Here is a 72,089-nt window from a genome sequence, read left to right on the forward strand (position 1 = left end):
GAAGGGATATATACATCTCAAACTCTAGGATTACCTTGAGGCTACTTGCTGTCTTCTCACAGTTTTCTCTATGTAAAGACCCTGACAGAAACAGCAAATTGTTTCGGCCATAACTCTCTGATAAAAAGTCAGAATATGATCATATAACCAGTCAAAAGAACGGGAGTGTATCTAGTCTACAAGCCATCGCGGACAGAATAGGCAAAAACGTGTGTATATAGCCACAAACGCACCATCTTTAGAAACACGTTGTTTTTCCACATTTTTAGTATGCATGGACTCTAAATGTGTAAAAGTACTCTAAATATGACCTCTTATCACTTAAAATCGAAATTCTATTTTTGGGGATACTTACCTCTTAATAGAACTATTCTTATGTTCTTATTTCTTTTAGGATTTTTAGAGCTAATATTTTTATTCTAATACTTTTCTAATGTTTCTAGCCTTATTGTCTCACTCTTTCTAATTACACTCTCTTTTCTTATTGAAATCTATATTAAAAGAGACACATACATACATGGCTTGGGAGGGACCTTACAATCTCCCCCACTTAAAAGATTCGAGATGTTCTCATCTCGCGAGCTGGGGTAGTATCTAAGTAAATCCTCCTGTCTCTTTCAAAGTGCTGTCCCCACACTAAGTAAAAATCCTCTTTTATCTAAACATTGTTCTTAAAGAGTCTTTTATTTTATGTGCTGGCTCGTTTTGTTGTGCCTCCAAAAGGTCTTTATTATTCTAAAGTTAATTGGCCTTATTATCCTAATTTCATGCATCCATATACCTCTCATATGATATGAACCTTCGAATTCCTTATTCTATACCCCCATGTAGTATGGGACTTAATAAATTATCATGGAGAAACATAAGGGAATCAATCCTTTACACAATCTAACCTATGATAGCAATTTCATAATCTTAGTATCATCTTGTAGAATACCTCTATTCATCATGCACATTACTTCACATGAATCTTGCACCAATCCTCTTCTATTTACTCATAGAAATACTTGTTGAATTCGGTTATCTTTAACCCTGCTATCCCTATTTCTTGACTTAATTTTTGCTCTAGCTCATGATTCCTTGTAGCCAGGGGTGGGCTTGACGTTCCTCTTGAATTAGGAGACCTCTTCTTGATTAACATGGAAGGACTCATGTCCTTCTCGACACTTTCTATACAAAAAAACTTTATCACAGTCTCTGGCTATAATTATGGCTTCTGAAATAGAGGATGGTTTCACATTCTTGATGAGGTTATTCAAAGATAGATTAAGCTTCTAAATGAATCAATGGAGAGGAGTTACCTCATCCATCTCTAGAGCAAATTGGAGAAGTTTAGTGGTATTCTTTTAGGGTCTTTCCTTCTTGGGTTAGCTCCAAAAATTCGTTCATTTTATCCTCTCGAAATTCTAGAGGACAAAACCTTTCACGAAGGTGTACTTTCATGGCATCTCATAACTGATTCTAGCTCCAGTGGTTAGATTGGCAACAATGCTTCTAACTTTTTAGCTCCAATGGTTAGATTGACAACAATGCTTCCAACTAATTTAGCATTTCTTACGATTTTTAGACGCGAGCAAGGGTGAGCTTGCTTCTTTCATTATATCCATTAAAAGTTCAAAACTATCAAATACTTATTATAGCACCACATTTGAAGGCAATCAGGATTAATACATCTGAGATCTTCATTTTCTTGAGAATTACACATCTGGTGCCTTGGGATTGACACATCCAAAGATTATCAGGATTGACATATCTGAGATGATTAGTTTTCTAAAAATTACACACCTAGTATCTAGGGATTAACACATCTAAGAGCGTGATCCTTTGGGAATTACACATCCGAGATTCATGTTGTCTCAGATGGGTTCTAGATCTTGGATGATCGTCCTAGTGTAAAGCATCCAATGGATGGCATTCACATGTCAACTATTCAAATCTTAATGGAGTTATAATCTTAATAATTTATAATACACAAATTAATGAGATATCCTGAAAATTTCTCTAAACAAAGTTTCGGTCTATCCTTCCAGTCATTCAGTCTCTCACTGGTTTCTTAATTTGATCACCCTCCTATGTTTTTCCTCACAAAAGGTTTTCTCCCCAATCTAATTTCTCAAATTTATTGTACAAATATCTTGCGTGTGCACCCCCAAGATACAAGCACAATTTCATAGGATGATTGTCTCAACATGTGAGGATATTCAAATCACTTCTATGGCCAGTAGAGATTATTGATTCGTCCTCATATGATAAATAATCACTTGTTTTAATCCCTTGATAGTTAACCTTTGAAAAACAAATCCTAGGAACTAAGATCGGCTCTGATACCACTTGTAAGGTTCCCCCCTTCCAAAAATAGGGGAAACACTTAAGATAGTCCGCTAAGTCTTATCTTAGAGAAAATTTCCTACTCATCGACACCTTGACCATACAGAGATTCAAGGATACGATTCATAGGTAAGACCTAGTTCTATCCCGCAGGGGGAGCGTGGTCTTCTAAAATCAAATCACCCATAGGGTAATTGATCACATAAATTGGGCAACTACAAGACTTGATTTCTAGAGGCAACGCTTTTTTCCTCATCCATGCAAGGCACAGCCCCGCTGGCCTAGTCTTCTAGAATAGAGTTACCCGAGAACCTATTTATCTAGCGTAGGGCTTTCACTTGATATGTTGGAAAGCTACCCGACTAATCGGGTCCACCCATCCGTAGGATGGTGCCATCGGGGCATTCCATCCTCCCACTTTCCACCCTACTCACGCGTCAATTTGTTTTCTAATTATTCCTACCACACTGTTTGACATAAACAAACATGTTCCTTAATTAAGACCCTTTTCACAAGGTTTGTTAAAACAGTCTTTTTCTACAATATAATCATACCAAAGACAAGATTTATAAAAATAAAGTTAAACATGAATCAATTTCATACAAGCCAAACCGGCTCTCTTATTCTTTTCCTTTATACCGCCGATGATCTAGAATTCGGCCTTCCAGCCTCCACATGCTGGGCAAAACCCTACGGGACCATACACCTCATCGTCGGCCGCTGGCGAGGACTCAAGCCGGCCTGTCACCCTCTCAGGCTCCATCGCTCGATCTTCCCGCCCCTCAGAGGGATGTCTGCGCACTAGGGTGGGCTAATTCACCGCACTAGCCTGGGCCCTCAGAACTAGGCAGCATCATCACAATCACTTGCCTCAATCGGTAAACCTCATTCTCCCAATGGTATGAGGGATACCATGGGCCAACTCCGGGCCTTACTAACGTCTCCGCCGTCCGGCTACACAAGCACAAGAACGGGGCAGCGTCAAGGCAGGGAGAAGTGTACCTGTATCTTAATTTAACCAAGATAACAATCCATTTACTCACTAAACCATAGGACTACAATCCATGTTACTTTCTTAAGAAAATAATCCTTTTCTCATACAGATTTTAGCATGAGATTGCGATAAGACATTCTTTATTAAGGCATATGTTGTTGTTTAAAAGAATACAAACTTTAAATGGTAAATCAATCAAATAGATCACTGTAACAATCAATAGAGAAGTCGGGGCCATACCTCAACCCCTAAGAATGATATATAATTGAAAAACTAAATATGTATATACCTTATAGAAATTTATCGTTTATCGTTGCTTTTGCTCGTTATTAACAAGAGCTTTAGAATATAGAGTCTTCTAATACCTTCTCTTATGATTGAAATCATCCAATCATCTCCAAGCTTTATCTCCTCTTACTCACTCTTCTCTCTTTCTAAGATCTATGGCAAAATAACCTTCTCTTACAGGGTTCTTTTCTGAGATATTAGATAAGAATGAAGGGATATATACATCTCAAACTCTAGGATTACCTTGAGGCTACTTGCTGTCTTCTCACAGTTTTCTCTATGTAAAGACCCTGACAGAAACAGCAAATTGTTTTGGCCATAACTCTCTGATAAAAACTCAGAATATGGTCATATAACCAGTCAAAAGAACGGGAGTGTATCTAGTCTACAAGCGCGCGGACAGAATAGGCAAAAACGTGTGTATAAAGCCACAAACGCACCATCTTTAGAAACACGTTGTTTTTCCACATTTTTAGTATGCATGGACTCTAAATGTGTAAAAGTACTCTAAATATGACCTCTTATCACTTAAACTCGAAATCCTATTTTTGGGGATACTTACCTCTTAATAGAACTATTCTTATGTTCTTATTTCTTTTAGGATTTTTAGAGCTAATATTTTTATTCTAATACTTTTCTAATGTTTCTAGCCTTATTGTCTCACTCTTTCTAATTACACTCTCTTTTCTTATTGAAATCTATATTAAAAGAGACACATACATACATGGCTTGGGAGGGACCTTACAATCTCCCCCACTTAAAAGATTCGAGATGTCCTCATCTCGCGAGCTGAGGTAGTATCTAAGTAAATCCTCCTGTCTCTTTCAAAGTGGTGTCCCCACACTAGGTAAAAATCCTCTTTTATCTAAACATTGTTCTTAAAGAGTCTTTTATTTTATGTGCTGGCTCGTTTTGTTGTGCCTCCAAAAGGTCTTTATTATTCTAAAGTTAATTGGCCTTATTATCCTAATTTCATGCATCCATATACCTCTCATATGATATGAACCTTCGAATTCCTTATTCTATACCCCCATGTAGTATGGTACTTAATAAATTATCATGGAGAAACATAAGGGAATCAATCCTTTACACAATCTAACCTATGATAGCAATTTCATAATCTTAGTATCATCTTGTAGGATACCTCTATTCATCATGCACATTACTTCACATGAATCTTGCACCAATCCTCTTCTATTTACTCATAGAAATACTTGTTGAATTCGGTTATCTTTAACCCTGCTATCCCTATTTCTTGACCTAATTTTTGCTCTAGCTCATGATTCCTTGTAGCCAGGGGTGGGCTTGACGTTCCTCTTGAATTAGGAGACCTCTTCTTGATTAACATGGAAGGACTCATGTCCTTCTCGACACTTTCTATACAAAAAAACTTTATCACAGTCTCTGGCTATAATTATGGCTTCTGAAATAGAGGATGGTTTCACATTCTTGATGAGGTTATTCAAAGATAGATTAAGCTTCTAAATGAATCAATGGAGAGGAGTTACCTCATCCATCTCTAGAGCAAATTGGAGAAGTTTAGTGGTATTCTTTTAGGGTCTTTCCTTCTTGGGTTAGCTCCAAAAATTCGTTCATTTTATCCTCTCGAAATTCTAGAGGACAAAACCTTTCACGAAGGTGTACTTTCATGGCATCTCATAACTGATTCTAGCTCCAGTGGCTAGATTGGCAACAATGCTTCTAACTTTTTAGCTCCAATGGTTAGATTGACAACAATGCTTCCAACTAATTTGGCATTTCTTACGATTTTTAGACGCGAGCAAGGGTGAGCTTGCTTCTTTCATTATATCCATTAAAAGTTCAAAACTATCAAATACTTATTATAGCACCACATTTGAAGGCAGTCAGGATTAATACATCTGAGATCTTCATTTTCTTGAGAATTACACATCAAGAAAACAATCCTTTTCTCACACAGATTTTAGCATGAGATTGCGATAAGACATTCTTTATTAAGGCATATGTTGTTGTTTAAAAGAATACAAACTTTAAATGGTAAATCAATCAAATAGATCACTGTAACAATCAATAGAGAAGTCGGGGCCATACCTCAACCCCTAAGAATGATATATAATTGAAAAACAAAATATGTATATACCTTATAGAAATTTATCGTTTATCGTTGCTTTTGCTCGTTATTAACAAGAGCTTTAGAATATAGAGTCTTCTAATACCTTCTCTTATGATTGAAATCATCCAATCATCTCCAAGCTTTATCTCCTCTTACTCATACTGTGACTCTTCTCTCTTTCTAAGATCTATGGCAAAATAACCTTCTCTTACAGGGCTACGGCATACTATTCTTTCTCTAAAAGAAAAGCTATGGAGTTTTGGTTTCCCTCCGAAAGACTATAGCAATCTAAGCTTCTTTTCTGAGATATTAGATAAGAATGAAGGGATATATACATCTCAAACTCTAGGATTACCTTGAGGCTACTTGCTGTCTTCTCACAGTTTTCTCTATGTGAAGACTCTGACAGAAACAGCAAATTGTTTCGGCCATAACGCTCTGATAAAAACTCAGAATACGGTCATATAACCAGTCAAAAGAACGGGAGTGTATCTGGTCTACAAGCTAGCGCGGACAGAATAGGCAAAAACGTGTGTATATAGCCACAAACGCACCATCTTTAGAAACACGTTGTTTTTCCACATTTTTAGTATGCATGGACTCTAAATGTGTAAAAGTACTCTAAATATGACCTCTTATCACTTAAAATCGAAATTCTATTTTTGGGGATACTTACCTCTTAATAGAACTATTCTTATGTTCTTATTTCTTTTAGGATTTTTAGAGCTAATATTTTTATTCTAATACTTTTCTAATGTTTCTAGCCTTATTGTCTCACTCTTTCTAATTACACTCTCTTTTCTTATTGAAATCTATATTAAAAGAGACACATACATACATGGCTTGGGAGGGACCTTACAATCTCCCCCACTTAAAAGATTCGAGATGTCCTCATCTCGCGAGCTGGGGTAGTATCTAAGTAAATCCTCCTGTCTCTTTCAAAGTGGTGTCCCCACACTAGGTAAAAATCCTCTTTTATCTAAACATTGTTCTTAAAGAGTCTTTTATTTTATGTGCTGGCTCGTTTTGTTGTGCCTCCAAAAGGTCTTTATTATTCTAAAGTTAATTGGCCTTATTATCCTAATTTCATGCATCCATATACCTCTCATATGATATGAACCTTCGAATTCCTTATTCTATACCCCCATGTAGTATGGTACTTAATAAATTATCATGGAGAAACATAAGGGAATCAATCCTTTACACAATCTAACCTATGATAGCAATTTCATAATCTTCGTATCATCTTGTAGAATACCTCTATTCATCATGCACATTACTTCACATGAATCTTGCACCAATCCTCTTCTATTTACTCATAGAAATACTTGTTGAATTCGGTTATCTTTAACCCTACTATCCCTATTTCTTGACTTAATTTTTGCTCTAGCTCATGATTCCTTGTAGCCAGGGGTGGGCTTGACGTTCCTCTTGAATTAGGAGACCTCTTCTTGATTAACATGGAAGGACTCATGTCCTTCTCGACACTTTCTATACAAAAAAACTTTATCACAGTCTCTGGCTATAATTATGGCTTCTGAAATAGAGGATGGTTTCACATTCTTGATGAGGTTATTCAAAGATAGATTAAGCTTCTAAATGAATCAATGGAGAGGAGTTACCTCATCCATCTCTAGAGCAAATTGGAGAAGTTTAGTGGTATTCTTTTAGGGTCTTTCCTTCTTGGGTTAGCTCCAAAAATTCGTTCATTTTATCCTCACGAAATTCTAGAGGACAAAACCTTTCACGAAGGTGTACTTTCATGGCATCTCATAACTGATTCTAGCTCCAGTGGTTAGATTGGCAACAATGCTTCTAACTTTTTAGCTCCAATGGTTAGATTGACAACAATGCTTCCAACTAATTTGGCATTTCTTACGATTTTTAGACGCGAGCAAGGGTGAGCTTGCTTCTTTCATTATATCCATTAAAAGTTCAAAACTATCAAATACTTATTATAGCACCACATTTGAAGGCAGTCAGGATTAATACATCTGAGATCTTCATTTTCTTGAGAATTACACATCTGGTGCCTTGGGATTGACACATCCAGAGATTATCAGGATTGACATATCTGAGATGATTAGTTTTCTAAAAATTACACACCTAGTATCTAGGGATTAACACATCTAAGAGCGTGATCCTTTGGGAATTACACATCCGAGATTCATGTTGTCTCAGATGGGTTCTAGATCTTGGATGATCGTCCTAGTGTAAAGCATCCAATGGATGGCATTCACATGTCAACTATTCAAATCTTAATGGAGTTATAATCTTAATAATTTATAATACACAAATTAATGAGATATCCTGAAAATTTCTCTAAACAAAGTTTCGGTCTATCCTTCCAGTCATTCAGTCTCTCACTGGTTTCTTAATTTGATCACCCTCCTATGTTTTTCCTCACAAAAGGTTTTCTCCCCAATCTAATTTCTCAAATTTATTGTACAAATATCTTGCGTGTACACCCCCAAGATACAAGCACAATTTCATAGGATGATTGTCTCAACATGTGAGGATATTCAAATCACTTCTATGGCCAGTAGAGATGATTGATTCGTCCTCATATGATAAATAATCACTTGTTTTAATCCCTTGATAGTTAACCTTTGAAAAACAAATCCTAGGAACTAAGATCGGCTCTGATACCACTTGTAAGGTTCTCCCCTTCCAAAAATAGGGGAAACACTTAAGATAGTCCGCTAAGTCTTATCTTAGAGAAAATTTCCTACTCATCGACACCTTGACCATACAGAGATTCAAGGATACGATTCATAGGTAAGACCTAGTTCTATCCCGCAGGGGGAGCGTGGTCTTCTAAAATCAAATCACCCATAGGGTAATTGATCACATAAATTGGGCAACTACAAGACTTGATTTCTAGAGGCAACGCTTTTTTCCTCATCCATGCAAGGCACAGCCCCGCTGGCCTAGTCTTCTAGAATAGAGTTACCCGAGAACCTATTTATCTAGCGTAGGGCTTTCACTTGATATGTTGGAAAGCTACCCGACTAATCGGGTCCACCCATCCGTAGGATGGTGCCATCGGGGCATTCCATCCTCCCACTTTCCACCCTACTCACGCGTCAATTTGTTTTCTAATTAATCCTACCACACTGTTTGACATAAACAAACATGTTCCTTAATTAAGACCCTTTTCACAAGGTTTGTTAAAACAGTCTTTTTCTACAATACAATCATACCAAAGACAAGATTTATAAAAATAAAGTTAAACATGAATCAATTTCATACAAGCCAAACCGGCTCTCTTATTCTTTTCCTTTATACCGCCGATGATCTAGAATTCGGCCTTCCAGCCTCCACATGCTGGGCAAAACCCTACGGGACCATACACCTCATCGTCGGCCGCTGGCGAGGACTCAAGCCGGCCTGTCACCCTCTCAGGCTCCATCGCTCGATCCTCCCGCCCCTCAGAGGGATGTCTGCGCACTAGGGTGGGCTAATTCACCGCACTAGCCTGGGCCCTCAGAACTAGGCAGCATCATCACAATCACTTGCCTCAATCGGCAAACCTCATTCTCCCAATGGTATGAGGGATACCATGGGCCAACTCCGGGCCTTACTAACGTCTCCGCCGTCCGGCTACACAAGCACAAGAATGGGGCAGCGTCAAGGCAGGGAGAAGTGTACCTGTATCTTAATTTAACCAAGATAACAATCCATTTACTCACTAAACCATAGGACTACAATCCATGTTACTTTCTTAAGAAAATAATCCTTTTCTCATACAGATTTTAGCATGAGATTGCGATAAGACATTCTTTATTAAGGCATATGTTGTTGTTTAAAAGAATACAAACTTTAAATGGTAAATCAATCAAATAGATCACTGTAACAATCAATAGAGAAGTCGGGGCCATACCTCAACCCCTAAGAATGATATATAATTGAAAAACAAAATATGTATATACCTTATAGAAATTTATCGTTTATCGTTGCTTTTGCTCGTTATTAACAAGAGCTTTAGAATATAGAGTCTTCTAATACCTTCTCTTATGATTGAAATCATCCAATCATCTCCAAGCTTTATCTTCTCTTACTCACTCTTCTCTCTTTCTAAGATCTATGGCAAAATAACCTTCTCTTACAGGGCTACGGCATACTATTCTTTCTCTAAAAGAAAAGCTATGGAGTTTTGGTTTCCCTCCGAAAGACTATAGCAATCTAAGCTTCTTTTCTGAGATATTAGATAAGAATGAAGGGATATATACATCTCAAACTCTAGGATTACCTTGAGGCTACTTGCTGTCTTCTCACAGTTTTCTCTATGTAAAGACCCTGACAGAAACAGCAAATTGTTTTGGCCATAACTCTCTGATAAAAACTCAGAATATGGTCATATAACCAGTCAAAAGAACGGGAGTGTATCTGGTCTACAAGCCAGCGCGATTAGAATAGGCAAAAACGTGTGTATATAGCTACAAACGCACCATCTTTAGAAACACGTTGTTTTTCCACATTTTTAGTATGCATGGACTCTAAATGTGTAAAAGTACTCTAAATATGACCTCTTATCACTTAAACTCGAAATCCTATTTTTGGGGATACTTACCTCTTAATAGAACTATTCTTATGTTCTTATTTCTTTTAGGATTTTTAGAGCTAATATTTTTATTCTAATACTTTTCTAATGTTTCTAGCCTTATTGTCTCACTCTTTCTAATTACACTCTCTTTTCTTATTGAAATCTATATTAAAAGAGACACATACATACATGGCTTGGGAGGGACCTTACAATCTCCCCCACTTAAAAGATTCGAGATGTCCTCATCTCGCGAGCTGGGGTAGTATCTAAGTAAATCCTCCTGTCTCTTTCAAAGTGGTGTCCCCACACTAGGTAAAAATCCTCTTTTATCTAAACATTGTTCTTAAAGAGTCTTTTATTTTATGTGCTGGCTCGTTTTGTTGTGCCTCCAAAAGGTCTTTATTATTCTAAAGTTAATTGGCCTTATTATCCTAATTTCATGCATCCATATACCTCTCATATGATATGAACCTTCGAATTCCTTATTCTATACCCCCATGTAGTATGGTACTTAATAAATTATCATGGAGAAACATAAGGGAATCAATCCTTTATACAATCTAACCTATGATAGCAATTTCATAATCTTAGTATCATCTTGTAGGATACCTCTATTCATCATGCACATTACTTCACATGAATCTTGCACCAATCCTCTTCTATTTACTCATAGAAATACTTGTTGAATTCGGTTATCTTTAACCCTGCTATCCCTATTTCTTGACCTAATTTTTGCTCTAGCTCATGATTCCTTGTAGCCAGGGGTGGGCTTGACGTTCCTCTTGAATTAGGAGACCTCTTCTTGATTAACATGGAAGGACTCATGTCCTTCTCGACACTTTCTATACAAAAAAACTTTATCACAGTCTCTGGCTATAATTATGGCTTCTGAAATAGAGGATGGTTTCACATTCTTGATGAGGTTATTCAAAGATAGATTAAGCTTCTAAATGAATCAATGGAGAGGAGTTACCTCATCCATCTCTAGAGCAAATTGGAGAAGTTTAGTGGTATTCTTTTAGGGTCTTTCCTTCTTGGGTTAGCTCCAAAAATTCGTTCATTTTTTCCTCTCGAAATTCTAGAGGACAAAACCTTTCACGAAGGTGTACTTTCATGGCATCTCATAACTGATTCTAGCTCCAGTGGCTAGATTGGCAACAATGCTTCTAACTTTTTAGCTCCAATGGTTAGATTGACAACAATGCTTCCAACTAATTTGGCATTTCTTACGATTTTTAGACGCGAGCAAGGGTGAGCTTGCTTCTTTCATTATATCCATTAAAAGTTCAAAACTATCAAATACTTATTATAGCACCACATTTGAAGGCAGTCAAGATTAATACATCTGAGATCTTCATTTTCTTGAGAATTACACATCTGGTGCCTTGGGATTGACACATCCAAAGATTATCAGGATTGACATATCTGAGATGATTAGTTTTCTAAAAATTACACACCTAGTATCTAGGGATTAACACATCTAAGAGCGTGATCCTTTGGGAATTACACATCCGAGATTCATATTGTCTCAGATGGGTTCTAGATCTTGGATGATCGTCCTAGTGTACAGCATCCAATGGATGGCATTCACATGTCAACTATTCAAATCTTAATGGAGTTATAATCTTAATAATTTATAATACACAAATTAATGAGATATCCTGAAAATTTCTCTAAACAAAGTTTCGGTCTATCCTTCCAGTCATTCAGTCTCTCACTGGTTTCTTAATTTGATCACCCTCCTATGTTTTTTCCTCACAAAAGGTTTTCTCCCCAATCTAATTTCTCAAATTTATTGTACAAATATCTTGCGTGTGCACCCCCAAGATACAAGCACAATTTCATAGGATGATTGTCTCAACATGTGAGGATATTCAAATCACTTCTATGGCCAGTAGAGATGATTGATTCGTCGTCATATGATAAACAATCACTTGTTTTAATCCCTTGATAGTTAACCTTTGAAAAACAAATCCTAGGAACTAAGATCGGCTCTGATACCACTTATAAGGTTCCCCCCTTCCAAAAATAGGGGAAACACTTAAGATAGTCTGCTAAGTCTTATCTTAGAGAAAATTTCCTACTCATCGACACCTTGACCATACAGAGATTCAAGGATACGATTCATAGGTAAGACCTAGTTCTATCCCGCAGGGGGAGCGTGGTCTTCTAAAATCAAATCACCCATAGGGTAATTGATCACATAAATTGGGCAACTACAAGACTTGATTTCTAGAGGCAATGCTTTTTTCCTCATCCATGCAAGGCACAGCCGCGCTGGCCTAGTCTTCTAGAATAGAGTAACCCGAGAACCTATTTATCTAGCGTAGGGCTTTCACTTAATATGTTGGAAAGCTACCGGACTATTCGGGTCCACCCGTCCGTAGGATGGTGCCATCGGGGCATTCCATCCTCCCACTTTCCACCCTACTCACGCGTCAATTTGTTTTCTAATTAATCCTACCACACTGTTTGACATAAACAAACATGTTCCTTAATTAAGACCCTTTTCACAAGGTTTGTTAAAACAGTCTTTTTCTACAATACAATCATACCAAAGATAAGATTTATAAAAACAAAGTTAAACATGAATCAATTTCATACAAGCCAAACCGGCTCTCTTATTCTTTTCCTTTATACCGCCGATGATCTAGAATTCGGCCTTCCAGCCTCCACATGATGCTGGGCAAAACCCTACGGGACCATACACCTCATCATCGGCCACTGGCGAGGACTCAAGCCGGCCTGTCGCCCTCTCAGGCTCCATCGCTCGATCCTCCCGCCCCTCAGAGGGATGTCTGCGCACTAGGGTGGGCTAATTCACCGCACTAGCCTGGGCCCTCAGAACTAGGCAGCATCATCACAATCACTTGCCTCAATCGGCAAACCTCATTCTCCCAATGGTATGAGGGATACCATGGGCCAACTCCGGGCCTTACTAACGTCTCCGCCGTCCGGCTACACAAGCACAAGAACGGGGCAGCGTCAAGGCAGGGAGAAGTGTACCTGTATCTTAATTTAACCAAGATAACAATCCATTTACTCACTAAACCATAGGACTACAATCCATGTTACTTTCTTAAGAAAACAATCCTTTTCTCACACAGATTTTAGCATGAGATTGCGATAAGACATTCTTTATTAAGGCATATGTTGTTGTTTAAAAGAATACAAACTTTAAATGGTAAATCAATCAAATAGATCACTGTAACAATCAATAGAGAAGCCGGGGCCATACCTCAACCCCTAAGAATGATATATAATTGAAAAACAAAATATGTATATACCTTATAGAAATTTGTCGTTTATCGTTGCTTTTGCTCGTTATTAACAAGAGCTTTAGAATATAGAGTCTTCTAATACCTTCTCTTATGATTGAAATCATCCAATCATCTCCAAGCTTTATCTCCTCTTACTCATACTGTGACTCTTCTCTCTTTCTAAGATCTATGGCAAAATAACCTTCTCTTACAGGACTACGGCATACTATTCTTTCTCTAAAAGAAAAGCTATGGAGTTTTGGTCTCTTCCTCCGAAAGACTATAGCAATCTAAACTTCTTTTCTGAGATATTAGATAAGAATGAAGGGATATATACATCTCAAACTCTAGGATTACCTTGAGGCTACTTGCTGTCTTCTCACAGTTTTCTCTATGTAAAGACCCTGATAGAAACAGCAAATTGTTTCGGCCATAACTCTCTGATAAAAACTCAGAATATGGTCATATAACCAGTCAAAAGAACGGGAGTGTATCTGGTCTACAAGCCCGCACGGACAGAATAGGCAAAAACGTCTGTATATAGCCACAAACGCACCATCTTTAGAAACACGTTGTTTTTCTACATTTTTAGTATGCATGGACTCTAAATGTGTAAAAGTACTCTAAATATAACCTCTTATCACTTAAACTCTAAATTCTATTTTTGGGGATACTTACCTCTTAATAGAACTATTCTTATATTCTTATTTCTTTTAGGATTTTTAGAGCTAATATTTTTATTGTAATACTTTTCTAATGTTTCTAGCCTTATTGTCTCACGCTTTCTAATTACACTCTCTTTTCTTATTGAAATCTATATTAAAAGAGACACATACATACATGGCTTGGGAGGGACCTTACAAGAACCATCAATGAGAAACACTGAAGCACCTTGTTTTAGATCCTGCAATCCCTGAGAAAATCAAAATCTCAATAAGAAAGATTGGAGCGATGTTTTTGCGGTAGTACACAAAACTATAAATGTAATTCAATCTCAACATGAGTTCAGGCTCCAACCAGAGTTTGAATCTCACCTATCAATGCTAGTTTGCTAGGAGGCTAGGCTCCATGAGCTTGACCCTTTGCCTGCATATGCTAGCTTGTTAGTAGGAGGCTCCATGAGCCTTACCATCATATGTTAGTTTGCTAGGAGGATCCAGTTAAAGTTATCATCCTCACTTGCATCATATATTAGTTTGCATATGTTAGCTAGAAGGGTAGGCTCCTCCAACAAAAGTTTAAGCCTCACCCGCGGATGCTAGTTCACTTCTATGAAGCTAAAAGTAAAGTTTGAACCTCACCCACATATGCTAGTTTGCTTGGAGGCTCCAACCAAAGCTTAAGCCTTACCTTCATATGCTAGTTTGCTATTAAGAGGTCGCAATTGAAGTGATAATCCTCACCTCATGTATATGCTAGTTTCCCAAGAGATAGGCTTCATCACCCTCTGCATCTAGCCACACCGTTTCATTGGGATATTGAGTCAAGGTATGGTGTCAATTAGCCATCAATGTTTCATAGCTACAAAAGGCAAAGGTGAGTGGTTACAACAGCAGTAAAGGAAAAGAGAAAGCAATAGACAGAAACAATATGCTAATGAAGAGAATGTGACATGGAAATGAGCAAATTGACATTGGATTTGAGACTCTTCTCCTTCGTGAGACTCAAACTCAAGTTTGAGCCATTGTGCATTATATAGATTTTAGTTGAATTTTTAATCGCATAGTTTATAAGTATATTTGGGTGTATGGGAAAGAGGAAAGAAAAGAAGAAATCTCAAGCTCAAGGTCAAGCTCAAGGCTCAAACTTGAGTTTGAGACTTGTCTATTACACAAGTAAGTAGGAATAGAGAGGGAAGCTAGGATAATCCCATAGAACAAGTGGGGTGTGGGTGAAGATGGGTATATAACCAAAAGTGAAAGTAACTATAATCAAAAGACCTGGGACCTGTGGGTTTGGGGATCTGGGACCTCGGACTTGGGCTTGGGCTTGGGGAAGAAACCGAAACTCGACTTTCTGCCGCACTGGGATGACGCTCTTCCGACTTTCTGCCGCGCTCCTCGGGCAATGCTCGGCCGCCTCGCCTCCGTCCGATGTAGCCCCCACCTCCTCCTCTCCCATCTGGCGACACCCCTGCCCGGACCCCTCTCCTCCGTTCGGTGCAGCCCCCGCCTCCTCCTCTCCCGTCCGGCGGTGCCCCACGGCTCGGCCCCGTATCCTCCGTCCGGCGCAGCCAGCCCTGCCTCCTCCTCTCCCGTCTTGCCCTTCCCGGCCCCCTCTCCTTCGTCCGGCGTAGCCCACGCCCCCGCCTCCTCCTCTCTCGTCTGGCGCCCCCCCTGGACTTGAAATTCAAACTTCCCCCCCAATTTGAATTTCAAAATCCCCCCCCCTGAATTTGAATTTCAAAGTTTCCCCCCTTCCCCTCGAATTTGAATTTCAAAATTTGAAATTTTTCCCCAACCAAATCCAAAATTTCCGCCTTCCTCCCACTTACCTCACAAAATTTCCGTCTTTCGCCTTCCCCCCACTGACCTCACACGAAAAAGTGACCGACCTCGCGTTTAGACCAGACAAAAGGACCTGCGTGTTACCATATTATAGTAGTGATGTGTGTGAACACACTTAGGACCGCCGGGGCACTTTTTCCCTCACTAGGAGGTTTTTTCCCCCGTGCATTGTATATACGCCCATTATCTTCTAGGGCTTGTTATCTTTCATTTTTGGCACTCATAATACACTACTGTGTTGTGCTCAAGCTTCCTCATCTTCTTGAAGTTGTGTGTGCATTCCTGCAACCCTAATTCCAACAATTGGTATCAGAGCAGGCTTCCTCCTCCCGGGCAGCATCACCGGCACCTGCCGCTTCATCTCCTCCGATTGCGACGAGGTTTCACGAGCGTCTGCAGGTTAGTATATGCCGTGGGCGAGCCCGTAGGGCTCGGTCATTTCAGAATTTTGATCTGAGGTCATTTCGCCCTCCGTTTTTGCATTCCAAGTACTGCGCAGGCAAAATCGTCCTACTGTGCAGATTTTCTGTCAAGATTAAAATCTGCAGGACAGGTGCCCATTCGTCTGTTTTGGGCTGTGCTACATAGCACAGGTCGATTTTATACAGGTTTACCTCTTACAGACAGCATTTACATCTAGTAGTACAGTCATTGGCCATGGCTGACAACAATGATGTATTCCGCATGTTGGCTGCTGAGGATAAGTTGGATGGCACCAACTATCCATTGTGGGCATATATGATGCGACATGTATTGGTAGCAAAGGGGTTATGGAACATTGTGCAGGGTATTGATGCACGTCCTATTGTGGCTGGGAATGCTGCAAACACATCAGAAACAGGTACTGTTGATGATGGTGCAGGCACAAGTGCTGTAGCAGCTGTTCGAGAACCACCACTTTCAGCAGAGCAGATTCGTTGGGATGGTAGAGATGCGCAGGCTCATGCCTTGATTGCGCTGTCTGTCAAACGTACCATTATCCCACATATTCGCTCCTGCGGGACTTCTAAGGATGCTTGGGATGTACTTGCCACATTGTATCAGGCAAGAAATGAGGCTCGTGTTGCTTACCTCCGAAAACAGTTGGAGAGTGAGCATATGAACGAAGGTGATTCTATGGATAGCTTTTTGACAAAGATCAAGGATTTCAAAGAGCAGCTCATTTCTGCAGATGAAATCCTGTCAGACAGTTCACTTGTGCAGACTGTTTTGAATGGTCTACCAGATTCTTATCAGGGTTTTGCTTCCACTCTTCGCTTGATGATGAAAGGCAATCCCAATGCCTTATCATTTGAGGAGTTGGTTTCTGTTTTGCTGCAAGAAGACCAGTCAAGGCAAAACAGGAATATTACGCGTGTCGCAGATCAAGCTTTCGTTGCTAATCAGAGAAGCGGGAAAGGTAAAGCAGGCTTTTCTTCTAGTAAGCAGAAATCTGCAAATGCTGCGCAACCAAAGAAGGAAGACAAAGATGAGAAGAAGGGTGACAAACAGAAGACATTTTGCAAGTACTGTAAGGGAAATGATCATGTCATCAAAGCGTGTCCTAAGCTGGCTGCGAAAGAGGCTAAGAAGAAAGAGGCTGGTATGGCTGTTGCAGATGCCTCTCCTTCTAACAATGAATCTGCTAATGTTGTGCTAGATACAGAATGGGCATTCAATGCGCAGTGCAGTTATGACCCATCTTTGCATGACACATGTATGTCTGCAGTAGATTCAGATGTATGGTACTTTGACAGTGGTGCCACTAAGCATATCACCTCGCAGCGCAGTTTATTCACTTTCCTTGAGTCTGCTCCCACAGGGAATACTGTCACTTGTGCCAATAACTCCTCTTATCCCGTTAAAGGAGTTGGACAGATTGTGCTGAATGTTGCAAATGGCAACACCTTTACACTTTTTGATGCATTGTATGTGCCAGGGATCAAAAAGAATTTGCTGTCAGTCTCCGCATTTGCCAAAACAGGTTTGGTTGTAAAATTTGTGGATGACAGATGTACTGTTCATGATCTCTCTTGTGGTGACATCATTGTAGCATCTGGTTCACTATGTCGAGGGCTGTATAAGCTCAATATGGACGGCAAATGTGTAGAGGATTCAGCATGTGCTATTATGGATACGCAGGCTATTTCAAATGCAAAACTGTGGCATGCACGTTTTGGTCATCTGAATTTTGCAAGTTTGCTGCGCCTGCAGAAATCTGAAATGGTGTCTTCTTTGCCTAAGCTTGAGGCACCTGTCAAGCATGTTTGTGAGGGCTGCATATTGGGTAAAATGCAGCGTGCTTCCTTTCCCAAAGATGGAACAGTGAGAGCTGAACGCAGATTACAGCTTGTTCACAGTGATGTTTGTGGTCCCATGCAAACTCCATCATTTGGAAACTACCTTTACTTCGTGACTTTCATTGATGATTTTACCAGGCATGCATGGGTATATCCTTTGAAGGCAAAGTCCGAAGTGTTTTTGTGCTTCAAACGGTTTTTGGTTATGGCTGAAAATGTGTCAGAAAGTAAGATGGGCACCCTCCGTTCAGATCGAGGGGGGGAGTATATGTCTTCAGAATTTAATGCATTTCTGGCTGAGCGTGGGATAAAACACCAATGTACAGTGCCGTATACACCACAGCAAAATGGTGTGGCTGAGAGAAAAAACAGGTCTCTCATGGAAATGGCAAGATGTATGGTTAAGAGTCAAAGTCTACCACATGGTTTTTGGCTTGAAGCTGTCATGTGTGCCACTTATGTACTAAACAGGTGTCCCACCAAAGCATTACAGGTTGTCACTCCATATGAGGCTTGGCATGGCCGCAAGCCATCTGTTGGCCATTTACGTGTTTTTGGTTGCCTGGCATATGCATTAGTGCCTGTGCAACATCACAGAAAATTGGATGACAAAGCTGTCAAATGTATTTTTGTTGGATATAGTGCTGAGAGCAAAGGCTATCGTTTGTATCATCCACAGACAAAGCGCATTTTGGTTAGCCGTGATGTTGTATTTGTGGAAGATGCAGTTCAGCCCTTGGTTTCATGTACTAAGGAGACAGATATCAGCTCACGTGATGTCTATGATACATTGTTGCCTCTTTTCAGTGGTGCACAGTCAAGTGCAATATCTCATGAGGCAGTTTTTCAGCCTATGCAGGTTTTAAATGATGGCACAGATCAGCCTATATCTGATGCAGATGTGCATGATGCACTTGAGGATGAGAGACAAGAGATTGACGGCTCTAGAAACATGCCTAGATGGCTGGTGCAGACTTTGCGTGACAGCAAGTTGGATGCCCCTTTGTCTAGTCGCACTCGTTCTGGCTCTCATGGTGCCTCTTATGCGTCAGATTGTTATGCATTGGCTGTTTCTAGTATGTGCGATGAAAGTGAGCCTGTTTCATTTGATGAGGCACAAAGTTCAGAAAATTGGATGGCTGCTATGCAAGCAGAATATGATGCTATTATGAAGAATGGTACATGGTCTTTATGTGACTTGCCCCCTGGCAAGAAGGCCATTGGCACTAAGTGGGTATACAAATTGAAGCGTAAGCCTGATGGCACAGTGGATCGCCATAAGGCTAGGCTTGTTGCAAAAGGTTATGCTCAAGAGAAGGGCATTGATTTTGATGAGACTTTTGCTCCCACATGTCGTATGACCACTGTTCGTAGCATCTGTGCATTAGCAGCTCATAATGGTTGGAATGTACATCAGCTGGACATAAAGACTGCGTTCTTAAATGGAGATTTGCATGAGGAGGTGTATGTATCGCAGCCTCGTGGTTTTGTTCAAAGAGGGCAGGAAAACAAAGTGTGCAGGTTAAAAAAGGCTTTATATGGTTTAAAGCAAGCTCCACGAGCTTGGTATGAAAAAATACATGCATATTTGACTGCACATGGGTTTCAGAATAGTCCAACAGAAAGCACTTTGTATGCTAAACGTGTGGATGGTGTACATCTAATCATTGCTCTCTATGTCGATGACATGCTGCTCACAGGACCAAATGAGAGTCATATTGCTGATTTTAAGGCTGATTTGAATGCCTCTTTTGAGATGTCAGATTTGGGGCATTTGCATCATTATTTGGGGATACAATTTAAGCAGTGTGATGGAGGTATTGCTTTGTGTCAGACAAAGTATACTGAAACATTGTTGCGGAGATTTGGCCTTGAAGACTGCAAGCCTATTGCTACTCCAATGGAGACAGGTTTGAAGTTGAGTCTTCATGATGCTGGAGATCACTTTGATGTCACACTCTATCAGACAGCTGTTGGTTGCCTCATTTATGTATGCATTACGAGGCCAGACATTCAGTTTGCAGTCTCACAGGTGAGCAGATTTATGCATAGCCCAGGCATTAAGCATTGGCAGGCAGTGAAGCGTATCTTTCGCTATTTGAGTGGTACTCGGCATCTTGGGTTGTTTTATCCCAAGGGGGGATCATTGCCGCCAGATTTACATGCTTTTTCAGATTCTGACTGGGCTGGTTGTTATGACACACGCGTGTCCACGAGTGGTTTTTGCTTCATGCTTGGAAGCTCATGCATATCATGGTTGAGCAAGAAGCAGCCTACTGTGGCCACTTCTAGTTGTGAAGCTGAGTACAGGGCAGCTTTCACAGCTACGGTTGAGTGTGTGTGGCTCAGACGCCTTATGGCTGATTTGGGTGTTGGGCAGCCATCTGCCACCACCATCTTCACTGACAGTCAGAGCGCATTGGCAGTTGCGCGGAACCCAGTGTTCCATGCTCGTACGAAGCACATTGAGGTGCACTACCATTATGTCAGGGAGAGACTCTCTGCAGGAGAGATCAGTTTGGCTTATGTGCCAACACAGGATAACCTTGCAGACCTTTTCACAAAGGCTCTGCCTCGTGAGAAGTTCGAAGCTTTTCGCAAAGCTTTGGGCTTACTCCCTTTTGTGGATTCGTCCACATAGCTAGACACTTCCCTATACATGAGTGCTAGCTCTTGTTCACCGCATCACTCCAGGGGGGATTTGTTACCATATTATAGTAGTGATGTGTGTGAACACACTTAGGACCGCCGGGGCACTTTTTCCCTCACTAGGAGGTTTTTTCCCCCGTGCATTGTATATACGCCCATTATCTTCTAGGGCTTGTTATCTTTCATTTTTGGCACTCATAATACACTACTGTGTTGTGCTCAAGCTTCCTCATCTTCTTGAAGTTGTGTGTGCATTCCTGCAACCCTAATTCCAACACTGCGAACCCTGGACTGATTCTTTGTGGTGAGTGAACTCGATTCTCTGTGGTGAGTGTGCAGTGCTCGTAATTGCCATCGTGCACAATAATCATCTCTGTTTCCTATCTCTAAAGTCCTTGCTCAGCCCTGCATTTCAAACAGTTTCTTTTCCTCCTGCAATCGACACGTCTGTGTTGGTGCCGACCTCTGTTTCCTGCATAACCATCATGTCCACACGCCATCGGATACTTCAAGCAGCCGTCACGTCTGTGCGACATCGGAGACTTTCGTGCACCCATCTGCATTTCGTGTATTCCCTCATCTAATTGAATACTTTATGCAACAAGTAAGTCCTTCTTTAATTGATTGTCTATATCAATATAAACGCTTACTTGATTGCACGCTAAGTGTGCCATTTGTCAATCGTTTTGTTCGTCTTCTTGCTGCTCTCTTTTGTATCTTCACATATGTCGAGAACCTGTAAAACTAATCTTTGTGCACATTACATAATCTAAATGACAAGGGTTCTATAAACAGGGTATATGTGTCACATATCTAAGTGCACAACTTGGATATAGACTCCACCTTAAGTTCGAGCCTCCCCTACATAGAACTTATGTGTTAATGCTCGACCTAGATTGAGTCTTTGTTCTCCATGTTAGTGCACCGGCGGCCTTAAGGCTCAAACTTGAGTTTGAGCCTTTGCTCTCCATGCTAGTACACCCCGGCCTTAAGGCTCAAACTTGAGTTTGAGCCTTTGCTCTTCATGCTAGTGCACCCCGGCCCCTTAAGGCTCAAACTTTAGTTTGAGCCTTTGCTCTCCATGCTAGTGCATCCCGGCCCCTTAAGGCTCGAACTTCAGATTGAGCCTTTGCTCTCCATGCTAGTGCACCCTGGCCCCTTAAGGCTCGAACTTAAGTTTGAGCCTTTGCTCTCGATGCTACTGCACCTCGGCCTTAAGGCTCGAACTTCAAATTGAGCCTTCATTCTCAATGCTAGTGTACACCGGCCTTAAGGCTTGAACTTGAGTTGGTGCCTTGGCTCTCCATGCTAGTACACCCCGGTGTTAAGGCTCGACCTTCAGATTAAGCCTTTGTTCTCCATGCTAGTGTACACCTGCCTTAAGGCTCGAACTTGAGTTGGAGCCTTTGTTCTCCATGCTAGTGTGCACCGGCCTTAAGGCTCGAACTTGAGTTGGAGCCTTGGCTCTCGATGCTAGTGTACATCGCGGCCTTAAGGCTCGAACTTCAGATTGAGCCTTTGTTCTCCATGCTAGTGTACTCCAGCCTCAAGGCTTGAACTTGAGTTTGAGCCTTTGCTCTCCATGCTAGTGCACCCCTAGCATCTGAGTGCACAACTTGGATATAGACCCCACCTTAAGATCGAACCTCCCCTACATGGAACTTATGTGTTAAGGCTCATTCTCCATGCTTAACTTTACATGGAACTTGGCCTTAAGGCTCCAACTTGAGTTTGAGCCTTGCCTATCTATGCTGGCGTATCCCTAGCATATAAGTGCACAACTTGGATCTAGGCTCCAGCTTAAGTTTGAGCCTCTCCTACATAAAACTTGGCCTTAAGGCTCGAGCTTGAGCTTGAGCCTTGTCTCTATATGCTGGTGTACCCTTGTCATATGAATGCACAACTTGGATCTAGGCTCTAGCTTAAGTTCGGGTTTCCCCTATATATGAAACTTGGCCTTAAGGCTCCAATATACTAGTGTACCCCTAGCATATGAGTGCACAACTTGGATCTAGACTCTAACTTAAGTTCAAGCCTCCCATACATGGAACTTCGCCTTAAGGCTCAAACTTGAGTTTGAGCCTTGCCTCTCTATGCTAGCGGTACCCCTAGCATATGAGTGCATAACTTGGATCTAGGCTCGGAGCTTCTGTATGGATTAAGTAAATGTAAGTGAGACCCCTGCTATTCAAGAAAACTAAGTGAAGCATCAATAATTGTAGCATGCATTAAGTTTCTTAAGTTTGATAGGTTTTGATTTGATATGTAGCATTTAAATCCATTTTTTTCTAAGGTCTTGAAACTTTTTTTGTGCTTCACAGGAATGGAAGCTAGCAAAGCACCCGCTACCTCGCAACCACATGGTGCACCAATCTTTACTCTGGATGCTCTCGAAACAACAACTCAACCTAAAAGTATCACTCCTAGAATTAAGGTAGATAAAACCTTTGAATTGAGTAACAAAGAAGGAGTAAAATGGTTTGTGGATAGCTACGATGCTAGTGCAAACTTCAAAGGAGTCCATTTGTTTTTGTCTTAAGGTGATACATCATATGGAGATATGGGGATTGTGGTAGGCGCTAAGGATGATGTGGATGCAAGAGCAAACCCATGCTTCACATGCACTGTATTGCCAGAAGGAGAAACTACAAAAGCAAATAGGTTTTGCTTATCATTGGACACTTTTCACCTAGTAGACATGACTGGCAGTAAACTAGAAAAGGACAATTCTATTGTAAAGCTAGGATTGAAGATCATTGACTTTTCCAATCAAGAAGACTCAGGGGTGGATAATGTGGAGGACCTGGTGAAAGCGGTGAGGCATGCAAAGAAGGCTTTGGATTCACGAAAAAAGTCCATATCTGAAAAGGAGACAACAACCACTCAAGTTAGGAAAATTCTGGAGAAAAAAGGCAGGGCCATAGTGAAGAGTGCACTTGAAGCATCTACAAATGCTGGTACAACTTCTTCAAAACATAAAAAGGAGGGTGACAAAATAAAAGTCCTTGATGTAAGCACAATAGCAGCTGAAGACATGGCAGGCTCTCAGGTGCAAGAAGAGGAGCAAGCACTTGCAAAGAAGAGAAAGGCAAAGCACTCTACAAATGTTTAAGAAATCTCTTCAAAGAGGCAAAGGACAAAACCAGCAAGTGGTTCAAAGGAGATAGATGCGTCCGATGACGAGCTAATGGAGGTTGAGACTCTAAACAAGGGCAGCAAAGCAATTATCTCATTAGAAATAAAGAAGGGATATTATCCCTTTGGTCTAAATGAGGTCTTCAGCATTGATGTGATGAAATGTTATCTTGCTCCTTCAAACTATGTGTATAGAAGGTTAAATAAGGATTGGGTTCGTATTTTAACCCAAGACTTTATTGAGGACCCAAAGCAAGAGGAGATACTTGCAATTTTGATACCCTATAATCGTGCTACGAAACAACCCCTTGATAAACTCGCAAAAGAAGATATTCATAAAGTTAAATATTGGATTATCTCTGGTCAACACTCCATTAGTGCTACAAAAAGCTTGGAGACTCTAAATATGGCTAAAGTGACCCCTCAACTCTGTCAACAATTCAGGTTCAGGAGATCAAAGATAATTGTAAATGGCCCACCCAAGATTTCTTGTGACATTTCTAAGGATGCAAATTTATCTGTTGCAAAGTCAATGCAAAAGGAGCCATTCCTCGATCAACTTCTACAAGCTCGAGCACAATGGCATGCAAATGGTCGTCCTAGTAAACCTTTGCCATGTGTCAATCAACCCAAGATGGACGAGTCTTAGAAGGTACTCTTTTGATTCTTTGCTATATCTTGGTAAATCATAGACATACATTACTTCTTCTTTACTTTTCATAATATCTTTTATGGATCTATCGTTTCAAGTGTAGCAGTAGCATAAGAAAGATGCATATGAGGCTTCTTCTCAAACTACATAAACTTAATAGTTTGGTTTGAAATTGAACTTCAAGCCTCACCTCTCTGTGATGGTGTAGCACTTGCATATCTAATTGTGGCTCGAACTTAAATTGGAGCCTCACTTGCAAGTGCTAGATTTGCATACGGAGGTGACGCTCAAACCTAAGATCGAGCATCACCATTATATACTAGTTTTAGCACTGGCAAGTGAGGCTCAACCTCAAGTTTGAGCATCAGCTCCAAATGATTGAAAACCCATAGATGCATGATTCCTCCTAATATTTTGTGATATCTATAGTAAGGGGCCTAACTTCTTACTTTGTAACTTTGCAGGCCTTTGTGGAGACCATAGAGCACACACTACATAAGAATTTTGTCAAAAATGATTTACACTTCCTTTTATGTGATGATGATGTATGGCAGAATTGGGTTAAGATCATGAGGCTATATGCAAAAGGCTTGCTACCAAATACAAAGGGCGAAACTCAAACTAAAGGTCTTGATCAAAATCCCAAACTTCCAACTTTGAAGAGTGGGCAAATTCAGCACAGCAGGCACCAGGAACAGTCACACTAGGCCCAACGTTGTTTGAGTGCATTTTAGGCCTTCAAAAGAGTGAAGTTTTGGACATTCAAACAGTACTTCTTAACAAGAGAATATTTCTTAAAAAGGGAAAGCAAACCCATCAAAGAATGGATATGGAGGAGATGGCTTGGAAGCTAAAAACAGATTGAGTTCTCAAAGATGCAATAATCGCCTTCTATTTTGATCTGACAAGGGAAAAGATGACTTGGGAACACGTGTGTGAGACATATAAGCTAGGGGAGTATAAGTATAATCGATTGAGGAGCTACACCCAGTCCTTTGTTATAGGGATGCTCTCTCAATCGTTCAAAAAAAAATCGTTCACTTCCAAAAAGTGTAGTAACTTTACTGAATCACCTATATAGAGCATCTATGGGTATTGTATCTCAACAAGAGTCTATTCCTTGGACAATTAGGGGAGTGGATTTTGATATGACAAAGATTATAGCCTTCTATAGTGAAGAGCATGTACCATTTCAACTGGCAATCATGGACCTACATGGTACAAAGGAGCAGCTCTCGTTAGAATTTTTCTCCAAGTTGGCACTTGCTTTGAACACACTCAACTCACAATATGAATATATTCTTGTGTGTTTTGTTGATTTCATCACCATTGGAATTCTTATCGAAGGGATTTCTAGCCAGTCAACAAAGGTGCACTATGAATTTGGCATGATCCACACACAAAAAGATGATGCCTGGACATCTAGAACAATTGAGATTGCAACTGTTATTCTTTTTATCAGCAAGGTTGACAAGTTTGAGGCCATTGATAAGGTTCTCACAAGAAATGTATTCATCTCAGGCTCTAGTGGCCAAAATAGAGAATTCATTGACAAAGGCTTTATTGACGGTCTCATCACAGGGTCTTGTCCTGAATAGAGCTATGTTGTAGAGATATATTATGGTGGAGTTGTGCTAGAGGAGAGCTTGCTAAAGAAGAGACGATCTATTGCTTTATACAAAGATGATTTGGAAGCGATGGCATTAGAATCAAAGTGCTATGCTCTTTTAGACGGTCACCCGTCCTTGCAAGAGTGGTGTGGTGCAAGTGGCGGCACAAAAAAGCAAACACTAGATGATGCAGAAAAAGAGAACCTTCAAAATCTTCACATTGACGACCCGCCAAGTACAGAGGAGGAAGACGAAGGTGATGATATTGACAACAAAAATGACACAGATGATGATAAAGAAGTTCGGGATGCTATAGACTTTGAAGATGCAGGAGGGTAAAGGAATGAAGAGGACCAAGGGAATGATGCTCTATTCAATGAGGATGCCGAAGACAATTTTGAAGATATTGGAAGGCATGAAAATGATGATGAACGTGGGAATGGTGATGATATATTGGATACTGCAAAAGCCATGGAAGCTACAAATGTTGGGGTTGCTATGGCCGTTGAGAAATTGGGAATATAGATGTCAACAAGGCTTTCCATGCTCATATCCCATCAAGTGCATTGATAGTGCTTATTATGAATGGTGATCATTGAAAGGATCTTATCAACAACTAATATTAGCATAGGTTTTGTTCAAAGTGTGGATTTGTTGAAATAATTATTAGTCTTTTGATTAATACATTGGCTTTTTTGGATTCACTTTTAACATTTTTCTATTAAAGTGAATATTTCTATTCTATTTATCCTTTATTTCATGGCAACGTCTGGTACAAATGATGATGCACACTTACTATTAAGAAATTACTCCATATCCTAGTGTAGCAGTGAGGCTCAAAATAAAGTTTGAGCCTAATACAAATGATGACGCACACTTACTATTAAGAAATTACACTTACTCCATATCCTAGTATAGCGGTGAGGCTCAAACTTAAGTTTTAGCCATACCTCCACTTATGTCCAACCTTGGGGATGTCTTCCAACACAAGGCACAATCTCAAGTTTTAGCTGTACCTCCACTTATGTCCAACCTTGGGGATGTCTTCCAACACAAGGCACAATCTCAAGTTGAGCGATCTTTACGTTGCCCTTGTAAGTGAGGCTCAAACTCAAGTTTTTTTAATCTTACAGATATATACAAAGAAGGGAAAGACAAAGATAACATTGCTCAACTAGAACATCATCATGAAAGCCCTACTAGAGAGATCAACTCTCATGATTCAAATGCTAGAAATAATGAAGACAACATGGTGGAGGTAGATCACATCGATGATTCAGCTTTGCAAACATCTTCAAGGCCTTCAAGTGATAGGACTTAAGAGACTAAGGACATTCTTGATTTGCAAGTTAATGTTGAGGCTAGTGAGAATAAAGATAAAGTTAATGAAGAGCTTCAAGAGACTTTTGCAACCAAGGAGAGACAAGAAGAGATTGTCGAACAAATTGATGAGGCTACATATGCTACGAATGAAGAGAAAATAGTTGAAATCAAGGACTCTATGGCAGAGGGTGTTGAAGAAATTGACGAGGCTACATATGCTCTACGAATAAAGAGAGAATAGTTGAAATCAAGGACTCTTGGGTGGCAGAGGGGGTGCCAAGAAATCTAAAGGTAGATCTTTTTCAATAGGATGTTATTTAAGATGATTTATTCAGCAATTTTGTGTGTTAAAAAGTATGTTTCTCAGTGAGAGTTGTTTTTGCAGGTACAGCTGCTTCTAATAATCACAAGTTAAGTGCGCAAGAAATAGAGCAATGTGTTGAGGAGCTACATTCCGATACACAAAAGAGTAGGCCTCTAGGAAGTTTATATTCTTTTGAGAGAGATGGAGATAGATTAGTATTTCAATCTTCACCAATCAAGGGAAATGCAATCAAGTCTAGGAGACATCGTCAGATGAGTATGGGAGCATGAAACAAAAGTAAACTTGTGGATGTTTTGTTGTGATTAGCTCTCATTGATAATATAGGATCACTTGTTTGAATATTGTTAAGTATGTAAATACATTAAAGTGTTATCATTCTTGTGTATTGTATGCAAAAAATATTCCTCGTGCAATCACCATAAAGAAACATACACTTATACTTGATCTTAATGGAGTTTTACTCAATAAAGAAGAGAAGAGGCATCCACAAACAAATTGTATTTGAATTGATATTGGTCGCACCACAGTTGTTATTCGCCCTGGGTGTTTTAAATTTTTGGATGAGATTTGCCAGTACTTTCATGTTGGTATTTGGTCCACCATGCTACACAAGAATGTTTGTGCCTATGTAAACACTCTTGAATAGTATGCACATAAGAAATATCATTTCTTTATGGTGTGGGGACAAGAAGAATGTTATATCCATAATCTTCGAAAAGTGTATAGGTGAGATAAGCCTACAGTTGAGACTATGTTTAATCCTTTACTCAAGGTTTGGAATCAGTGCTACCAAGATATTTGCAATAAGAATACATTGCTTATTGATGATAGCCCTTTCAAGGGATGTGTTAATCCAAAAGACAACTGTCTCTTCCTTGAAAGTTTTCAAGGAGGGCACGACTACGTATTGTGCAATGACCTTCTACCCTACCTTTTAAAACTAAATAATACAAATACATTAGGTCTATTATTTTGCTTATTTGGCTAGGTCAATATCCTATCACACATGGCCATAATTTATTTATCGATTTTCAAGATGTACTAGAAGAATGGCTCCAATTCACCTCCCTATTTTTGCGAGAAGAGTTCAATGAATATTCAGATGAAGTGGAAAACAAAGCTGGAGTACCATTACTATCCAAAGACCAGCTAAGCTTGTTAAAAGTGTGTTACAAAAGAAGGATTTTAAGTGATCAACATGCTATTGCTTATGCTACTCGCTTGGGATATGATCGTGGTCATCTCATAAGTGGAGTTGCAGCAAAAGCATACATATCAAGGCTACAAAAGGCTTACTTGAGCTTATGGGTAGGATAATGTCTAGTTTCATTAAACATTGAGTGACAGTATAATCAGATTCCAACCTAACCCATACTAGTTGTTGCTGCAGGTCGAAGGAAACTATTTCTGAGGTTTAAACGTGCAGTTTGAAGTATGGGATTTGCACAAATATCAAGACTTGTTGGGTGCAAAATGTTTGGAGCCATTTTGTACTAAAAGCCCATAAGATAGACTTAGGGTTTGGCCAAAACAATGTGCTTAGATGGGTTTAATCTTTGGATTGTACGAGCCAAATCTTTACACTATTGTATCAAGAAATCAAATGCCTCCAAACTTACTGTCATTTGATTATCTCTTTTGTCAATATTTGCAATTTGATTGCAATGAAGATGTGTTTGTTTTTTATTGAAGATATTGCCTTGTCAAGGTGTAAGGCTATGAATATCATAATTTAATTCGGATAGACTCAATTATCTCAACAGTGAAAATCTTTTATACATCATATTCAATAAATTTGATGAAATTTAGCATTGACAATATATACTCGCTCTTTTATTTTTTTGGTTGAACTAATGAGGTATTGGAGCGTTTGTCTATGAAGGTTTAAGGCCATCCATATCATGGATGAATTTATGTTGTTGGCACATAATATATTTATTCAAAATTTTGAATGTCCATTAACCAAACATTTTGTTTCCAACAGGATATGTTGAAGCATATAGCTTTGATTTCAAGTGTACAGAAAACTTACTATTGAGGTGGCACCAATCATTGGTGACTCATGTACCTAGAAGCAAAAGAGTTCCACCACCCCCAAATACCATAAGGAAACAAAGAAGAGTATTGATACTTGAACTCAATGGTGTTTTACTTAAGACCATTGAGATGCAACATGGTGATGTATGTCTAGACTGGGCCAAACATATGCATCTTGTGGAAGAGAATACAAGTGTTTGGCATTTGATTTGCAAAGATGCATTCACTTTCCTTGATTTTTGTATGAAATGGTTTGAGGTATGGATCTGGAGTACTAATAGACTACAAAGGGCTCGACACATTCTTGAGTTGTGCTTTCCTCGGCACCATCAAAAGTGTAAGGTCGTAGTAGGGCAGGCAGCATGTCAAAAGACGGATCTTCTAATTGGATATTGATTTGTATACCACAAAAACTTGGATGTAGCATGGAGAATTTTTCATGACCTAGATGGAAATAACACGCTAATTTTTTATGATACCCTCTACAATGTAATGTGGAATATGCATGGAACCTACTTGATTTTTCCAAAGATGTGGAATCAAAATATAGAGGAGCTTCAAAGTTTTTTGGAGACAACAATCAGCGCATGGTTACTTGGTTGGATTTATGCAAAGAACAAACGGGAGTATGCTTGCAACACTTTAGTAAATGAAGTAGCTTATGATAGAGAAACTTTGTATGTATTGTAGCAATACATGAGAAAACGCTATGTTTGAGATACAATTTGTACTCAATTATTATCTTGACAAAGTGTCTAACGAAGGGTTTTTGTCTTCGGATGAATTGTAAACTTGAATCTAACAATCTCATTGAATGTAACAAGTGTTCTTTGGCATTATCATCCCATGTTTTTACTTCAATGTCCCTCAAATTTGAGCATATATATCATGATTTATAATCTTGATATAGTATCTAAGATGGGTTTTTATTTGTGGATCAATCGTAAACTTAGCACATTGTTACTGTCATTGAGATTTACTTTTTGTTGTGTTGTTTCTAACAACACCACACCCTTTAGAGATCTCTCATTTCTAAGGTTCCTTTTTTAATGATATTTAGAATTCTTTTGGCAAATTAAATAAATAAACCCCATGTTTTTACTTCAATGTCTCAAAGTGGAGATAGTATTTAACATTATCTTCTTCATATGAAAGGTGTTGTATAATCTCAATTAAGTTTAGTGTCATGTTTCCCTTTTCCTTCCAATATTGTTGCATTGACGTATGTATCTATATAACTACAAACAAATACGCCAAATAGTTGTGTCAAGATATAATCTAATGGCACAAAGAGTGCACCAACAAATAGATGTTAGCTCAAACTACACAAAAATACCAAGTTTCCAACCAATCCTATAAGAAATGGGACTCAAATAATTCCCTAAATTCCTAAATTTATCTTCTATTCTCTTTCTTGTTGCATACTTTGCACTCTTTCTTGTTATGTCTTGAGTTGAGCTATTTTAGAAGCTCTATTTGTTGTTGAAGCAAATCTTCATTGTTCTTTGCACTGTCTTGGCACTCCTTTATTTACCTCGCATACATAGTGTGAGGCTCTATGTGTGGGCTAGCTCTTTTTGAAGTTACTCTTTTTCTTGCTCTAGCCTTGCGTTTAAGTCAATTTTTTCGTTGATCTTCTCTACAATTGTCTGCTGACTTAAAACAAGATTATTACTTTCCAAGGCCTCGTATTTGCTTTCCTATTGTTCTGATGCCTTTAACCTCTTCATGATAATTTCTTTGTGAGTTTCTTCTATTGACGATAGAGTTGCTTTTACGTTTTGTACTTGTGCGTTGGCATCTTTCAGCTACTTAGGTTGGTGTTCCTGTCATGTAACATGTGTGTTGTCAATAGGTAGCAATGCCACACCTTTTACTCATGTTCCTAGTTTGTACTAGTCTCAGCATCCATTTCTGTAAGTGGATCATGAAGTAGTGCCTCTAAGCCTTCCATGGATTCCTGGATGAAGCGTTGAGAATCCATGTCTTTGAAGGATTTGAGTTGCGACAGTTTCTCCTTATCATCCAACCTTCGCCTTTTGCTTGGACTTGAAGGATCTGGTGAGCATTGTCTCTTACTAGACTCTAGGGGAGCCTCCAGTTCTTGTGTTGTGATTGGTACTTCTTCGACTACTTGTCCCTCCATATCTTGGTCCTTCTGTGCTTGTTCCTCAGCTACCTATGTTGGTGTATCTATTAGGTGTGAATCCTTGAGAGGAGAGAGGTCTTTGAAGATGAGTTGTGCAGGGCTTGCTGGAGGGGTGAGTTGTTGTTGTTGTTATTCTTACACAATTGGTCTGAGCAGCTTTTCCTACAAGGCCTCTTCGTATGTTCGAATTTTAGTTGCCACTGCCTCTTCCAGTTGTCGTGATTCTGTGTTGTGACATTTACAAGTATCCCTCTCATCTTTTTCTATGTCTTCTTTTGTCGGTCCTTTTTTATTGTCTTGATGAGCTCCTGTTTCCATTAACAATGCCTTCCCCTCTTCTGTCCTTCCAGTAGATTCTTTAGGTAGGTTGGGGATGATAGCTAGTTGCATGTTCTCCTCTGGTTCAGGCTCTTTTAAAGGCTTCTTTGCTATGAGGTCCCCTCCCTCGGCTCACTCTGGGGCTCTTGGCCGGCGAGACGGGAAGCAGCATCGGCCTCCCGCGCAGGGCGGGGTGGTCCACACACTCGGGGCCTCGCCCGCAGATATCCGGGACGAGAGGCTAGCCCGGGCGATCCCTCCGAGACCGACGGGCCCGAAAGACTCCCCTCGCCTAGAAGGCACGGGCGATTCAGCCAATTGGGAGAAATCTTCTAACGGGAAAATTACTCTAACGAGTCAAGTTTAACTAGAAAAACTGATCTAACCAAACTTGAAGTCACATGGTGAGATCAAGAAGAGACTTGCACTTGGTCCATGGAATCACCGCTTTTTTCCTCATTTATGAGGCACAGCCGTTGATCCCCTCCCACAGAACAAGGTCTTCTCAGGAGTTAAACTAATTAACATAACTAATCGTATCTAGTTGTTTCTCAGGAATCCTATCCGGCCCATGGGTTATAACGCCAACCACCCGACCATTGAATTGGTGGGATTCCTTTATAAAGATTTGGTTGGGTTTTTGCCCGGGTACCGAGGAAAAGAGTTCCCAGCCCCCCTAGCTGGCGATTCATGCAAAAATCAAGGTAGGCATACCATGTACACACCCAATATGAACTTGCCATTTATAACAGATTTGACTGGCTTTAAAAACAATCCTTCAATGAAAATCATAATATTTCTAATCATCATTTTCTAAAATTTTGAGTCCATTGTATTACAAAAATGTATCCTCTCAACTCTCCCTTGAAGACCAGCTGGCCAACCAACGAGATCCAGTATCAAAATTTGGTTCCCAAAAATTTGATCCAGTATCTACTTAAAATTCTTCTTAAAAATTACATAAAAATATCCATTAATTTCATTAAGCTAAAAATTCCACTTTTCTCATTTAAACATTTGAATAATAATATGGTGGGAATTCCTCTTTCATCATTTAATCTTATCTATACAAAAAGATAAATTTAACTAAATTTTCTCTTAAAATTATAATAAAAATCTTCATTAACTCCTTTACACTAGGAATTTCTCTTAAAATTATAATAAAAATCTTCATTAACTCCTTTAAACTAGGAATTACACTTTTCTCATTTAAATATTTGGATTCCAATATAGTGGGAATTCCTCTTTCATCATTTAAAATTTATCCATGCAAAAAGATAAATTTAACTAAATTTTTTCTTAAAAATTTAAATAAAAATCTTCATTAATTACTTTACACTAGGAATTACACTTTCCTCATTTAAATATTTGGATTCCAATATAGTGGGAATTCCTTTTTCATCATTTAAAATTTATCTATGCAAAAAGATAAATCTAACTAAAATCCATCTTTAATTTTTAAATAAAATATGCATTATTTTAGCATCACAATTTTTCTCTTACTTCAATGGAGTACATGGATTTCCATTGTCATGGGGATTACTCTTTTAACATAAAATGGATTACTAGAAATTCCTCTTTATCCTAATTAACTATTTATGCATAAATATAAAAATTAATTTTCCATGAATATAATGAGAATCCTTCAATTAATCTAAGATGATTAATCCTAGAATATGGTAGGAAGTCTCCTTTTAATAAATAAATGAAAATAATTTATGTATTTTTTTTCAAAAATTTATGATCTTCCTTTTTTGCTGAAACTTCAGGGGACTTCTTGCTACCCTGATTTTTGACCTATCCGCTGCTATTACTGATAATTCTCAATAAATTTGAAAGAATAAAGTTTAGTATTATTCATGTGATTAGAATAACCACTAATTGGATCATTATCCAATTATGGATTGATTCTTATTTTTACCATAAGTTAGATAGCATAAAAGTATTAAAAAGCCATTATTTTGGCCTCCAATTAGACAAGCATAGAAATTACTTTTAGATTAGAGAAATGCTTCATGAGAAGCTTCATTCGAATTGAGAATAGGTCATAGGAATGACCATTCTTTGGGGGTCGAAGAGAGAGAAATGCTTAAAAACCATTATAAATTAAGCATAAATAAAAATTTATGTGTTTCTTCATTACAATACATTAAAGAACTTCAATAGTATTCAAAAGCCATTCAAATTAATGCTTCTGAAGCTTGAGAGGGGTTGAGAAGAGAAACATTTGGAGATTTAAGAAAAAGAAGACAATAATCCACACTTTACCTCCTAAATTACTTGATTCTTTGATCACAGTAGAGGCCCCCAACCAATAAATTGGTTTGGTATGTTGTTGGAGCCTCCAAGGAAGATTGAAGAGAGAGAGAAGCTCCAATCTCTTCAATTTGTAGAGGGTAGAGGATAATAGAAAATGAGCTTAACTTAGAGTAATACCGGCATAGTTTAGTTTACAAATGAGAATACAAAATAATGAGGGTCTATTTATAGGTGAGGGAGGCCACTAACTGAGTCCAACTGAGTTCTATAACTTTTCAGTTTCAGTTTGGCTGAATTTGGACAAGATTTGGACCAGTTTGGCTCCCTTTTTGATTTTGTTTGATCTAGGAGGAGAGAGGAGAGATAAAAATATCCTATTATTTTTTAGTTAAAAACTCATCCATACATGTGAAATAGGCACCTCCTTGAAGGACCCCCTTTTCCTACCCGTGTCAAAAATGAATGATTACTCCAAAATATCTCATTTTTTTATTAATACTTCATAATTTTTAACTAATAAACCTATTACTTAGTCAACTCTTCATCTTATGTGGGCATTTACTCATTTTTGGGTATTTTCTTTTATTCTTTGGATTTATCTTATCCCAACACTTGGATTAATCTTATTGGTCCATAGGAACCTTAATTGGACCATAATAAAAAAAATTCAAAAATCTTGACCCTTAGGCTAAGGTCTTCTAAATCAATTTTTATTAATTCCAATTGTACCTTGGAAAATCTATTTTGATTTTCTGTTTCAAGGAAACATTTTTTTGATATCTGTAGAATTTATTTATCCAAAAATATCCCAATATTAATTTACCACTCTCTAGAAATTTTTATCTCACTACGCCAAACAAGGAAAAATACTATTTTCTTGTATTCAAAAACATAGAATGATTACAAGGGATTGAAGTAGAGGTTTAATCAATAATCAGCCCAAGGAGGAATCTTACATTTGCCACATGGTTAAGTACCTGCGTTAGGAGTTAAGGAATGCTGATCTTTGGTTGATGGGCTTTTAGGTAATTCTCCATCTCCTTATGCATATTAGGCCCAGTTCTCCTCCTTCTCCTCATAAGCTTTAGCTATCATGTTCAAGCCCACCCTGTTGTACCTGTCAACCGGCTTTATTTGCATCATTAATGACATTGCTCTGCATGCTTTTTTGGTGGCTTCATCTCTGATGTTTTTGTATTATGCTCCATTGGCATTGTATCAAGGGTGTGCCTGTGTGCCTTCACTACAGCTAGGAGTTGTAAAGATTCTCTGATTAAATCTTTTGTGATGAGTAGCTCTTCTGTGGTTCCATCCACCTTTGTAATCTTGCCTCTTTTTGTCTGCTTGTCATATGTCCTTAGGTACTCGACGCAGAGGTCAGTGTCAACTCCTCGTGGTAGTACCTCTGCCATTCTGCCAAGGCCAACTTTGTGTGTTTAGCTTTGACTTCAGCATCCTCTGGATAGATGGAGGCACTCTTTGCTGTGGCTTTGGAGAGTTACCTTTCCATGTGGTGTGGTGACGTCCTTCTTCCTGATGAGGGTTCCCTAGAATGACTAGGCATAAGGGCCCAAGAAGTTGGTCTTTAGTTTGCTGGCGCTCTGTAAATCGTTGACTGGTTGGTGACCCTATAGCACTGCTTGCTTGTGTTGTTGATGGTTGCTCTCCTGCCGCCTCCTCGGATTCTTAAACCGACATTTGTATCATCATATACAGTTAGTCGAATGATAGGTGGGAGGTTACCTTTTCTTTTTTCTTTTTTCTTAAAAATAAAAATAAAAAATAATAATTTAGTGTTAGTATGTTAATCAATGACGTGAATGGGTTGGTTGTGAAAGAGCAGATGTGAAAGTCATGACGTGAAAATCTAAGATGTGAAAGTCTAAGAGGTGAATTGTCATGACGTGAGACATAAAGTCGTGAAACTACAGACGTGAGAATCATGACGTGAGACATAAAGTCGTGAAACTACATACATGAATCTGTAGTCAGAGATTTTGTTCATTGTGTGCACATGTTCAGGAGTGTTTTTCATTTTTTATTTATTGAAATGCATTCAATGGATTCATTCATTGGTGGGGCAGGCATTCAAGAATTCAATCAATTGACTCAAAAAAGATATTTTAGACTTACACAATCCATTGACCTTATCACATGAATAAAAGATAGAGACAAGAAAAGAAAAGAAAAAGAAAACGCAAAAAGTTAAGCTCCCACCTCGATGGGCTTGGGTAGGTGGTTGAAGGAAGTCAGAAGCAAGCACGTTTCTATTTGGGAGCTTATTATTGTTCCTTCCACCCAACTAAATATTTTTGTTACTGTGTCTGGTTGTGTATGGCTTCCATTTGGAACACCTTTGCCTCTACCTTCACCTGTATTTTTCCATTCTGTATTCAGAGTAGGTATGGTTGTTGCCTTGGTCATTTTCAACTGAGTTGGCTGAATTTTCTTTATCCTCCACACATGAGCAGGTGTGTTATTGGCTCTATGCGAGGAGTTGATGATGCAAGCTCTTACATTTCTTTGTATATTGATTTGAACCTGTTGTAGTTTTGGCCATGGAATTTGGTTTGGGTACCCATATTTCTGTATTGCCTCGATAGTAGCCTTGTGCTCATAGTAGGTCCTTTCGGACCCATTGCTGTGAACGACAGTCACATGAGGCCTTTAAGTAGGTGCTGGTCATGGTCAACTTTTGAATTGTGTTTGTCCCTGAATACATTCATTACTCATTGTCTCCTTTCTCTCTGGTTGATCCTTGAGTTGATTCTTGAGCACCCATTTATGTGTGCCCTTATATGTTGGGTATTGTGTAGGCAAATTCAACACAATGGGTGTAGATTTTGTTTTACAAGGTATTTCCTATGCAGTGATTTGTTTCCCTTGATTTTTTTAGTTCCAAAATGGTATGGACGTGACCTTCTCATTGTACCTACAAGCAGCACAAACACCTTTCCGACCAAGGGATTATTACTGATGGAAATATTAACATTTAAATACCCTTCGACCTTTGTGGTTGTTAGGTGCACACTACGAGCTTGCACATCCGTGTGTTCAAGGTGTGGTCTCCCTAAGGTTATCCAAGTATCATATGAGATGATTAAGTTGTGGTGGTTGGACCCTGTATCTATTAATGCAACACTTGTTGCAATGCCCTTAACTATTTTGAGTCCCAACTTGAGTCTTTGTGGCTCAATGTTTAGATCCCCTTTGTCCACAAGGGTTACGGATGCCATTTTGACATGAATCAAGCCTTTTCTGCATTTTAGCTTTGTAGTTGTTCGCGCATCAGGCTTCTTTGAAGCTCTGGCTTCCGCCTACTTTGTGAAATAGTCCATGGCCACAATTATGTAGCAGGCTTGGGATGGATGTGCTGCTCGACTAATCGGCCCCACAAAATCTATCTCCCATTTCTCAAATGGTTGCCTTACGAGATGATGGGGGCTAGTGGTATCTTGTCTCTTTATTGTGGAATAGCGAAATGTTGGCATTTCTCGTGTCTTTTGACGAATTCTTTGGCATCCTTGAATAACATAGGCCACAAGAGTATCTTGAAGCACCTTTCGAGCTGTAATTTCTCCAGCAAAATACCCACCTACTATTCTTGAATGAGATTCTTCCAGTACGGTCACGAATTCATCCGCTCTTACGCACCGTCTAAGCACATTATCTTTGCCTAGCGTATATAGTTCTTTGACAATCAATTGATATGGTTTCACAAGCTTGATAAGCCATCACATCTTATCCTTGTTCAAGGGTATGTCCGATGGAAAACCATATGCTAGATACTCTGAGATCTCTTCGTTCCACTCAAGTACCATATCCAACTTGAATAAACAAGCATCAGGAAGGTCATCATTGACACCAGTTGTTGCTGGTTCTCCATTTGGAATTCTGGACAGGTGGTCGGCCAACACATGTTGTGTTTCCTTCCTTATTGTGATAATAAAGTCAAATTCCAACAACAATAGTAGCCAACGGGTTATTCTTCCCGTAGTGCAAGGTTTATTCACTAGATATAGCAAGGCTTGATGGTCTACAAAAAATATGAATTTGTTTGCCAAGAGATAATGTTGATATTTCTTGACTGCATAGACCATGGCCAATCCTTCTCTTTTTGTAGTGGTGTAGTTCACCTCTGCATCATTCAAGTGACGACGACGACTCGGGGGGTGCACTATATGGAAGCCCCTCCTACGACGTGCCTTCAAGGGGTATTTAAAAAACCCCTTATCTGTGAATTTTGAGCTAATAAAACTACCCCTTTTTCTTTATAGACTTACGGGTTTTTTTCCAAAGTACAATTAAAATACCCCTCTTGTAATTGTATTTCTGTAAATTTACCCAATATTTTGGATTAAAAAAACCCCACCTGATGATCGCACGTGGTAGACTTACATTTTTTGAGGTGCACCCCCCGAGGACGACGACTAGTGAAGCAAACTGGGTAGTCCAATTTTAACTCACAAGGTTGGCACACAACCAATAGCAAAATTTGATGCATCGATGTGTACGTGAGATATGAGATCCCAATTGGGGGGTCGCAAAATAGGTGCGCTTGCCAAGGCTTGCTTTAGACGATCATAAGCCTCTTGACACTCCTCGGTCCTCTCAAAGACAATGAGAAGTTTGTACAAGGATCTGGCTATCTCAACATAAAATAGGGTGAAGCGTTGATAATACCCCACATGACCCATAAACCTTTGCACTCCTTTGTAGTTGGTAGGCAGCAGTGGTAGCTCCAAGATTAGTTTGACCTTGCTATCATCACTGGATATACTATTTTTGAGACTATGTGTCCCAGTATCACACCATGCTTGAGCCAGAATTAACACTTCAAGGGGTTTAATGATATCCGATATAATTGGCAACGTTTGGGTGGTTGCAAGATGAGGTTATCTAGTTTCATGGCGTGGGCGCCCTTGGCTTTAGCTGAAAAACAGGCATTTTTTCAAGAAGAATAGCCAATCTCTCATAGTTAGCCAAGGAGTTTCACTTCAAGGTCTTCTAATGAAACATCATATGCAAAGTTGGGCACCTAAAACTATAATCTGATCGAATATCCAATAATTGCAAATCCCCTTTTCTTTGGGAACCAAGTTTGTATACAGGCCCTGTCCTAGGTTTAGACAGGTATAGTGAATGTGAGTAAATTGCCTATAACTTTTACATTATTACTCATACGATGTTCCCACTTTGCATTTCACAAATACAAATAACATAGAGCTTAACTTGATTTATCGAGTAATTTTTGATGTGTTCTACTATTTTCTATATTATTTAAAAGATATTAGAATTGTTAAAAAACATACTATTTTATCCTCCCACCACATCTACCATTTAAAATGCTCAAATTGTATGGATCTAGTGATGATTAGATTGGGAAAGATTAGTATAATGTGGGTATAAGATAAAATTACAAATCTAACGGTTTGATTTTTGTAGATTTACTTTGGAAAATTTATTATGACTGTCAGAGGCCCATTAAATCAATAGTAATTTAATTCTAGAAAATTAAATATTGAATCTTTCAATCTAAAAACTCATGGGATCAATACTCTTGTTGCCATGAATTTATCAAAAAAAATTTGGCTTGATTTGAGTATGGGAAGGTCCATTTTCAATCCTCCCAAGTGAAAATTCCCATATTGTGTCCACTCTCCCCTTTTCAAGTCTAAAACCAATCCTAGTTAGGTTTGGAAATCTAGGCTTGGTAAACTTCACAGCTTAGGTTTCATTCCATGTGTGAGGCTTGGGTAGGCCCAAACCTTATACATGCATGCCACTTTATGTCCACGTGAGCATCGAGAGGATCCACATAAGCAGCTTGCCACCTCAGCTTGCCACCTCCACCTTCCATGTCAACATGGTCAACCTAGTTGACTCCCCACCTCATCATCATAGTCATCATTAATGCCACATCATCTTGCCACCTTTGCATGCCACCTCGCACATGGTGACATGGCATGCCACATCATGGAATTGCCACATCAACCATAATAGTGCCACATGTCAAGAGAATGCCACGTGTCATGCACGCTTGTGACACGTGGCATCTCCTTCCCACCTCCCCTCTTTTTTCAAAAACATATTTTTGGAAAAGTTAATTTAGTAATTTAGAGAAATAGAGTATAGAAATTTAAATAATAAAATATATGTAACTTATTAAATAAAAGAATTTATAATCACTAATTTAAAAGGATTATATTTTGGGATTAGATCAATAAAAATATTATTAAAGATCATATTATTAATTTTAAAAAAATAAATTTTTTATTTTTATATTTCTTGAAAATTTTTTATGTAGAATAAACCTTTGAATAAAATATGAAAAAAATACTTTATTTAAAAAAAGCAGTTATATAATTATAAAATAAAAGATTTCTTTAAAGATATATTTATATATATTTATATATCTGGTAATGATAAATATTTAGACTTGTTAATAAATATTATAAATAATATTAATTTTTAAGTGGATAATAGTTTATCTTTAAATATCTTTATGTTTATCTTAGTTATCCAATCAATCTTAGATAGGAAATCCAGTGAGATTTGAAGTGGATAACCTATTTTTCCTATATAATCACACATCTCTAGTACTATCCCACACTTATCTGTAGTACTATCCCATCATTGAGCCCTTATAATATTTTCTCTCTTAGCTTCCTTGAGAATGGGTTCTCAAAGCCGTAGGAGTCGGAAACGTGATAGGACTAGACTCCCCCCCATCCACCAAGTTCAAGAGGAGGAGAGGAGAAGGGTAGCTCGTGAGAGAAAGAGAGAGTGGAGAGCACGTCAACGAGCAACACCTTCCGTTGGCGATGATCCAAGCCTTGCTCCTCCTCTTCCACTTCCTCTCCCTTCGCCCTCTTCCCCCCCACTACCCCTTAGTTTAGATAATCCACATGAACCCGCCCTTCTTGAGTCCTCTCTTCTACAAGAACCCACCCCCCCTCCTTTGGGCGCCCTTCGTGTGGATAGGAAAGAACTATCAAAGTCAGGGGCACATCGTCGTGCCCATGCAATCTTCCAATCCTATTTCAAAGACCTCACATCTTCATCACAGGCATGTGTGCTTGATGCTTTGATTGATCTGCCCAACATGGCCAACTGCAGGGCGCTTTCCGACATTGGAGGTCGAAGAGAGAGGAGAGCTGGCATGGCGGTGCTACAAAGTGTTCGTCATTCCTATATAGTTAACAAGAAGAGGAACTCTGCGGACGCTTTGGCTGCTCGACGGGCTATTGTGGCAGCCATAAGTAGCTCCCAAATGAAGGGTAAGGTTAGTGCCACATCTCGCATCCTTTCCATAGCACCACACGCACTTAGAGTTGGGTCTATTAGGCGACAAAGTTTAGATGCCAATGAGGTTGGTGCTATGTGGGCGAGTAGTGGTCGTGTAGCTAGGCATGATCGCCTACTAGATGAAACCACTAGAACCTTGATAGAAAGTTTTTGGGAGGAGAATTGTCGTGCATCGCCAGTTTTCAAGAAAGCTTTGCGTAAGAGAGTGACAAGAGGAGTGTTCATTGAGCACGGTGCTTGCTTTCTTGAAATGTCCCAAACTGAGTTGTATTCTCAGTTTGTAGCTTCGTATCCAGAGCTTAAAATTGGGCAAAGGTCATTTGAGGGGTGTAAGCCTTGGTTTGTGAGGTACTCACGTCAGCATGACACATGTTGTTGTCGCTACCATGTTGAGTTCAATCTTTTTTATGATGTGTTCCGTTCTCTTAGTGGGCATAGAGAGTTGCCTCGTAGTCCACGTGATTTCATCCACTCTCTTTTGTGTGCACGCACGGAGGATGCCCAGTTCCATAGGATGCCTTGTGTGGAGAGCAATTGCACATCATGTGGTTCACTTGCACATCTACAGATGGTAGATCTTGATGCAAGTGACCAAGAGATAGTGGCATGGCAACGTTATGAGTATGTGACACACCAGCTCCAGAGTGGTGGACAGTCCAGGAAGTTGCAGCTCGTGGACAAACATACACCACGTTGCCACTTCACAGCCACATTTAGGGAGCATATCTACCCCTACATACGGCACAGTCATTGTGCCAAGTGGCAGGATCGTCAGTTCCGAGCATGCCTAGCAGAGTTTCCTATTGGTGTGGTCGTCTCTGTGATTGATTTTGCAGAGAACTACACTTTCACACCTTTTCAGGAGATACAATCTGAGTATTACTTCTCAGAGCAGGTAATGGTTATATTTTGTACTATTTGTTTTATGTTTGAGCTTCATTACTTAATTGATTTTTTGTGTCCTAAACGTATGTATTGCTTCCCTCACCAGGTTGCTATTTTGGTCCACATTAGCTATCGACATGCAGAGGCTCATGTAGATGGGATAGCGAGTACCCCCGAGACCCGTGTCATTATTCGAGAGTATCATTTCTATATCAGTGATGATCGTTCACATGATGCACATTTTGTGCAACACTGCTTTCGTCTCCATGACGATTTTTTAGGAGATTGTGGGATCAGACATGTCCAGCGATGGGTTTGGTCGGATGGTTGTGGCGCACAGTTCAAGTCATCACGTCAATTCTATTGGCTCTACAGGTTGTACTTATGGCTTTCTTACATTTTCAATTAAACTAAATTCACTAGAACATCTTAAAGAAAACAATAACTAAGACTATCTTTTATGGATTTATAGGTGGCATGTGCAGTCTAGTATCCCAGTGATTTGGTCATTCTTTGAGACTGGTCACGGGAAGGGTGAGCATGATGGTGCAGGCGCGTGTGTGAAACGTGCCTTGAGGCGTCATCAGCTGCGACAGGATGCTCAGCGGTTCAGAGATGCGGGCCACGTAGTCGAGTGGTGCTCCCAACATTTGTGTGGGAGTGCAGCATCATCGTACCCCAGACGTGATGCTCGGATTGTCAGGAGATTTTTTTGGCATGTGGATGGTGGCACGATTGACCGCAGTGCCTCCCATGATTGTGACACAGTACCTGGCACCTTGGGCTTACATTCCATCAGGAGCACGTGCATGGCGGCCCCCACGATTTACACACGACGGTTTGCATGCTTCTGTGGAGCATGTATGGATGGCGATTGGTCACATTGTGCCTCGAGAGGATGGGCAGATGCATGGATACAGACATTCCTCTCCCCCGAGCATCCTTCACATCCAGTGGTGTCTGTTGAGCACACAGGTCCTGCGTTCATGGTCAGTTATGATGACCTGACAGATTTGCTACAGGAGGGTGATGTATTTGCTGTTATTGCCAGTGAGGGAAACAGCGAGGGAGTAGACTACTATCTGATGAGTTGCACTAGGCCAAAGTGCATGCTTGACCAGGATACAGTGGATGATCATGGGTTTTCTTATGACGCCCATAGCATGATTGTGGCAGGCCGGTTCTACCAGCAGATTCGACTTCATCGGGGGAGTCTTGAGTTCCAGCAGTGGAAGTGGGAGTTAGAGGCATTTCAGTTCTCTCATCTAGTGGTTGCTACCAGGCTCACTCTTGTTCGAGTACAGAGCCGAAAACACAGTTCTCACCCTCGTTTTCGGCTTCGAGTGGATGACCATGAGAGCATTCTAGAGCAGTTGAGAGCTAGAGAGGGTGCTGCTGACTAGATCTCTATCTTGATAGTGACTAAACTCAGACTAGCTGGGTTAGCTCACTTACATTGTACTTAGATTTTTGGGCAGTGACTAACCTCAGACTAGCTGGGGTAGCTCATTTTCATTCTGATGTACTTATTTGATGTTTATATCATTATGAGTTTTCTCATTATTGAGTATCATTACATTTTAGTTGATGTTCTTGATTTTATTATATTTTTTAACACTTTGGCTATCATATTGTTTGTTGAAAATCTCCATGCCATCGTACCCAAACATGCTCCGATGGGGACCAAACTTTGCAAGCGTGTGGGGGTGGGCCCCCCCCACACGCTTGCAAAGTTTGGTCCCCATCGGAGCATGTTTGGGTACGATGGTATGGGGAAGGCCCGGATTTTCCATGGCCTCTTAAGCACCAAGAGACTTGAAAAAACCGCACTGGGCGCCCATTGCCAACCCAAACATGCTCCGATGGGGACCAAACTTTGCAAGCATGTGGGGGGGGCCCACCCCCACATGCTTGCAAAGTTTGGTCCCCATTGGAGCATGTTTGGGTACGATGGTATGGGGAAGGCCCGGATTTTCCATGGCCTCTTAAGCACCAAGAGACTTGAAAAACCCGCACTGGGCGCCGATTGCCAACCCAAACATGCTCCGATGGGGACCAAACTTTGCAAGCATGCGGGGGGGGGCCCCCCCCACATGCTTGCAAAGTTTGGTCCCCATCGGAGCATGTTTGGGTACGATGGTATGGGGAAGGCCCGGATTTTCCATGGCCTCTTAAGCACCAAGAGACTTGAAAAACCCGCACTGGGCGCCCATTGCCAATCCAAACATGCTCCGATGGGGACCAAACTTTGCAAGCATGTGGGGGGGGCCCACCCCCACATGCTTGCAAAGTTTGGTCCCCATCGGAGCATGTTTGGGTACGATGGTATGGGGAAGGCCCGGATTTTTCATGGCCTCTTAAGCACCAAGAGACTTGAAAAACCCGCACTGGGCGCCGATTGCCAACCCAAACATGCTCCGATGGGGACCAAACTTTGCAAGCATGTGGGGGGGGCCCCCCCCCACATGCTTGCAAAGTTTGGTCCCCATCGGAGCATGTTTGGGTACGATGGTATGGGGAAGGCCCGGATTTTCCATGGCCTCTTAAGCACCAAGAGACTTGAAAAAACCGCACTGGGCGGCCATTGCCAACCCAAACATGCTCCGATGGGGACCAAACTTTGCAAGCGTGTGGGGGGGGCCCACCCCCACATGCTTGCAAAGTTTGGTCCCCATCGGAGCATGTTTGGGTACGATGGTATGGGGAAGGCCCGGATTTTCCATGGCCTCTTAAGCACCAAGAGACTTGAAAAACCCGCACTGGGCGCCGATTGCCAACCCAAACATGCTCCGATGGGGACCAAACTTTGCAAGCATGTGGGGGGGGGCCCCCCCCACATGCTTGCAAAGTTTGGTCCCCATCGGAGCATGTTTGGGTACGATGGTATGGGGAAGGCCCGGATTTTCCATGGCCTCTTAAGCACCAAGAGACTTGAAAAAACCGCACTGGGCGGCCATTGCCAACCCAAACATGCTCCGATGGGGACCAAACTTTGCAAGCATGTGGGGGGGGCCCACCCCCACATGCTTGCAAAGTTTGGTCCCCATCGGAGCATGTTTGGGTACGATGGTATGGGGAAGGCCCGGATTTTCCATGGCCTCTTAAGCACCAAGAGACTTGAAAAACCCGCACTGGGCGCCCATTGCCAATCCAAACATGCTCCGATGGGGACCAAACTTTGCAAGCATGTGGGGGGGGCCCACCCCCACATGCTTGCAAAGTTTGGTCCCCATCGGAGCATGTTTGGGTACGATGGTATGGGGAAGGCCCGGATTTTCCATGGCCTCTTAAGCACCAAGAGACTTGAAAAACCCGCACTGGGCGCCCATTGCCAACCCAAACATGCTTTGATTGTGACCAAACTTTGCAAGCATGTGGGGGGGGCCCACCCCCACACGCTTGCAAAGTTTGGTCCCCATCGGAGCATGTTTGGGTACGATGGTATGGGGAAGGCCCGGATTTTCCATGGCCTCTTAAGCACCAAGAGACTTGAAAAAACCGCACTGGGCGCCCATTGCCAATCCAAACATGCTCCGATGGGGACCAAACTTTGCAAGCATGTGGGGGGGGCCCACCCCCACATGCTTGCAAAGTTTGGTCCCCATCGGAGCATGTTTGGGTACGATGGTATGGGGAAGGCCCGGATTTTCCATGGCCTCTTAAGCACCAAGAGACTTGAAAAACCCGCACTGGGCGCCCATTGCCAATCCAAACATGCTCCGATGGGGACCAAACTTTGCAAGCATGTGGGGGGGGCCCACCCCCACATGCTTGCAAAGTTTGGTCCCCATCGGAGCATGTTTGGGTACGATGGTATGGGGAAGGCCCGGATTTTCCATGGCCTCTTAAGCACCAAGAGACTTGAAAAAACCGCACTGGGCGGCCATTGCCAACCCAAACATGCTCCGATGGGGACCAAACTTTGCAAGCATGTGGGGGGGGCCCACCCCCACATGCTTGCAAAGTTTGGTCCCCATCGGAGCATGTTTGGGTACGATGGTATGGGGAAGGCCCGGATTTTCCATGGCCTCTTAAGCACCAAGAGACTTGAAAAACCCGCACTGGGCGCCCATTGCCAATCCAAACATGCACCGATGGGGACCAAACTTTGCAAGCATGTGGGGGGGGCCCACCCCCACATGCTTGCAAAGTTTGGTCCCCATCGGAGCATGTTTGGGTACGATGGTATGGGGAAGGCCCGGATTTTCCATGGCCTCTTAAGCACCAAGAGACTTGAAAAACCCGCACTGGGCGCCGATTGCCAACCCAAACATGCTCCGATGGGGACCAAACTTTGCAAGCATGTGGGGGGGGGGCCCCCCCACATGCTTGCAAAGTTTGGTCCCCATCGGAGCATGTTTGGGTACGATGGCATGGGGAAGGCCCGGATTTTCCATGGCCTCTTAAGCACCAAGAGACTTGAAAAACCCGCACTGGGCGCCGATTGCCAACCCAAACATGCTCCGATGGGGACCAAACTTTGCAAGCATGTGGGGGGGGGCCCCCCCCACATGCTTGCAAAGTTTGGTCCCCATCGGAGCATGTTTGGGTACGATGGTATGGGGAAGGCCCGGATTTTCCATGGCCTCTTAAGCACCAAGAGACTTGAAAAACCCGCACTGGGCGCCCATTGCCAATCCAAACATGCTCCGATGGGGACCAAACTTTGCAAGCATGTGGGGGGGGCCCACCCCCACATGCTTGCAAAGTTTGGTCCCCATCGGAGCATGTTTGGGTACGATGGTATGGGGAAGGCCCGGATTTTCCATGGCCTCTTAAGCACCAAGAGACTTGAAAAACCCGCACTGGGCGCCGATTGCCAACCCAAACATGCTTTGATTGTGACCAAACTTTGCAAGCATGTGGGGGGGGCCCACCCCCACACGCTTGCAAAGTTTGGTCCCCATCGGAGCATGTTTGGGTACGATGGTATGGGGAAGGCCCGGATTTTCCATGGCCTCTTAAGCACCAAGAGACTTGAAAAACCCGCACTGGGCGCCCATTGCCAACCCAAACATGCTTTGATTGTGACCAAACTTTGCAAGCATGTGGGGGGGGCCCACCCCCACACGCTTGCAAAGTTTGGTCCCCATCGGAGCATGTTTGGGTACGATGGTATGGGGAAGGCCCGGATTTTCCATGGCCTCTTAAGCACCAAGAGACTTGAAAAACCCGCACTGGGCGCCGATTGCCAACCCAAACATGCTTTGATTGTGACCAAACTTTGCAAGCATGTGGGGGGGGCCCACCCCCACACGCTTGCAAAGTTTGGTCCCCATCGGAGCATGTTTGGGTACGATGGTATGGGGAAGGCCCGGATTTTCCATGGCCTCTTAAGCACCAAGAGACTTGAAAAAACCACACTGGGCGCCCATTGCCAACCCAAACATGCTCCGATGGGGACCAAACTTTGCAAGCATGTGGGGGGGGCCCACCCCCACATGCTTGCAAAGTTTGGTCCCCATCGGAGCATGTTTGGGTACGATGGCATGGAGATTTTCAACAAACAATATGATAGCAAAAGTGTTAAGAAATATAATAAAATCAAGAACATCAACTAAAATGTAATGATACTCAATAATGAGAAAACTCATAATGATATAAACATCAAATAAGTACATCAGAATGAAAATGAGCTACCCCAGCTAGCCTGAGGTTAGTCACTGCCCAAAAATCTAAGTACAATGTAAGTGAGCTAACCCAGCTAGTCTGAGTTTAGTCACTATCAACAGCAACCCAATCAAAATCGTCATCTCTAACTGCCGGTCGACGTGCGCGTCGAGGCTGCTGTGCACGTCGAGGCGGCTGTGCCGGCTGCGGGGGTCGTCGAATGTCTGCGGGGAGGTCTGCCTCAAATGAAGGATCGTGAGCTGGTGCCGGTATACTCGGGAGCTCACGAGTCCCAAAAGCTGCTATGGCCCTCTCTCTCTCTCTGCGTCGTGCTAATGCAAGACGCCTCTGTCTGTACACCCAAAATCTATAATCTGCAATGGTGCGTGTCTGCCACTCTGCTCGTGTAAGCTCCTCTGCTGTAAGGACACGCTGCTCATGAGAAGCAGCACTGCTGCTAGCACCATCACCCGCTGTGCCACTAGGGCCAGCACCACCCACGCGCTCAAATGCTGTCACCTGGCTCTCATGTAGCACTCTCTGGTAAGCGTCGAACTCATGTGAGCTCCACTCTATCTCAGGAGGCACCTCAGGCTCCTGGGCTCTATCGTCGAAGGCGTCGAGTCCCAAGTCCATAGCTGATGTAAAGTCGACAGGCCTCCCAGTCCTGGCATCTACTCGTACAAGGCCTGGGTGAAGATCATCGATGCCCAATACCCTGTACGTCGCTAAGTCGACGCGTGCACGGCAGGATGGGCATGCTGAGAACCGGACGAGCTCCTGGGTGATGCAAGACAAGTGGAAAATATGTCCACATCCCAGGGCATATCCTCCTGTACTGTCAATGTCCTCGATACATAAACAGCAGCACGCATCCCGTAGGAAGGGAGGTGCATCCTAAGGGAGAGGTCGTCGAAAAACCTCTGTGATAGGCCGTGGATATAACGGTAGGTAAGGCACTGTCACATCGGATGATCTACGATACTCTCGAACATGCAGCATCAGCTGCTCTGCCCTGTGCTGGGCAATCTGCTCCATGATCTGATGATGCTGTGCCTCAGCTCTGGAGCTCTCTACCTCGGTCCGAGCCTACGCAAAAAAGTAAAGCATTAAAATATTTGGTTAGTCTCTCATTAGGTATTACTTAAAGAAATTTGTAACTTAAACGTGCAAGAGAAACCTACCTGCTGGATGTCGGACTCTCTCAGATGCTGTGCCTCTGCAGTAGCTGCCTCTGCCATCTGTAATGCAGCTCGGAGGCGGTCTATCTCCGCTCTCGCCTCTACCAACTCCTGAGTGAGCCTCTGAGTGGCAGGTGTGGGAACCTGCGTGACACAATCAACCATGCTGCTCATGTAAAAATATAGAAAAGTACATATAAACATGAAGATAAATGACCAAAAAAACTTAAGACGTAATATATATGTAAATACCTCCACATCTGTCGTCGGTATAGCTCGTGAGAATAGGCGCACCACGTGCTGGATGCTCTCCGTGGTACTCCGTACGTCAATGCCGACCTGCGTGCCAAGAGCCTCTACTGTCGACAATGGCACAAAGGAAGGATCTGTGGCGGCAGGTGCTACACGAAGTGCTGGTGGAGGCCGCCTACCCTGGTCCTGGAGACGGCCTCGGCCAGCACCACCACCCGGACGATGGCTGGTGTAATCGACCTCCTCCCCTAAGACAAACTCCGCATATAACTGCTTTGCGAAGTATATGGGGATCTGGCGGTTGTTCGGCATCCTCCCATATGCGGCAACATATCGACTATAGATATGTGCCGCCATACGAGGATGCGAACACCGCGAAATAGTGAGGGGCTTCCCCGCCCCGGGCCTCATCCCACGACTATCGAGGAAAAGATCTAGGAAAGCCCCATCCCTAATAGGAGCAAGATCACAGACCTGACGATATGTCAGGCCATGTGACACCGGAGCAGCGCGATGGTGGGCTATCCACTCATCTACATAAACAATATCGTGAAGGCTACGAAGGGACGCAAGCATCGCCTCCAAGTCTGCCACGATATGTAATGTAGACGGAGTGTCTCTAGCACTCCTACGGATAGCCGCTAGCTCACGGTCTATCTCCGCGATGAGGTCCGCAATAGATGAGCGGCCCTCCTCGTGGCCCTCCTCGTGGCCCTCCATGCTAAAACCTAAGCCCAATGTGAAGGGTCCAATGTGAAGGGTCTAATGTGAAAGGTCTAATGCTTAGTGCTAAGTAGCACTAATGAAGCTAAAAACAAAGCTAATGGGCTCACTAACACTAATCCAAATCAAGAGAGAGCAAGGGAGTGAAAACGACTTGTGAAAATGAGCCAAAAAAAAAAGTTTTCCGGTTTTATAACCTCGATCGAGGTTCGGTAACATCATGCAATTTAGGGTTTGCAAGATTAACGCTCTGGATATTAGGGTTAGTGCAACATACGGCCAAGATACACACCTAATTCTAGGGTTGGGGAAGGATCGACGGCTGAGATTTGATATTAATATCTCGATCGAGGTAATTGGACGGCCACGATTTAGAGGCATTACCACGAAAAGGTATCTCGACGGTCAAGATTCATTATATACCTCGATCGAGATATTTAAACGGCCGAGATCGCATCTTCCAGCGTACGTGAATGGACGGTATAGATTGCGTTTCCTTATCTCGATCGAGATAATTGGACGGTGGATATTGCATCTACGTATCTCGATCGAGATATTCGGACGGTGTAGATTGAATCTCTATATCACGATCGAGATATTCGGACGGCTGAGATTTGAACTCAGTATCTCGATCGAGATATGGGGACGGTGGAGATTGTATCCGATTACCTCGAACAATGAATGGTCGCGATTGGATGTATATTTCTCGTTCGAGATACGTGGACGATGGAGATGTGCTAGTCAAATATGCCTACGGGGATACAGCGTGGCCCTGATGTGGATCCGAGTGGCATAGATATCTCGATCGAGATATTGTGGTGGCGGTGACATGTATTGGTGACATGGATGACGCCTGGAAAGCCGGACCTGCTAGCGTGGCATTAGTTGGCATCTCGATCGAGATATGTCGATTTAGGCTCGGGAACCACGTGTCGTCTTTTGATTGGCGGGACTATCACGATCGAGGTACTCCGCCCGAGATGGATGGATGTCCCAATTTTGGAGAGAGTGAACGAAAGTGAGTACCCTCATCTTGCAACCACCCGTTTAAACACTTTCTTTAAGCAGGTCAAATGATCTTTCCATCGAGAATGTGCACATAGATCATCAATAAACACTTCCAACCATTTTTTCAAGTAGTCCTTAAAAGCTGTGCACATCAATCATTGAAAGGTTACCAGGGCATTTGTGAGACCGAACGGCATGACCTTGTAAGCAAATGTCCCCCACATTGTGTTGAAGGCTGTCTTATGTTGGTCTTTTGGTGCTACAAGATAATGCTTCTAGAGAAGAAAACGGCTTTGTGAGTCTTCAGTCATGGGCCTGGAATTTACGCCTTCAGATGAACTTACCACTTGACCTACACAGCATATGCAATATCATGTGAAATTAGGGATAGGCGGTTGCTTAAAGATTTTGGAAAAATGGAGTTCGTTAAAAAGAATTACCTACTCCAATCAAAGATCATGTACATGATGAGGTAACTCGAAAAAGGAGAAGGGTTTAGTGATTTTTTAGTGATGATAATCATGATACTCATCAATATTTTATACAAAGATAACTAGAATTGAATGAATACACTTTTGATAATTATATTGTATTAATCCAACACTAATTTACATACATATTTTTTCTCTCCACATGTTATGTGCTTCAATAGTTGTTGAATTTTTAAAGGGTTCAACTCTTTTTTGTTTCCTCTCCTCTATTTTTTTAAGTGTTTGAAGCAATGTTTAGGAATTCAAGGTTTTTTTCAAATGAAGCTGGTCTAGTACTCTGTGGTAGAACCACTGGAATACTTCATGCATGATGTTTGCTTTCCTTCTTCATTTACCATGTTGTGTATGTCTGAAATATGCATTGCGAGAGCAATGTAATGTGATTTACCCATTCCTTGAGTGCTGCATATAATTGGGTCCCCATATTTTTGAATAAAGAATGGCATATTATTGTAGATAATATACTTCAAATTAACATAGAAAAATAAGGTTATACATTACACAAGCTACTTCTGCTTTAAAAGCATGAAGCTTGCCATGTAGTGTGTTATGTTGGATTTAGTGTAAGCATCATTCATGGCCTCTTTAAATGTTTACATATTGTCTTGAAAAAGTCATTTTTATCTTTCTTTGTCCAAGTAGATTCCTCAAACATCTGGAACAAAACATCAATTGATTTCTGGACCTCTGCTTTGGCATGTCTTGATTCACCCTCTTGGTCTTTCACAACATTATGGAGCTTCTTCCAATGATCATACTTGATTTTGCTAATGTACTTTGATTTGTATAGCTTTCTTATCTTGATCTTTTTATTTTTTCGAGATTGTAGAGGTTTTAAGAGAAATCTTCTTGCTTTTACACCCCCAATGGATGGTTTCAATGGATCATCCTTCTCATTTGTTGAGCTCATTGTGTCTTGAAAAATACAAATGTTTCCCCCATGTAGTCCAATGTCTGACAACACTTTCTCTCATGATGAAATAGCTTCTTGTCTCTCTTCCACCTCCTTAATCTTCTGAGAAAAGACAATGAAATATCTTCTTGTCTCTCTTCCACCTCCTTAATCTTCTGAGAAAAGACAATGTACAGAAACACTAGTTTCTCCATAATATGACACAAGACATGCAGGGTACATATATGCACGTTAACTAGAGGAATGGCAAATATAGGATGAAAGTTCTCATCAATTAAGTGTTTGTTTGGTGGCCTTCTCCACCAATTACAATCCAGCTCTTTTGCATGGCCCATACAAAAGAGACATGGTGACTTTGCATTAGCTCCCTTGCTGCTGCAAGTAAATAAGCACTTGAGAGTCACTCAACCTGGAAGTCTCCCTTATTGTCTACACTAAGTGTTCTTGTCTCAGTCATTTGTTGGTTGAACAACTCAAAAATTGATTTATGAAGAAGCACCCAAAACAATGTTTCATGATCTTCTTTCTTGGCATGTACATATTTCAATAGATAATATCAGCAAGCTACATAGAAAAAATAAAAATGTGAAGTTAATGTAATATGATTTACCTTAAATGATCCAAGCCCAACAAATATTTACTTTACACTGCACACTAAGATATTGAGGTTTATCATCCTTGATGCTTGTATCAATTGCTCTATTCACATTAGTGTTATTGTCACTCTTTTCACCTTTTTTCATTTGATAATCTCACATTCACCAAGTTTGATGATAAATTTAAGCAGACCTCTTGTCTCCTCAAAAGTTACATCATAGAACTCCACCATTTGCTTCTGCAAAAGCTCCATATCTAGGAATATGTTATTGAATTCATTGTACTAAATGCTACCACTTTCTTTATTCAACTCCTCTTCAATGTGGTAAGGTTTACCGATATATTGCAAGTCCAAACATCTGTAGGAGTTGGAAGTAGTCTCCCTTTAATCTTGGCAGCCTTATTAACTAAAGATTATGATTTTTGAAGAGCATTTTATCCTTTACGACTGACACCCTTAGTATCCGTAGCTTCATGTATTCCTGATGTGGAAACTACAGTAGTGCTAACAAAATGCTCTATAATATCTCTTTTCACAAGCTTAAACTTCTTTTCCTACATCAATCCCTTTGCCATTGTTGAAGTAGGTAAAGGTTTTAATTTCTTTATTGGATGGAGATTGGGAATGATATCTCCTTGTCAGCTTGCATTTTAACCCTGCAATTACAACAATGATAAATTCTGACATCTAGAAGACAATATTAACAAATAAACTTACTTATATACATTTATTACCTCATTGCTTGAATTATTTTCTTCATAGCACCACCTGAGCCTAGCTTCAAGGTCTCAAAGTTTTTGAGCTTTCTCCTCCTCTGTCTTTATCTAATGCTAGTGTCCTTTTTCCTATATCTTCTTAGTTGTGTCCTTAATCTTGAAATTTCAATATCATATTCCTCCATTTTCTTTGTGAGGGCCTTGCAATCTTTTGTTGGGTATATTGTTTTGGTGAGCATTTTTGAGCAAGTGCTTTTTGGTGTTTAGGCGAGCAGTTTCTCTGTCTACACTTCTAAGTGTCTATCAGCTCTCTTTGGTCTCAAACAAACATTACGACTCATGATAGCAGAGGAGAGGAGTGGATGGATACAAGAGCACTATACACATTTCCACTCATTTACAACTATCAATGCATATCAAGTTATAACTACCATTGCATATCAAGTTATAACTACCATTGCAACTCGTTTACAAAGTCACCATATTATGATCTTAAACTTCCATTTTATATTCCCTATCAAACTTACAAGACCACAACATTACATGGCAAACACCTACGATGACATGACACGATCATTTGTACTTCTTTACAAAGATACCATATGAAAACATTTTAAGCATAAACTATTATCTTCACCTTTTCCATCTACCCTAGCTGCCGAATTAAGGTGGAAACTTCAGCTCTTAGAGGATCCTACTTTGCCTCTTCAATGATGCTGAAAGCTCTCCACATCCCAATAGTAGCTGAAGCTATTTTCACTCTAGCATGTTCTTGTCTGCAAGGTCTACCGCTTGGCATGTTTTTCAGCTTCTTGTAAAGCTCATTTACTTCAGACGTTGTTGTCCATGCCTCCAAAGTGGCATCTGATCTGGGTTCCTTTTTTTTGAGTTACATGAATGATTAAAGAGCTTTAGTTAAGATGGTTGCAAACATCATAGTATTAGAGGGATTACTAGATAAAGCCATAACCATAGAGTTCACACTCTATTGTAATATAAAGATATAAGGGGAGAGTGGTATGGGATGTGTCTAGAAGAACATGGCAATCTCTACTATTTTTATAACTTCAAAAGGAATAAAATTTTACTTTTTCGAGCACTAGAACTCTTATTTTAAGCATAACAAAAAATACTTTAATCACAATTGTTATTTTTCTAATGTCTCCATCATACGCTCTCTCTCACTCTCTCTCTCTCTCTCTCTCTCTCTCTATCTATCTCTCTCTCTCTCTCTCTCTCTCTCTCGTGTTGTTGAGATCTCACTCCAATTGCATCATCTCTCTCAAAAATCTAAGCCACGAAAGAATAAAAAAACATGGCCATTGTCATAATATGAGTGAACAACAATAATGTCTAAAACCAATATATTTCAAACATTACAAGCTACTGAAATATATTTCAAACATTACAAGCTACTGAAATAAATGTCTAAAACCAATATATTTCAAACATTACAAGCTACTCAAATATATTGGTAGGGACGTCAGAATCCCCGTGGAAAAAGAGAGGCAGTATGAGATAGGGACCTCTACCAAATGATGCAAGTGCGGGTGAAAAAGTGGCCTTGCAAAATCAGGCCATGGTGCCCATGAGGGAACTGCAAATGAAGCTACAGGGGATCTATGTGGCAAGACAAGTCAATATTGGGGATCCATTGGAACACCAAGTGGCCATGAAAAACCACTAGTCTGTGTTGGGCTATGGGTACCGGGAGGATTGGATGATATGGTATCCCCACGTCCACCTGCTATTCTCGTCGAACAATCTCACTGACCTCATCCCTGAAAAACTGGTTACCCAAATCATCGTGCACAATGGCAAGTGGTCATAGACATGAACTAAGGCACACCTCATCGCTCTCCACCATGATGATGCAATGTCATTGCAGTGTCCTGTATGCTCTAGCCATGGACCCAATACCAGCAAAGCAATCTAGGACAATAGAGTCCCCGTGAGATGAGTGAAAATCAAGTAACCACCTACTACCATAGTAGAAGCCCACAATTACCATATGTACAAATGGACGACGATTTCTAAGACATTAATTATATAGCAATTTAACTACTTGAATCGTGCACATGATAACCTTGCAAAAGGCTCGCTATGCTCAACAATATATTGGATGGGACCCCCGTCTGCATTAAGGGGAGGTTTCCTCTTGTGCTTTCGTCTCCAGAAGATATCATTGCCAACCTCAAAACCTCCGCAATCTCTAGCTACCTCGCCTCCTCGCCTATCATACTTTGGACGAGTGGATGTACTCTCACCACTGGGGTGCATGAAGATAGCGATGACCAAAGTAGAGACCTACTTGCACACACTAGTAAGTTTTTTAGGAAGGGAAATCATTGAGCTTAACTTTCACAAAAACCAAAGAATCATGCACTCACCTCTTCTTGGTGGCCATCTTCTGACATGACATAGAGATATCACGGGACGCGCAAGAACAAAGTTCTTTGTAATGTGAAGTTCCAAGTTCTTGCCTCCCGCACAGCATTCCTTCCCAAGTGCTGCACACGTAGAGTGCACACCATAGTGCCATCAGCATGTAGGAACTCTGTAGCAAGCACAAAAGCCGAATCCACAAGTATCTCCCAAAAAGCATTCCACCGAGGAACCTCTTGTGGAGACGTATCTATAGGAAAATCATCCCACCAAGCGCATGCCTTCAAGGCTATCAAGGGCATCCATGCTTCCCTACCTCATCAGAGATCCTATGAATCGTTGCAATATTGCAAGATTCTTGAAACAACAAAGCATGTAAGAGGAGTGCAAAAAGCTATAATGACGATGAATAGAGAGAGTCACTCGCACTTCTAAGAGATCGTACCTGTGTTTTTGCTTTCCCATAAGTGCGAGATGGAGGTGATCAATGTTCAAGCTCAAAACTAAGTGCAAGGGGTTAACCACAATGGGAAAGTAGTCTAAATTTACACAACACCAAATACATGTTATGAGAGTTGATGAATAAATGATCTAATAAATGATTTAACACATTAAGTCTACTTAATAGATCCCAAGGGGTCTGCCTCATCATCTTTTGAACTCTCCGACCCCTACTCTTGGGTCTCACCATGTGAAGGGGTCACCTGATCTTTGCCCTGTGCATGGGATTGCCGCTCATCTTTATGCTCATCATCCTTGGAATGTATTTCCTGAGATCCCTCATCTGAGTCATCCCCTTCCTAGTCTGGTCGGTGACATTTTTTGGGATGATGGAGGTGTGGATTTATTACCCTTTTTCCTCATGGGGGTCAATTCTTGCTCGGTGTGGTAGGCTTGCCCTTTCTTTCCATTTCATTCAAGCATCATTAGAACTGTAAACTCCCAAAAAAAAGGCTTCATATCTTGTATGAATTGAATACTGTGTGCACAAGGAAACATACTGTGAAACTGTTGTGCCTCTTCTGGAGGAAACTCCCCCTTTGGGTAGTCTAACCACCATGGACATAGTATCCATGTGTCCTTGCCCCAAAGATCTTCAATCCACTCTTCAGGGTACAATCATTTCTCCTCCACCTTAGATAGCACCCATCATCTCAAGGGTGCTCAGGAATGTAGACCTGATCAAGTACACTACTTCTCAACTACCTAATACACAGCCATTTAGAAAGGTTTCAGAAACCAATACAAGAAGAAGGAGAGATTCTCCACCATGCAAGGAAAAAAAAAAAGATTTGAGGTACTTTATACCTGTACAAGAGGCGTCCTAGTGTGTATGATGGTATGTGTGGTTGCTGGTCACAATCCAAGGTAGCTCGCATTTGTCCTTTCTCCAACTAACAAATGCCTTCTCAAAATGATACTTCCTCTGTAAGATTTCAAGGCATCTATGATACCTACTCCAGATTCTTCTATGTCTCTTTCATGCATGCTAGCTACTATAGGTGAGCCTGCCTCCAGCTTTGTGTACAATTTGATCAATTGGAACTAGTACACATGATGATGGATCCAGATGAAGAAGGCTCTTTCGGATGGCAGAATGTGCACATCCCTCATAGTAGCAAACTCGCCACTAGCCAATATGTCAAGAAGCCTACATTTCGTGCATTATAAACAAGCATTAGGTTTCTAATAACGTTTTTAAAAATGTAATGCATCAAGAGAGCTAAAGATCTTACTCTTCATTTGAAACATGTGCTTGAGAAATCTTGGCTAGCTTCGGCATAGTGAATTTGCTAGCCTTTTCACCCCACCCTTGGTGTACAAGATCCCTTTTCTAAAGAACACTTTCCCACATTTGGGGTTGGTAATTTGTGCCAGCTCATGTCCCCTTTTAGTAAAGAGTGCCTCTGTCTCCTTTAGGGAATCCCTATAGTTCTTGTTGATGAACAGTTTTACATCCATCATGTATTCTCTACTCCCTCACTCAGGCAAGCCACTGATCTTGGCCTGGAACGTGGCATCAAATTCCGACTGTAATGCGTTTATATTTATTTAAGAAACATATTTTGAATTGAAAACATTAAGAAATATATTTCTAAATCAAAACATACTACAATGCACACACACCTTGAAAATTAATTGTAACAAGAGTGCCATGGGAAGCTTCAACCACTTTGATCTGTTGGTTCCCCGATGAGTAAGCGCTTTTTGGGCCCATGCAGCACAATCAACATCACTAAACTTTGAAAACAACGATTGTGGATCAGCAAGACCCACACATTGCATCATAAATATATCATGTGCCATTGTGTTCGACACATGAATGGTGGTGACCCTGAAAAATTTGCATGCATTATAAACAAGGCAAAAGACAACATACACAATGTTTCTTCATTTCATATACACATTGTGCAATGCACTTACTTGTTGATCATGTGGAACAACAACAAGAACTCTGCCTCCTCTTCCTTAAGGAACTAGACCACTCTACAATTCACCTTGGGAATCCTCTCTTTTTCGACTTGATTGGTATTCACCCATTCTTGCTAGGCTTTGAATCGATGGTTTCCATCTTAAACAACAAACATCTTGCCAACCATGTGTTTCCATCCTTTGGTCTCCATCAATATCGTGTCAAATTCACCTGAAAAATGATAGATCATGGCTGGCTGCACTTCGACGATCCATCGTGTCAAATTCACCTGAAAAATGATAGATCATGGCTGGCTGCACTTCGACAATCCAATGGAATGGGAGCTTTGCCTAGGAATCCCTCTGAGACAATGAATGCTGACATTGTCGATTCGTACTTGCTCTCCTTGATGCTTCTTCTTAGCCCCTTGATAGAATCCTCGTTTGTGCGGACTGCTGGGTTTGCAAGGAGGTGACAAAGTGGCACTCTAGGAAGGTGGTTTTGGTTGTCGACCAAGTGGTCCTCCACCCAATTTGTTGAGATGTGTCGATCAACCACTTGGCCGAAACTCTCTTTTACCCCACAGACTCCTCTTCTTCCACAATCGTGGCACTACTAGTGGCCACACAATTTTCAACGGCGGCCCGTTGAAGAACCAACTTCCATCGTCAACTCTACAATCATGAGGTGTTTGTCACCTCACTTGATGTGGCCACTTATGGTATGCCCACATCTTGTGAGAGAATGATCTCATCTTGAGATCAAAGAACCCTTTTGATTACAAATGAGTCCGTGTGGAGGCATTTTTTCTTGAATATGCATCCATATTACCAAAAATACTTCTTAAATTAGTCTTTTTTCATTCAACATGTGATGCAATTATCTTAAATTAGTATTAAAGCTGTATTAATTTTTTATTCTAATTACATGTGATGCTATTGGCATTGTTATGCTATCCATATGAAGTCTACCTAGAGAACTTTGATGATTTAAGAACTCTTCCTTCGACGTTGAGGGCAAGTGAGAACCATTATTGCTTAAGGGCATTCCAACTGTTGAGACCACTTCCAACCGTTGAGGCGCACTTACCGTCTCTTTTTTGTGGTGGGAGCAAGAGATCTCAAATCTATGGAAGGACTTGAGAGAGAGAGAGAGAGAGAGAGAGAGAGAGAGAGAGAGAGAGATGGTGGCTGTTGAGGGGTTAAGAGAGAGAGAGGAGAGCGAGGGAAAGAGGAGGGCGAATGAGAGAGGGGGACAAGAGGGGGAGTTCGGGAGGGAGAGAGAGGGGGCGACTAAAGGGGGAGTGAGGAGAAGAGGAGGGGTATAAGAGAGGGAGCAAGGGAGAGAGAGAGGGCGAGTCAAGGGGACAAGAGGGGGAGAGAGAGGGTGAGTCAAGGGGACAAGAGGGAGAGAGAGAGAGGATGAATGAGAGGGAGCGAGAGCGAGAGGCGAGAGGGGGAGGCATGAGAGGGGGAGCAAGAGAGAGAGGGGGAGAGGCTGTTGAGGGCTCTTTGTGAGCCCTCAATAGCCATTGTGCAATGGCTTAGTAGCCGTCCACATGGCCTCAATAGCCATTGTGCAATGGCTTAGTAGCCGTTCACATGGCCTCCATGGCTATTGAGGGCTCTTTGTGAGCCCTCAATAGCCATTGTGCAATGGCTTAGTAGCCGTCCACATGGCCTCCATGGCCAACTCCATGGCATGTGTGGCCTTTGTCATGTGCCATGCATGCAGCAAAGGCCACATGCCTTGTGGCCTTTGCTATATGCGGGAGTCAAAGGCCACGAGGCCGCCACGTGCAATGCTCGCATGCGGGCATTGCATGGCAGTGTTTCCACATGGTTAGTCCACATATGAGCACTACACAAGGCCGCCACGTGCAATGCTCGCATGGGGCCTTTGTCATGTGCCATGCATGCAGCAAAGGCCACATGCCTTGTGGCCTTTGCTATATGCGGGAGTCAAAGGCCACAAGGCCGCCACGTGCAATGCTCGCATGCGGGCATTGCACGGCAGTGTTTCCACGTGGTTAGTCCACATATGAGCACTGCACAAGGCCGCCACGTGCAATGCTCGCATGCGGGCATTACACGGCAGTGTTTCCACGTGGTTCGTCCACATGGGCTAGCCAGGTGTAATGCTCGAGCGCAAGCATTACACTTGGCCATGCCACGTGTACTTCCCGCACAAGGGCATTACATGTGGCGGTGTTTCCACGTGTGGTTAGTCCACATGGACTGGCTAGGTGTAATGCTCGAGCGCAAGCATCACACTTGGCCACGCCATGTGTACTTCTCACACTCGGGCATTACATGTGGCTGCGCTACATCTATTCAACAATCCATGTGGCACTACCACATATAATGCCTGAGTGCACGCCTTACACATGGTAGTGCCACGTGTAATGCCCAAGCGTGGGCGTTACACATGGATATGCCACGTGTAACCACGTTGTCAGGCGTTTTTATGAGAGATATTTTGGACTTGTGTACATATGGATGCATGGCCTGTGTGAGAGTTTTGCTCGGGAACGCCTTGGCAGATGTATAGAGAGAATGGTTTTGCTGTAAGCTTGTTATAGGTTTGTCCGAAGTGTGCTTTGTTGCAGGTGGTATCAGCTGTTTGGCAGCGCTGGAAATGTGTGCGCGTCCCAAGGATGAGTGGGCATTGGAAGGCTGCAGTTGAAAGAGGGTGTTGAAGCATAGGGCCTATGTTGCCTTTAATTTGTATGCATGGAAAGATGGAGATGGCACTAGAATTTTTGATGGAAGGGATATGCTGAATTGATGGTGGCCATTTCCAGGCTTTAGAAAAAAAAAATATTAACGTGGCAGCAATGAAAAAGTCCACTTGGTCATTTATTTTGCTGCCAGCAATTCGTGCTGATAACGCAAAGGTGAGAAGGTTGGAGAACGCTAGCTGGGAGTGTAGGTTGGGGCTTGTTCGCAAAGGACGCCTGGCGGGTATTGTTACGTGTAGAGAGGCTCTCGGGCGCTGACAAGCTAGGGGACAGACGGCGAAGAAGAACCGCCTTGGCTTGTGACGGCCTCAAGGTGCGCAGCTGCTGCTAGTGGTGAGAGACCAGAGGGGAGGCCGCCTTTGGTGGCTGCAGCTAAAGCTAGAGACAGGTGGGTAGCGTAGAAGGCACCAAAGAATGAGCTGGAGCTGCAGGCGCAAAGGGTCCTTGGTGAAGAGCTGCGTGGCTGACGGCGCAAGGAGAGAAGGTGAGCTACAAGAAAAGACAGTTGAGGGACTGGTGAACCAGGTTGTGGCATGGAGATGAATATACAACCAAGGTGATTCGGCAGAGAGAGGGTGAGCGTGCAGGCGAAGACAGAGGAGCTGAAGTGTGAAGAGAGGTGGCCGTCGTGTGTACAAAGAAGTGGAGGCTGGCGCAGAGGCACAGCCGGGCAGGTATTGTTGGCAGCCAGAGACAGTGTGAAGGGCAGTCCACGCCTCGTTGTGAAGGGGAGGTCGCCCTGGTGTGTGCAGAGGTGGCTGATAGGCCACCGTGGTGACTGGTGAGACGACTGCAAGCGAGTAGGGCTGGTGTGATATAGCCGCCTCGTACGAGAGTAGAGAGACCGCCTCGATAGTGCTTGTGCAGAGACACAGCAGGGAGAGGTAGTAGCCGCCTGGAGATAAAGGGGACGCCTTGCTGTGATTCTGCAGAGCTGTAGCAAAGGCAGACGCCTTGGTGGATGAGTTGGCGTGGAGGCTGGTGAAGAGCAAAGGAGCCGCCTCTGGCAACTGTGAGACTAGGGGTTGGTGCAGCTGCTGCCGAGACAGAGGGTCTTTCAGGTTTGGGTGGCCTTGTTTGTTGTGTGTGTGGTGAAGGCTGTAGAGCTGAAGGTGATTGTGGCTGGTGCTGAAGACAAGGTGGCAACGTCGATAGGCTTGAAGTGTAGAGGCAAGCCGAGTGGAGCCAGCTGATCTGTAAAAAAGGGATATTTTTTTTGCATTATTTGTGGATAAGTGTGCGGGTTTTCATTATCTTGTGGAATACAGGGTTCTTGAGGTATCTCTGTGTGGTATTTTGAGAAATTTTTGTTTCCAGCATTGTGGTGGTGGTGCCCCTTGTGTTTGTTGTGTCTTCCAAGGCTGCTGGGTAGGTAGCTATAGAGGCATTTCTGCTTTTCCCAGCCTCCCGACAACGTGTCCTCGTGGGCGAGCTAGAGGCTTGCCACATGGATTGTGCAGGCCACGTGGCACACTGGTGTGCCACATGGTGCCATCTAATTAGCACCACGTGTACCTAGCGTGGAGCCCACGTGGACTAGGCCATCGTGCAGTCCATGTGGACACCACGTGTAGTGTATTGTGCACGTGGCACCACATTCACGACACACTACATGTGGCAGACACGTGTTAGGCCAACTATCATGGGCCTCACATGTGGCAGCCCAGTGTTAGGCCCACGATCATGGGCCCAATACGTGGCAGCTATGTGTGGACATGTGTGTGGCCACGCATGGCTATTTCAACCCTCTTGATCCCTCTTGGCCTCCTCTCATTCTCTCTCAGCCCTCCTCTTGTAAGATTCCTCTCCCATCCTCTTAGGATGGGAGTATCTTCCCCTCCTGTAATCAATCCCCTCTTCAGAAATATAAAAGATCTTGTTTCTACCTATTTTGGCCTGGAGAGAGAAAATATTCTAGAGAGATAATATTCAGATTTTAAATATTTTTGGATAGAAAAATACCTCATCTTATTAAAATAAGTTTCCCTGAAACAGAATTTCAAAAAGATTTTCAAAAGGTGCATTAGAAATTAAGTATAATCTGTTCAAGAGGTATTATCATGGGGGTGAAGATTTTTTTAAAATTTTAAATTAAGGTTCCTATGGACCAATAAGATTCATCCAAATGTAGGAAGGAGATAAATAGAAGAATAAAAAAAAAATCCCACAAAAATGAGTAAATACTCACATAAGATGAAGGGTTGACTAAGGACAAGGTTAATAGTTAAAAAAGAGAGATATTTAGGTGAAATGATGCATTTTTGACACCTCTGCATGGAGGAATTCCCCTCATGAAGAGGTGCCTATTTCACATGCTTGAATGAGTTTTAAACTCCCAAATAATGAGATATTTTCATCTCTCCTCTCTCCTGTTTCAACTAGATCCCCAAAACTGACCCAAAAATGGTCAAAAATTGACCAAACTGATCTGGAAAATTCTAGAATCAATTGGCTTGGTTAGAGGCTCACTTTTTCCTATAAATAGAAGACCTCCCCTTTGTTCAAACTTAATAGTGTTTTATGCACTATTACTATGCTCCTCCCAAGCCAAGAACTATGAATTTATTAATAATTCACTAGTTTTTGACATTTCCCTCTTCCAAAGATTGGTGGCCACTCTTGTTACAAACAAGAGTTGAACCCTCAAACCATCAAGCCAAAGGAAAGCTCCAAGAAATTATGTAAGTAGAGATTCTTGTATTTTTCTTTATTGATTTTATGTTTTTCTAATGTTTATGATTGTTTGAAGTGATAAATGGATGTTATGCCTTGATCGAAAGGCTTTTCCCCTCTCTCTTCTTAGAATCAACCCTTCTTTATCCTAGTTAAGTGAAAATTATTGGAATTAAACTTTTTATAATATTTTCTCTTTTATAAGTGAATTTTGATTAGTATAGATTACTTTAAATCAATTAGAGTTAATTTTTAAGATAAAATTAAGTAGAAAAATTTAAAAAATGATCAGCCATATAAAGGAGGTTATGGCAAAATTTTTGAAAATAAGAATTATCTTTTATTATGCTAAAAGAGTATTTCCTATCAATTCTATACTCTAAAAGTGTCATTTGCATGCATAGAAGATGCATATTGATTATTATTCTTATGCATAAAGGAATAATTTTCTTTTATTGTAAAAGTATTACTTTTATCATATTTGATTTTCATGCATAGAGGTATGCATACAAGATTATTATTTTATTGTAAAAGTGTTACTTTTATCATAATTGATTTTTATGCATAGAGGTATGCATAAAAGATTATTATTTTATTGTAAAAGTGTTACTTTTATCATAATGATTCTCATGCATAGAGGTATGCATAAAATATTATTATTTTATTGTAAAAGTGTTACTTTTATCATATTTGATTCTCATGCATAGAGGTATGCATAAAAGATTATTATTTTATTGTAAAAGTGTTACTTTTATCATATTTGATTTTCATGCATAGAGGTATGCATAAAAGATTATTATTTTATTGTAAAAGTGTTACTTTTATCATATTTGATTTTCATGCATAGAGGTATGCATAAAAGATTATTATTTTTATTATAAAAGTGTTACTTTTATCATATTTGATTTTCATGCATAGAGTTTGAGAGAGCTACTCTCCCTCTTCTCCATAGAGGTAAAGACTCTTCTCTCACCCCATCTACATCTTTGTATGAGATAAATCTCTTCATTGAATCAATAGCAATGTCATGAGTCTTTTCTCATCCTCTTCTCTAATCATTTTACTCATATGCATGCTTTTAGTATTTCATTTTTATGTATGTGGGCTGATTTGAAGCTTTCATGGAAGCTTGATGCTTGAGTGTGTGCATGCTTGTAGGAAGATAGGAGTGGAGTGAGGTCTTTCTCTTTGCTTGTGTGCATAGTGAATGTATTCCTCTTGCTTGTATTTGTGATGAATGGGTGTGTGGAATGAGGACAAGTTGAGCTTGTGTGTGTGCTTAGTCTAGTGTCATGTGGTGGTAGCCACAAGCATCTCTCCATTTGTGGATAAGCTTTTGTGCACCGGTACGGGTTGAATCCCTAGCTTCGAAAGGGATGCAAATCCCATTGGATTGAGCTGCACGTGGATCATACTACTCTTGCTACAAGTGAGAGAGTTTTCCGTCTCTCCATTGGCGCCGCTGTCGGGGAGAAGGCTCAAAACCGGTTGAGAAGCTTGCATTACTACCACTATTTCTTTTTGTTTTAAGGTTTAGGGTTAGCATGAGTGTGGAATCTCGGAGCTAGTGATTAGAAGAGAGAGAAAAAAATAGATTAGTACTTACTTGTGCGGTTGAGATCTACTCCCGCTAATGTTTTCTCATTCATGTATACGCTTTCCATTGTTGTTTTCATCGTTGTGTTCAATTTTTGTTCATAGATTAGAAACGAAAATCTGAATAATACATTAAGCTCAATGCATTATGTGTGAGCTTATGTATTATGCATTAAACTTGTGCTTAATGTATTAATGCGTTATGGCTTAAGCTTATTGCATTATGCAATAATGCAATAGATTAATGCTTAATGCAATATTAGCCGGCTGTATCTAAGGTCGTGTGGGCGGCTGGCTGTAGTAAGAGGGAGGCGAAGGCCGGGCAGCGAAGGGCAAGGTGGTGACGCGGCCGAGCTTCAGTGGCAAGTCGATGTGTGAAGTGGCCGCAAGGAGGTGAAAATAATAATAATAATAATAATAATAATAATAAAAGAAGTGAAGGAGGCCCAGGCGACCTGCGAGAGAGGTGCGGAAGGCTGGCGCAAGTAGAGCGGGGAGGCGAGAAGAAGTGAAAGCAAGGCGTCGACTACTGGCCGGCTGTCGGCCGTGGCTGTAATAGCAAGGAGGAAGCGAAGAAGCGCAAGCGCCTGCAGAGCTGAGAAGCAGAGGTGGAGAAGTGGAAAAGAAGGAGAGCGAAGGAAGGCTACAGTTGCGAAGGTGGCGAGCTTCAGCCAGTGAAGGCAGCTGGCGGGGTGCTTGGAGCCAAGGAGTGGGGCCGTAGGCTCAAGGCGGCAAGTGAAGGCAGCTGGCGGGGTGCTTGGAGCCAAGGAGTGGGGCCGTAGGCTCAAGGCGGCAAAGGCTGGGCAGCGAAGGCCGAGCAGCGCGAAGTGTGAAGGAAGTGGAGGCGAGAGAAGGTGGTACTGCAGCTTCCGCAGGCGTTGGTGAAGAGCTGCTGGTGGTGGCGAAGGAAGCAGAGGTGAGAGAAGGCGGTACTGCAGCTTCTGCAAGCGTTGGTGAAGAGCTGCTAGTGGCGAAGGAAGTGGAGGCAACTACGAAGGACGGCCACGTGGAGAGGGCTCATCTGCTGGCGGTGCGAAGGTCAGCGTGGAAAGAGAGCAAAGAAAGGCAGGCTGTGAAGGAGTGCACCTCTGGAAGCGAAGGTTGGTGGCCGCTGAAGGGCTGCGTGGAGGCGACTGCAGTAGCTGGCTAAAGAGAAGGTGAGGCGGCATCTCAAGAAGCATCGAAGGCGAAGCACGTGAAGGCATCCGCAACAGAGAATCAGGAACAACGCACGATCCAGAGGCGGCCGAAGATAAGGTTAGTATTTTTTTATTTTTTTTATTTTTTATTTTTTTTAAATTTTCTTGTTCTTTGCATTTTTAAAAAAAAATAAAATAATAAAAATAAAAATAAAAAAATATTTTTTTTAAAAAGAGAAGAAAAAATAATAATTTAAAAAAATATAAATTATGTGTTTTTTTTTGGAGTCCATATTTCTTGCATATTCTGTAATTTTTTTACTTTTTTTAAAAAAATTCTATAATTTTTTGCATAATTAGTGTAACTTACATTTTTTTAAAATTTTTGTAATTTTGTGAATAATTAGTATTTTTGTGTAATTAGAAAAAAAAAATAATAATAAATAAGATAGGTATTTACATGCATATTCATATTAGATGCATTTAGTGGTTAGGTAGGGTTTAAAAAATACATATATATATATATATATACATATACATAAATATATATATATATATATTTAAAAAAATAAAACAAAAAAACAAAAAAACAAAAAAAAACAAAACAAACCTTAAAATTTGACCTTATGCACTTGCGGTCCAGACGTCACATAGACACTGCCATAGGGCCTAGGGCACCTTCTAGAGTACCTACGCAGGAAGTGGGACCCAATCGGTAGGAAATTTGGCAGATATTGCTGAAACCTTTTCCCGAATCCCAATCTGATATCCTTTCCAGAACAACTAGCTCATTGTCCATGGACAATCTAGGGCCGTCAAATAGTCATCCCTTAGCCCCAAATAGGACCCCCACAAGATCTTTTAATCCATTTGAAGCCGACACCATGGGGTTACCATTCAATGTGAGACTTCAATATGTCTACACGAATGCTCAAGGAGCTGAGATCTTTAGGGATCCACAACAACGGTATCTTGTTAAGATCGCAGACTTTTTCTCAGAACTTGATAGAGCACCTCTAGTCAATGACTAGGGTAACATGTACATGGGTGGAGATGGTGTTCGCTACGAAGTCACCTATCATCCAGAGAATGTAGACAAATTAGGGGAGCTCTCTAAAAGTGAGTTCTTAGACTTATCAAAGCTTTCGAGAGCAAGGGAGTCTAGAGATGATTGGCTCATTGAGCCAGACATGCTTGGACCATCCAATGCCCAGTCCTCAAAGCCATCCATAGATGATTTACTTCTTGTAGATCTAAATTTGGAAAGGGATAGGAAAGGCAAGAGCAAAATGGATCAGGGGGCTGAGAACCAATGGGAGTTTGTACGACAAATTCCAGTGACAAAGGTCTTACAGGATGACCCACTTCAAGAGGTCTATAAGGACTCTTTAGAAAGATATTATGCCACAACTAGATTGCCAGAGCTAGATCTTCCTCTAGCACTTGTGGTGGTAGTCGAGAAGCTTGCAGAATACAAGAACCGAATCGTTGATAAATGGGCCAATGAATACCGAACCTTAGATTGGAAGGAGATTCGGGAGCTCACGTGGAAAGGACAACCATTATTTATGGAAATGTTCTCAACAAATACAGCTAAACCAGGAGAGACAGCCTTTCATGGAGAAACTGCTGCTCCTCCCCTACGAGAGTTCATTAGAGAGGGACCCTCAACATCAAAGTGGACCACTGCAAGTAGCCCAACTCTAGCACCAAGATATTATCCTACACCAAAAGTGTGACCATAGATCACACCACAACAACGTTTCTCTCACTATCACAATCAGAGGGTAGGGGAGCCAAATCGGCCTCCTATAAATGCACCTCCTGAAATGCGGGTAACAAGATCTTTGGAGGGGGTTGGTGAGGCAGGTAATAGGGGACCCACACCAATTTGGGATGCATGTGGACCATCTTACCAAAGAGAGGAACAATTCCCACTGAGAGTGAGAGGCCGTAGGCCCTATGATGAGTATTCAAGACAAGTAAGGCCATCAACTCTTCAGAAACTGGTAAAGAAGTACGAAGGGTCGGGAGATCCATATGACCATGTAGCAGCATTTAGGCAAGCAGTTTGAGCTGAGCAAGTGATTGACAAGCATACTCAAATTGAAGGATTTGGGCTCACTCTTAAGGGAAAGGCACTTGCTTGGTTTCGGGCACTAGAGGCTTCAGACAAACCTTCTTTACGAGTTCTAGAAGAGAGATTCATTGCTGCTTTTTCCTTGATGGGGATTCAACAGGACACGGTATCAAACATCTACTCTTTCAAGCAAGGTGAGACTGAGAGTGTTAGAGATTATGCAAATAGGATGAAGCAGTACATTAATCGTTGCCCAGAAGATGAGAAGCCCACCCAGAGTCGATTAATTTCTCTCTTCTTAAAAGGACTCAAAAATTCAACACTGTATACACATCTCTATGCAAAGAAGCATACAAATTTCAATGAGTGTTGCCATGATGCTATGGATTTCACAGATAACTTCAAATTCCAAGATGATACTGGCCCTGAGGTGAAACCTAGAGATCAGTGGGGTGATGACCAAAGTTCAGGGTCTAGTGCGCTAGTAAATCCAGACCAGATAGCTAACCTAGTACTAAGGAGATTGGGACAAACCTATCCCCCACCCATGCAGCCACAATAATAGCAGCAGCGAATGAGGAGTGTACTACCTACAGGTACTCATCTTTGTGGAGCATGTGGCGGTAACCATAAAACCGAAGAATGTAATACCTTTTCTCCTCTAGTCACAAACCAAATCACAAAGAAGTGGTGCCAGGCCTGTGCTTGGAACTTTACCCACACCACACAGGAATGTACTCCCATTGCAAGAATGAGACAGGAGCGTGAGCAGCAAAGGGGTAGAGTGACTCCACAAATGCATCAATAGTATACTAATTTTGAACGTAAGCCACCGATGGCACAAGAGCAAGCACGACCTGTTCTTGGAGCTCAACCTCCTGCTACTACTGGGACTGCTCCTGTGAGGGTTGTTGACTACGACAATTCAAATATGTGTAGAGACTTGGTAAACCCAGGCTATGTGGAGGAGGAATATGCATCATATTCATCCAAGGAAAATCTCTTTGAAAGTCCCATATATCCAAGCCAAGCACTGGAGGCTCAACCAGAGGAACAAAATTCTTTGATGTTGCTAGGCCGCTACCAACCTAGGACTCCAGGCCCCTCAGGTCAATGGCAGCAAAGGAAAGTAGAAGCCAAACTAATGGGCCCCTGTTTTATGAGTGCGAAGAATCCCATTGGGCTCATGATTGTTCACATCGCTCAAGGCAAGCAGCTCGATCCAATACAACAGTACCACAGTTTCCACCAATTGAAAGATATTGTCTAGGGTGCTGTGTAGAACACTTCCCAAAGGATTGTTTGCTGAAACCACATGAGGAAGGCACCTCTCAACCAAAAGTCTCACTCAATTTTGTAGGGGCAGTTCCATCGCCACCTTCATCTGAGAATGAGGATGTCGTGCCACTTAGTCATGACTAGATCACAGACACGAAATGCCGAAATGCAGACTGATGAGACACCTCGAACTAGGGATGCAAAGGCAAATCTATTGGACAAGACCCTACATTCCAATAGAAAAAGGACCACTAGGAGGAAAAAGAACCGCAACAAGCGAACTAAGAGTACATCCACTAGTTCTCAAGAAGTATCTAAACAAAACATGAGGGATCAAACTTTTCAATCCCAAGAAGTGCATGAGGAGCATCAACCTCAACCTGGGCCTAGTGCTAAACAAGATGAGGCTAGTACAACCGAGGATAGTTCTGGGGGTTCTATTTTTGTAGATAAGGTGAATGAGACTCTAGATGCCATCATTGATGCTCATAGAAGTCGCATTGCAGCTTTATTTGAGCTATCCAAGAAGCTTCAAGAATACCCAAACCCTCGTTGAGGAGAAGATCAATCTCATTGTACATCAGCAACTCATTAGGGAAGCTCAATCAATACTTGAGGGACCACCTCCACCTATCCCTCGAGGCCCAACCTCTCTTAAGCCAACATTAGAAACCATACCAGAAGTGTCATCAAGTCGGGAAATGAAAAGTGAGCTCATCTCACAATCTCATAGCGAGAAGTCTGCACCAATTGACACCCCATTGAAAGAAGGTATTTTGCCACCACCTAGCCTTGCCTTCCCATGCAATGATGAAGTTATTGATGCTAACGAGGACATGGCAAATGAGATGTGGGTAGCAGTTCATGAGAAAGTTAATGAGAATGTGTCCTCTATTAATTCACCTCCATTCTCTGAGGTGGATTTTACCAGGGGCACAGAAAACAACTTTAGACGCCCAAGCATCTAGGAGAAAGTTCAAACAATTGTTTCTCCTAGAAGTAAGCATACAATGAAAACCTATAGTACAATGATATTGCCACATGTTTGTCAGAGCAGGTATTGCTAAAAAAGGGTCACCATCATTGTACTATACACCCTGAGACAAAGCATGTTATGCCAGTTCCTATCAACAAAGTAGGAAAATTTTGTAAGGACGATCAGGGAAATGCTACCCTCCCATTAGAAGTGCGAAAAGTAGCTTCAACTACAATACTTGATAGTGGTGCACAAGTGGGCATTGTGACAAGGTCCATTTGGGAAAAGTGGGGCAAACCAGCTATTAGGAGTACTAGGATGTGCTTGCAGCTAGCAGATCGAAGCTTAGAACATCCCCTGGTCACCACATGTG

General features: G+C 41.5%; 1 protein-coding gene across 1 annotated transcript; it reads right to left on the reverse strand.

The window, feature by feature from the left end:
• Nucleotides 1-15,439: 15,439 nt before the first annotated feature.
• LOC147622605 (uncharacterized) lies at nt 15,440-51,176 on the reverse strand. Its single transcript, XM_086822590.1, has 4 exons — nt 49,988-51,176; nt 49,739-49,879; nt 49,476-49,643; nt 15,440-15,844 (listed from the first exon to the last, which is right to left on the reverse strand). The coding sequence occupies exons 1-4, from the start codon at nt 50,705-50,707 to the stop codon at nt 15,440-15,442; spliced, it is 1,434 nt and encodes a 477-aa protein (XP_086678716.1). The 5' UTR covers nt 50,708-51,176.
• Nucleotides 51,177-72,089: the final 20,913 nt, after the last annotated feature.

This window comes from Cibotium barometz, chromosome 28, assembly GCF_041138505.1.
Source record: "Cibotium barometz isolate CiBa-2024 chromosome 28, ASM4113850v1, whole genome shotgun sequence".
Taxonomy (NCBI): Eukaryota; Viridiplantae; Streptophyta; class Polypodiopsida; order Cyatheales; family Cibotiaceae; genus Cibotium; species Cibotium barometz.

What these genes read in the sequence shown, in the direction of transcription:
- LOC147622605 (XM_086822590.1), bottom strand. Translation starts at nt 50,707, where the DNA reads ATGGAGGGCCACGAGGAGGGCCACGAGGAGGGCCGCTCATCTATTGCG. An exon ending in TACCGACGACAGATGTGGAG is followed by an intron (nt 49,880 to 49,987) that starts GTATTTACATAT and finishes TGTGTCACGCAG; the next exon opens with GTTCCCACACCTGCCACTCA. An exon ending in ATCCACGGCCTATCACAGAG is followed by an intron (nt 15,845 to 49,475) that starts GTTTTTCGACGA and finishes TTTCAAGTCCAG; the next exon opens with GGGGGGCGCCAGACGAGAGA.